The sequence below is a fragment of the Lampris incognitus genome, chromosome 2, assembly GCF_029633865.1.
Source record: "Lampris incognitus isolate fLamInc1 chromosome 2, fLamInc1.hap2, whole genome shotgun sequence".
NCBI lineage: Eukaryota > Metazoa > Chordata > Actinopteri > Lampriformes > Lampridae > Lampris > Lampris incognitus.
In genome coordinates, this window is record NC_079212.1 from 19650255 (window position 1) to 19722343 (window position 72089).

At 43.4% G+C, this 72089-nt stretch overlaps 2 protein-coding genes across 2 annotated transcripts; both read left to right on the forward strand.

Moving 5' to 3' along the window:
• Positions 1–3019: 3019 nt before the first annotated feature.
• On the forward strand, positions 3020–41153 carry LOC130129083 (immunoglobulin-like and fibronectin type III domain-containing protein 1). The gene is given in 25 exon segments (XM_056298880.1): positions 3020–3065; positions 8537–8659; positions 8946–9085; positions 9218–9317; positions 9527–9568; positions 10506–10557; positions 10881–11055; positions 11407–11511; positions 11785–11932; positions 14417–14689; positions 15869–16157; positions 18549–18661; positions 26587–26703; positions 29717–29841; positions 31375–31516; positions 31615–31908; positions 33690–33986; positions 35092–35271; positions 35386–35514; positions 36651–36959; positions 37387–37472; positions 37811–38003; positions 40336–40632; positions 40723–41049; positions 41149–41153. Coding segments are annotated over 25 exon segments (4107 nt in total).
• A 19963-nt stretch (positions 41154–61116) lies between these two features.
• On the forward strand, positions 61117–70527 carry zgc:66479 (uncharacterized protein LOC327541 homolog). Its single transcript, XM_056298885.1, has 5 exons — positions 61117–61395; positions 63788–64272; positions 65710–65767; positions 67975–68551; positions 70167–70527. Coding segments are annotated over exons 1-5 (1401 nt in total). The 3' UTR covers positions 70169–70527.
• Positions 70528–72089: the final 1562 nt, after the last annotated feature.

Here is a 72089-nt window from a genome sequence, read left to right on the forward strand (position 1 = left end):
ATATAAGAAGCGCACTGCTGTCAAGGGGATAAGTGCCTTGTTCACAACTTCTGATCTTTGCTAATGTCTAAGCGAGGATGGGGGTCAATTCTCAGTATTGTACATGTGTCTGACATTGAAAATTACAAACAGCAAACTGAGGTAAATCTGACATTTCCCATTTAAATGAATTGATGTATACAAAAATAAAGAAACCATCTGTCTCCCTCTTTCTCTCTCTCTCTCTCTGTCTCTCTCTCTCTCTCTCTCTCTCTCTCTCTCTCTCTCTCTCTCTAGCTAGCTAGCTAGCTACCGATTTGTGCGTTTTCTGCAGACTTTCAAGGAATATGCATTCAGATATGTCACCTAATAAAGCAAGATAAACCTCACCATGGACCAGGCTATTTTGTAGCCCATCCCTCCTTCCTTCGGGCAACTTAGTTCCTACACCTCATTTATGCCACCCCTCCTTCCCCCGTATAATAACCCCCACCCAACATCCCACTGCCCAAATAAAAGCAGCCTGCCCTGAATCGTCACTGGCCCCAAATTCTGATCTTCACTTTGTCTGGTCAGTTTGCCTGACACTTGAATAAGGTAGCTGGTCACTATCTTGCATTCAACCAGGGGATTTAATACTCAGAGGGAACCCAGTGGAGGGTATACAAGGTCGGTAAAACGGTCTGAGTGTGGACGGAGATCAGGGTGGTAGACAGGTAAGATGCTCATCCTATATTTTAATGACTGGGATGAAAGGAACAGCCTGACCAAGGGTCATTCATTGGCTTCTCTTTCATATTTAGATGAATTACAGTTTATGTTTATACCTTATAACGTACTAGAGTTAGAACAACTGGAAGGCTTATTGGATCCATTTGAAAGGAATCTGAGCTGCATCCTAAATGGGGGACCAAACCAAGGTCATGACTTTCACTCACTGTATTTCCATACTGTAAGTACAACCTACAAACTTGCAGTATTAATTCTCCAAGTCTTCTCCTCATGAACTCCACAATGCATGTTTAAAATAGAGACTGGCCATCAATTAAACCTGATGCTGTGCTAAGGCCATGGCTTTTCTGGATGGATATTGGGTGCCAAAAATCCTTGCACTTTACAATCGCTCTGTCACTCTCTTAGGTTTTATGAGTTTACTGTGTACCAGGTCTGTAGTCGGCCTACTTAAAAGGGGTGGGTATTTTTTCCCCCCAGAAAATGCACCTAACGAACAGGACACCTTATGCAAGTTGGCTTTGATCCTCCTATGGCCACCAATCCACTATACTTTACAAAATAGTCAAACTTTATTCGGTTGAATTTGGTGGACGGTTTGCTAAATAATGGATATTTCAGGCCTATAAACATCATGTAATAATGGCCAAGCTTTTTTTGTTCAAATGTGGTATTTGCAACATTGTTTGATCGAATACACTTTTTGGACCATTTGTTTTTCAGGGTAGGTCAAAAGCCCCACCGGCCCCCTTCCTTGACTACAACCTTGACTACGTCCATAGTGTACTTATATCTAATTACATAAAAGCATCTGTTCTCACACTGAGTATTTCAGAGAATTACATTTTTGAAGCTGTGACCCTCTGTATTCAGGTGACATGTGATCATATGCAGTCATTGCAGGGTCATTGCTAGCCATAGCATGAAAGGTGTGCACCATTAGCGAGCCAGTCCTTCACTCACTATGACTTGTAAATGGGGATGGGATGGCTGTGACATGAAATAGATGTCAGGTTTCTCCCTGTCTAAACCAACTCCTGGTTTGAAATCTCTTGTGGTCTTAGAAACCTTCTGTGATTATACGAAAAACTGCATCGCTTGTCTTTTTTTATATATTCATCCTAGTTGTTCTTTCACAACCACTATACTAACGGTATGTGTACTGATTATTCTTGCATATAATGTGTATATTCTTGCATATTATTTGCGTATATTCTTGCATATAATTTGTGTATTATACATCTGTATCTCATCTGTGTACTCTTATGCTGCTGTGGCCTCTAAATTTCCTCTCAGGGATTAATTAGACATCATCTTATTATTCCATATTTTAAGACAGCTGCTATTAGTCTTTGAAGAAACTGCCACAATCATGTTATGCAGATAATTGGATAGTACAATACTTAGACGTCAGAGTACATGCCCCAAAGTTGAACTTGTTCTGCTTGTATATCTACCTGATTTAAACTACTGGGACTATTACCAGCTACTGGGTCTGTTTGAAACCAGTCACTGAATCAATGAGTTTTCTTCCCACACTGTTCAATGTAACGCCTTGCCCTGTCATTTTAAGTACCGCATTCTTCTCCTTGTATGTGTAGGATGGAGTAGTCTGGCAGTTTTATAAGTTATGCGACCTATGATGGCCCAAACACATATTTAGATCTGACAGTAAATGCATCAAAATCCTATAATTTGACTTGGGAATTATAAAATTTGTTAAAAAATAAAAAGCAGGATGAAGTGTTAGAGACACACATATTCTACCTCCATTTCATATACCAACAGAAGTGAATGTGGCTGGTTTTGTCAATACTCCTTTACAGCACCAGTAAACTGCAGTGAAAAACAAGTATGTGTTCATGTCCCACTGCAGTGGTAAAATACAGCATGAATGGAGTTTTACTGCTGAAATACTGCACATCTCATGTTACATTTTAAATTTGTCGAAATAACGTCACCTGGGTTGACACATAGCTAGTCTCTATGGTCCTGAAAGGTTAAACATGTCTGGTATTCATTGGTCTGCCTAGCTAAATAAAGACAAAATACAATAAAAAGAAGCTCTGTAACATAAATAACTCAGAATACTGCGCACCTAGCTGCTTTAATTCCATTCAACACTGTGTAATATTTCCTCCATTATTTACTTGTATTATTTTTCACAATGCTGCAAAAGTGGTGCTACAAAACAAGCACAGTAAAGTCCCACTGTGCCAAGAATTGTTGTGTTGGCTCATAAAGAGTATTAATGCTTACACTGTTTGTACTTGTAGGACATCTGCTTGTCCGTACATCTCAAGCCAAAATGTGGAAGAGGTCAAAGGTCACAGATCCGGCTGCCAACGGCCAAGGTAAAATACAGAATTGCAATGTAATTCCTCTTCCAACCAAACTGATTCAAAATAAAGTAAAATAACTTTGCAGTGCAGATGCCATTGCAGAGATGCAGGGGTAAAAAAATAAGTGTAAAAACTAACTACACAGGGTGATGTCGGCTTCACTGCAATTACACATTTCATTTTATTCCTCATAAGACTGAACTCCTTCTTGAACAAAAGAAAATCTGTGGGCATCCGGGTAGCATAGCGGTCTATTCCGTTGCCTACCAATTCAGGGATCGCCAGTTCGAATCCCCATGTTACCTTTGGCTTGGTCAGGCATCCATACAGACACAATTGGCCGTGTCTGCAGGAGGGAAGCCGGATATGGGTATGTGTCCTGGTCACTGCACTAACGCCTCCTCTGGTCGGTCGGGGCGCCTGTTCAGGGGGGAGGGGGAATTTAGGGGAATAGCGTGATCCTCCCATGCGCTTTGTCCCCCTGGCGAAACTCCGCACTGTCAGGTGAAAAGAAGCGGCTGGTGACTCTACATGTATCGGAGGAGGCATGTGGTAGTCTGCAGCCCTCCCCGGATCAGCAGAAAGGGTGATGCAGCGACTGGGATGGCTCAGAAGAGTGGGTTAATTGGCTGGGTACAATTAGGGAGAAAAGGGGGGCAAATAAAAAAACCTGAAGTGGAATGAGAAGTCAATTCATGTATAGAAACATTTACACTGGATCAGACTCTATTCATGCCAAACATATAAGAAACAAGCTGCCATAAATCTCCGTTTTGTCCTTTGACGTTCTGCTATTTTCTCTCATCACCTGTCATACTGAAAATCTATCCAATGGGATGTAGTTTGGTTGAGGAAGACTGTACAAAAATATCTGCTGCAACTCTCTTAGTTGCATTGGTCTTAAGTATTCATCACTCTATGGGTGTGATTTTGAAATGAGAAAATAAGAAAAGATGACTCTGACCAGCAGTTACTGACACTTGAATGACAACTCTTTCATACACTTTATATAGACCCAACACTGATGGGGTTTTTTTTTAGAAAACTGCAGTTCCTATCCAAGATTAAAACCATTATTCAGATATAGTCCTGAGATCGGATGTCATATCTCACCAGAGAAAAAGGAAACCTGTGAATTAACTGAACTGATTAGTCTGAAGCAAATGGAAGCCACCATGAGGAAATGGACATGCACACGTTCACACAGGTGATTTTCCACAGTAAATACCAACCACCATTAAATCAGGGGTGCAAACTTGTGCTTTTTCATCCCCCATTTTTCTCTTATCAAAAAAAGTACATTTTATATATATATGTATATAGTTGGGAGCTAGTTTGAATCAAGGATAGATAGTTCTGGTGACTGTGCATATATTTGCAATTAAAAGAATGTATTTGGGCTGTTTAAAAATTGTAAATTCGCCAGTTTCTGCAGTACCTCCACTGGTCCAATTGAATGCTCTAAATTGCAGGAAATTGCACGTTTTTAAAATGTGAAAATGTATGGCGGCTCATGGAGACCCACCCATGCATTACAATAATTGATCAAATTGAAGGTTCTAGATGGCAGGAAATTGCTGTTGCAGGTCTTTTAAGAATGAAAATTTTCCAGCACAACCTCCAGACTCTCCGTATCTCCCCAACCTTCACTCCACTTCTTCCAAACACAATCAACCGCTGATGGTGTTGCTTATGTATATTGTGTAAAAATTAATTAATGCAATTATTTAAAAGACTGAGATGCTGAATATCTCAAACATGAAGCATGGGGTGCGGCTGGTAGTCATCTTTAAATGATTTCTGATGGGTTTCGCAACATCTGGAACATGATCGCTTAGAAATACATTACAGAGCTTCAGCTTTTTTCTCTGTAAAAGCAAGAAGATGTCGCTTATTTTAAGAGGAATAACGGATGTCTGAAAATGTAGACTTGACTTTATCTAGAATCTAGTTCTTTTTTTTGCAATAGAACTTGTCTTTGTTTACAGAATACAGTCTATAGTTTTGTATATCACCATGCATTTCAGCATGGGTGCTTCTTTTGATTTCCAAACACAACTCCCTGGTTGTCCAAGTGTTTCTCCTTCATCGACATACATGGGCTGTGTGTTTCCTCTGAGGGGGCTGAGGATCAGTCACTGAGACAATAAATTACAACAGCCGACACGCTCCTGCATGTCAGGCTCACCTCAACCTCCGAGGAACGAAATGATTGAATTGAATAATTGAAGACTTTAATATGTCCTGCACCATGATATATTACTTCCACCTATGGGACTTCAAACTTAAACTAACTTTATCAGAAGTACCTGTATCTGACCAGCCTGTCTACCATACAAAGTAAGATCAGGGCCGCATGTGAAAGATTAATCAGTGATCTGAGATACTTAAATCTCAGAATTCTGACTTTAATATCAGAAATCCAGTAGATTTTTCACTGGCTGTAATCCTCTTCAATGCAACTACGTGTCTGTCAGTCTCTTTATTTGTTTATGTACTTATTTTCTTCTCAATGACATCTGTAATAAACTGAGGATGAGAAGAAAAAAAACCCTGGATTAAAGGTGACTGTCTGCTCCCTCCTTCACTTTGACCCTGTCAACGCCTGCAAGCTTTCCTGTTCCACAATGTGCCCATCTATTTTTTCACCGAGAGCCTTTAATCTCTCTCTCATATTCTAATTCTATCTCTATCAATGATTTTCTCTCTCTTTCCCTCTCTCAGTGGGTCGGTCTCTCTCTCTTCTCTCTCGGTCGGTCTCTCTCGCTCTCTCTCTTACGCACAGCAGGGAGAGGAAATGTGATATGTAACTCATTTGGACAAAGGGAACAGTCTCAAGAGCAACTCAAGGGAAGGCGCCTGCCATCTGCCTCCTCCTTAAATCTCACTAACGGAACAACTCATAATTTACAGGTTCCTCTGAAACATGTCGGCGAGCCCTTTTTTCAATGTCCTGAAACTGTTCCAAACGCACTACTTTGCTCAAGTTCTCCCAACTGATCCAATATCGTTTCTGTCATTCAGGTTTCTCCATTGTTCTTCGATACATTCAGCATTTTAATGAGGTGTCGGGCAACAAGTCAGGTGAAAAGCAAGCGAGCCGCATTCATTTCTGACACAAACAGTTGTCCGTCCTCTCATAAGCCCTATTGTTTGAACGCTCCGCTCAAAACAGTACAATGCATGGTGTAAACCCATTAATGTTAATAATGGAAGATTATTATTGATAATACCTTATGGTATTATTGTGTACCGTGTCTGCTTGTGACCTTTCTTCTCTTTGTGGTGCTTGATAACCCAGAATGTCTCTTTGCTTCCTTGCTGAATCAGAAGGCCCCGGCCATGCATTTGTCAGGATGGCTGTTCTCCCATCTCTGTTGCTGTCATTTAAAGTCAATCCCAGGATTAATATTGTTCTATCCTCTCCTGATTTATCTCCCCCCCTCCCCTTATTTTTGTAACATCCAAAGCCTGATGAGCAAATGTTGGACCTAATCACGAGGGAAAATTAAAGCACAGGTGTTTGAAATATGAACTATTCTGTTCAAATCATTCCAACTTTATGGGTATATAAAAAGTAGATATGTCGATATGGACATGTTACTTTTTTTTAGCAGCATACCCACGTTTTACAAGTCATTACAGCATACAGCAGATATGCAGTTCTAACGTAGAAAAAATGGTTATTAAATGATTCGTTATAACACTTAAATAGAAATACATATACCATATCTCCTGGAGTATAAGTCGCATTTATAAGGTGGTACCATAGAAACTGAATTGGAGTAGAACAGACTTCCCTTTCAAATCAGCATAACAGGATGGTTAGAGTGGTGGCCATTTTTATTTGAACCGCTGCCATTGCAAAGAACTGTGACCACTGTAGCGGGCTAGCTTCCGTATAAACTTCCATATAAACCGACCTCCAGCAAGTCGCGGACGCACTGAAGTGAAATTTTGCAGTAACGACCAAACGAACAGTGGAGAAGTACAAACATTTATGGCCCCACTGACGTGTGCTGTCACCAAGACAACTAACAACAATCGCCACTTTCTTTTGAACTATTCAAATGACTACGGCAAACAGTTCAATGCCCGTTCTACTCTCTTTCAATTTCTACGGCTGGTACAGTACTTTCAATTGAATTACAAGATTAAACAGCGCCATCTATTGGCCTTAGTTGATACGCAGTGTATTCGTCCGACAAAATTACATTGTATAAATCCCTTTGAATCGCAGGACCATCCAGACGAGTGAAAACAAACAGCAATTTATAGTCCGGGAAATACGGTACTAGCAACATGTCTTTATGCATGCTCAATAATCCAGGTAAGAAACTCAAAGCAAGTTGAATCAGTTCATCTGGTTGCAATGTTTATTGAGAGATATCGTTGACAACGTATCTGTCAATAAACGTTGTAGTCAGATGAACTGAGTCAACTTTCTTTGGTACTAGTAAAAGTTTGGATAAGTCATGAATTGGCAAACATAGTTAGAAGTCAATACTGACAAATGCTGCACATCACTGACAAAATCAAAACACAGCATTAGTGATTACATCATTTGTAGTCACTGATACTATGTGGCCCATTTCCACAAATGTGAAGATCAACTTTTATTAACATGACTTTGTTTACGATACTGCAAAAAAGACAAGATTACCAAGGGATTCTGAGATGTTCATATGCTTATTTGAAGATATTGCTAGTAATGTTTTCTAACACCACTGGCAGATATTGCTTGTTTCAAGAAAACACATTTGTTTCATGATAATAGGACTTATTTCAAGACATTTACTATAGAAATGAAAGATAATTTTAAATCAAGTTTCTCATTTTAAGATTTATTTCCCTGTTTACTGAAAATCCCCCCAATAAGTCTTAAAATCATGAAACAAGCACACGTTCTTTAAGCAAGCAATAGGGGTAAGAACATTTTATCAGCAATATGTGGAAATAAGCATCATGAGACTTAAAACAAGATAAGCTTGTCTTTTTTTTTCTTTTTTTTTCGGATCAACACACCGTCGTAGATCTGGATAAAGGTTGAAGGGAGACTTAATGAAAATGACGTATCATCAGCACACATTACCACTGCATACTTTCAGACATGCCATATTCTATCAAGACACTTTGTGTGAAAGTAAAAACAGCAGGTTGTTATATATAACCACTACTTCACACACTGTTTCCCCCACCAATTTCTAAAATGTTCATAAAATGCAATTATTCTTCGTTCTCCTTAAGTCTCCAATGCAATCTGTTTCCATTTTGAATGTCTTTCCCCTGCTGTGCAGTTTTACTTCTTTCCATCTTTCAATAAATACAACTTAGTCTGAAGGAAAATATGGTGTTACTGACATCTGCTGGTAGCAAATGAAGAAGTCTGAAGTCATGCCAAAAGACCCTCATCCTCCCTTGCATTTCTACTTTTTATTTCTAATGGTTGTTTTTTTTTTCCTTTTCTTTGGGTTTTTGTGTAGCCGGTATCAGGAAGAGATCCAAGACACCTGGGGTGATGATTACACAGTTTGTGATGGAGATACCACGGGGCAAGAGCACCCCGGATTTCCAACGAAAACCAATCTCGCTAACCATTCAAGAGGGTGAGCCTCATCATTTTACAATAATAAAGCACTGACACTTAAATATCCACAAGTTGTTTGCATTTTTTATGGAATCAGATGATTCAAAAGGTCTGGAGTTTTGCCCCTCGGTGGTTCATGTAAAATCCTTACAGTTGCATGGTCACCTAAAATAGCAAGCCACGACCAAACACAATTAAGAAAATACTGGTTTGAATTTGACTGTGCTTTAGCTCCATCTATGAACACATGACTGGAATTTATAGATGTGGTGATGAAGAACTTATATTTTCTCACATCGCTTCAGGGAAAGTAGCTGTTTTCAAGGCTGTTGTGAAAGGAGATCCAAAACCCCAAGTGACATGGACAAGAGCTAAAGGAGATCTTACAGACACGGAAAAATGTATGAGGAAATACAATGAGTCGTCTGGTGAACATTCTTTAGAGGTGAGTGGCTGTCAGACTTCATTCACAGTATCTGCAACCAGTGGATCAAAATGATCTATAGAAACAGCATATGAAACAAGTTGTGCGTTTCAAGTCTTTGTCACTGTCAACTTGTGTCATCTCTACCTCTAGATTCATAAAGTTTCCCCTGAGGATGCAGATACATACAAATGCTTTGCTGTCAATGAATATGGAAAGGCTGTCTGCACTGTAATGTTAAATGTGATTGAGGGTAAGAGGCAATGTGCAATGTACTTCTACATATCATTGTGTTTAGACACGTGTGTGAGTGCGTGAACATGTGCAAGTCGTGTGTGTGTGTGTGTGTGTGTGTGTGTGTGTGTGTGTGTGTGTGTGTGTGTGTGTGTGTGTGTGTGTGTGTGTTAACATTTGGTTTTGTTAACTTACCTCATTATCGGTGAGTAACTCTCTTTGTTGTAGTTGGATTCAAAAAACACAAGGCTATGGAGGAGATGGACATTGGTGAGCAGAAGTTCTCCATGTCACTAGCATTTCTGCAAAACAAGAATGTCAATAGATTTGAAAAAAAATGCACATGAATGTATAAATGCATATATCATTTTTTTAGAAAGTGGCATAAATGAATGAATGAATGATGATTTATTTCAAACATGTAATTAAGCAGGATATAACATACAGATAAGCCATTGCTAATAATCTGAAGTGATCAACAAATACACACATCAAACTCAGCAAACAAATATCCATATGCATCAGATTACACTGGTCCACAAAAATATAGTTTTTTTTTCTTGCATGGACTTTGGAAACTGTTTTTGGCTAATTTTGGGCTGCTGAATCCAAATCTGAGCTCAGATTTGCTCTATCACATCAAGTTTTTGTGCTATCTATATGCTCCTTATTCAGGATTTTATAAAAGTTGACCATCTAGTCTGGCAATCTTGGTGGGGATAAAAATTACCCCTATTCATTTCCTAAGTAATTTCATGCTAGGCTGAGTGTTTATTTATTCATTGTAATCATTTTTGCATCTATCGATCTTCTAATGCAACAGTGTTTTTTTAACTTTGAGTGTAAAATTGCTGTTTTCTCAAAAATAATGATTTTTCATAGTTCAATAACCTGATGTGATAGGCGAAAACTAATGCCAGATTTGGATTCAGCACCCAAAAGTTAGCTAGAATCTGTTGAAAAACCCCTTGCAAGAAAAATTGTGTTGACCAGTGTTATTTATCACATGTTGGAAAAGGAGTAGGACAAAGTATACACTTGTTTTTTCCTACCCCTTCTCACCTACTCTTCAGTCATTTCAGCTACTATACATTTCAAACTCAATTCCCACTGTACTGTATAGCTCCATTTCAATGCAAGTTGTGCTGCACAATACAAACTCAACAATAAGAGAAAAAAGATTTGCTGTGCTATTCTGCATTTTCAGCTGCGACAGACCCGTCAAAGTTTAGGAAACTGTTGAGGAAAAGGTAAGAACAGTCTGGATGCTAAGCTGTACTAAATGAGAAATTTCTTTGAGACCAAAACCACAATGAACCAGGCCACATTTACGGATGACCAACATTTGATTAAAACCTACATATTTTAAATTCGTTATCAATAATATGAACAAATTAATTCTGTGATGTACTATTTGAAAGGTCCAAATAAAGATCAAAATCAAAAAATTTTGGGGGGTTTTTAAATGTTAGGTTACTGACATACCGTATCACTGTACAGGTTATAAAGGTACTCAAACTAATATGCTAATCTATTTGCAATGCTTTCCACACACTTAAAGCATAGAGGAAAACCACACAAGGAAAGAAGAAGGGGAGATTGATGAGAGGTTCTGGGAGGTCATCATGAACGCTGATAGGAAGGACTATGAGCGCATCTGTGCCGAGTTTGGTGTCAAGGACTTCCGTTTGATCCTCAAGAAACTCGGAGAGAAGAAGCAACAGCGAGTGGAGGAACAGTATAGGGTAATTCTTCCTGTTGTGATGTCGTTAAAAAATGCACCGTGATCATCGTCATTTGCCACTGAAATGAAGGCATTTGTCAGCATGCATACCTTATTCAGGCTCATCTACATGTAGTTTTGGGTAAATTTCTGCATGTTGAGTCGCGCTAACGCATGCCACAATACTGTTTGCCAGTTTAACAACAAGTCCAAATGGATTTACTCATCAGATTAGCTGATGTCTTCCTTTGTTTGAAATCAAACAATTAGTCCAATCTGTTTGCAGCTCTCATCTCATTTCATTCGCTCCAACTCACTTCTCTGTCATGTGCTATTATCTTTCTTCTCTTTCCATTCCCCTCCTTGTGGTTGTCAATATACTGAGCATCTCAGAAACCTGAGGCATATTGACGTTAAAGGTGATGGCAGTGCATCCTTTGAGTTTGAAATGGGCTTAAAAGATCCCATGAATAGATTTTTCCTCTACAAAGTGGGATGGTGAAGAGGCCTCTTCAGTTGGTTTTCACATTATTTAAAACCATATAAGGCTATGGTCTTTTTAAAGATCCCTCATACATATCATGTATACACATATTCCTCATATTTGCATTTACTTTTTTTTGGTGATGCATAAAGACTGACATCATTCACAATCCTCTTTTTGTTCATTTATTTGCATGGAGTATTTTGGTCATTATATTTAAGACAAATCTATTAACATGCATATCTTTAATTGTAACTCTTTGGCAACTCTTTTTGGCAGGATGGTGCCATGGCCCCATGTAATGATGATTCATCATGGAAACACAGCTTTAAACAAGTTGAGAAGAAAACAGAGCCCATGCTGGAACGTGCCGGGCTGTATCAGGTGGACAGGGAGGAGGTCAACGCCTTCACGACTGACTTCAGAGGTACATTCATAAGAGAAGCTAAATGAGATGATGCTGTTGAATTTCGATACTGAGAGAAATGAATGTTGAACATTTCCAGTTAACCAGTTTGTGAAACTTAGTTTCCAGACTCGGGCAGTGATAGGTAAACTTATATTAACCCTCGTAACTGTTTTATGGTTGTTTCTGAACAAGCTTATGAAGGGCATTTGGTGCAATGGGGTTGGGACTCTGTTGGAGGGAGACTAAGGATGTTTAAAGACTGATATTTCATATATCGAATACAACAGAAAGCATAATAAATAGACCTTGAACAACGTCTATGAAAGTGAATGCCACTATTTTTTTAACTGAAAATTTAATGCAATATTTTAATTACAGCTTTCTTTTTTTTGGTTGTTTTGGTAATGAATCTTTATTGTTGTCTCTAAGGGTGTAGGTTTGATTTCCACCTTGGTAGGGACAATTTTGAAACGTTTGTTTGAACTAATAATGTTAACAATTTGCATTGTGTGTGTGTGTGTGTGTGTGTGTGTGTGTGTGTGTGTGTGTGTGTGTGTGTGTGTGTGTGTGTGTGTGTGTGTGTGTGTGTGTGTGTGTGTGCGTGCACGCGCGCGTGTGTGTGCGTGTGTTTGACTCTGTAAAACCTTTACTTTCGGGGGGGTTGGTTATACATTAAGTAACATTACACAAGTAATAGATGTCTAAGATGATACTGGTTGCTAAGCCATCGTTACCAGGCATTCTTATGTTAGCCAAGTTCTTACTTACACTTTGACTCTTCATAAAAAAGGATCCTATTCTGATTTAAGTTCTCAAAATTTTGGGGGGATTTCGCCATAATAATGCTTACCACAAAATGCTTGTCAATAATTTTAAAATGATGACATATCCAAGTGATGAATACTATACATACACCTGAGCTCTGAACTTCAAATTAACTGACTAACATTAGTTCTATGCATTATTTCATGCTGTGAATTTTTTAAACTATGACAAATACCACCTGCTTCTACTTCCGCCAGACACTTGACAGACGTCATTGCTAGTATTGGCGACAAGGTTGCCAGGTCATGTGTCAGGTCTCCCCCATTTACATCCCCCTATATTGCTCTCTCTCTCTAAATATGTAGTGATTCGTTTAGTGTAAATGTAAAGTTGTCGTCTTTTCTAGGCATTTTACGTATTTTATGCATGTAAATGTATTTATAGGGCAGTTTTCATGAGCTGTATTGTCTTTATCTAGAATTATCTCGCTCATTCATTCAAAATGATTCAAAGAGACAGCAATGTTTTCCTTACCCTGTGAAAGTACCTGTGAAAGCTGTTGCAGGGAACAGGTGTAATTAACCACAATGAGAAAAGCTCACATAATTCATCAGTCCCTTGACATCAGTAAGGATGTGTCCCTGCCATCCATACCCAAATCTACACCCATTTGTCTCACAAAACAAGAGAACAGTTTATTTCCATTCGTCAATCTCTTACTTTCCACAAAGATTTTTAAATTAGATAATTGTGGAAAAGGTGACGTGAGTTTTGTAATCATATACTATCATAATATCATACCATGTTTAACGTGAAGTACATTTGGATCTAATAATTGAAAGACACATTATTAACGTGCATCAAGACTGATAAATTGATTGTCGGTAGTGAGGAAGGGAAGTTAACATTTTATTTTAATTTAACAGGTATATGTAACCTGATATGAAAATGTCATTTGAATATGCAAATGAGGTTAGAGGAGTGGTGTAAAAAAATTAAATTACGCTTTCACATTGAGCTTTTATTGCACAGATTTTCTGATTGCTCAATAAAAAGGAGAGATGTTTTATATAAAACAGTTTCTCAAACACTGCTCATATAACAAACTTTTGCACATGTCATATCTATGGCAGACATCGGCTTTCACCAGAGTTGTATCAGGATGAAATTTGGATTTTGTCATATCACAATACACTTCTTCTTTTTTTTGTTCGTCTAAATTAATGGTGATCAGAATCTTTAAGCTAAAATTTCTGACCAAATGAGATCTGAAGTATGTGAGGGAGTTGGTTTGATAATAAACTTTACATTACCAAACCGTTCAATGTAATTATTGTCTGATGGGTTCTTTTACCTACCAATCATAATAATTATATACATATAATAAATGTTGTGATTATCATATCATTTTCCATATCACCCTAAATACCCTAATACGCCCTATACATATTGCCCAGCAGTACTACTAAAGTATCTAGAGTGAAATATTAATCAAGTCAAGAATGAAGAAAATATTTAAGTTTGACTTCCTGAAATAAAATAAAAAGTCAAACACTCCAGAAGTTATGAGTGTGAAATTTTTAAGCACTATTTACTTTAGCTAATTAACAATGCAACTTTCCTATTTAAATGCACCTTTTGTCAAGTAAATTTTCCAAGCAGTTTGCAGCATCATGAAATGCATTATACTGTAAACTAGAGCTTGCTTCACCTTGTTTCATGCATGTTTGTCCGTAGTTCCCAATGTGGACTTCTTGGTCAAAATTCAGGAGGCGAAAGCCCAAGAGAGGGAGGACGCCCTCTTTGAATGTGTCCTGACACAACCGCTACCCTGCATCAGGTGGATGGCCAAGAACAGCCCGCTCGAAGATGGGGGAAAATACAACATAACCGTATCAGAGGACAAACTGATCCACAGGCTGCTGATCAGGGACTGCAAGCAGGTGGACAAAGGCATCTACGCCGCTGTGGCCGGCAACAAGTCCTGCAGTGCCTGGCTAGTTGTGGAAGGTGACACACTTTAACTTGTTTAGTCTACCAGTGCAACGCCTGTTTTTTTTAGTTTTTCTCAATTGCTTAAATGCAATCCTCGTATGATCATCTACATTCTCAAAACAGTGTGTCAAAACCCGACATCATTAACTCATTTGCCCGTAACCCTACGATATATAATTTCTGATTGCTTTCACCAACAATGCAAATATGAAGCACATTTTGCAACCCTGTAAACACAAATGTCATAACACCAACAGAAAAATAATCAATGAAGTAATTGCAAATCCAAATAAGTGATATTTCAGTTGAATTCTATCACCCTTGCATGCATGCATGCCTACATATGTTCAATGTGCAAATCCTTACTTGAAAATAATAAAAACCACAATCAATACACTGAAAATGTGATGTGGATGAAACGTTGTGGCCAAACAGAGAGGAGGCTGGATGCCCAGTGAGACAGTATAAGCACATTTAATGCATTTTTTCAGCATTTTCTTTAATGCTGCACTACGTTTGTGGAATAATCTTTATTGACAGTGATATTAGACACCATAATATTACAGTAATACGGAGATCAGCAAGTCTAAGTATGATATATAAAGTAAAAGAAGATGTATTCAGGGTTGACCAAGTCATCATATTGATGCTGATATTTAGCATATTGCTTGTCTGTCTTTATGTAATGATAAAGACATATTTCCATTTGGTGACACTGTTGTACTTATTGATATTTTCATTTAATTTTGAAACATGAATTTAACATTTTGAATGCTTTAGGTACTCTCACAATTAAATAGTATTGTTGCACTAAACTGTTGTGGGAACTGGACTTTGTTTTGAGATTGTAAACAATGTCTCATGTATTGCATTTAAGCAATTGAGAAAAACTGGAATGCTGATACTTGACATATCGCCTGTCTATTTTCATACAATGACAAAGACAAATCTCGATTTGGTGATACTGTTGTACTCACTGGGATGGTATGAGGAACTTCTGCAGGTGAAGTGAAGCGTTGCACTGTAACTACTGGGAGGATCGTCTGTATCTTGGGGATTGTTGCAGTTAAGCAACTGAGAAAAATAAAACGGTCAGGACTGCCATCACTGTGTGTGATGTTCCTGTCAAATATACTACATGTGTCATTTCTCATGTTCCTCATGCTGTGTTTTATACTGGGTTATCATTTTAAGCTGACGGTGATCCCAAGACGGCTGGTAAGAAGAAGGCCCGCAAAATGACCTGGGCCGGTGGAGCCGGGGTCGACCTTGAGAAAGTGGCCAGAGAACAGCAAATGAAACTCCAAGAGGAGAGGGAGAGGACGGACGCAGCCTTGAAGGCAAAGGCAGAATCAGAACGACTGAAAGATGCTGAGCGACGTGGTACTTATTGTGGAGAAGGAGAAATAATGGCAGTCGGTGGACTTAACAAGGGCACCAACGGAGGAAAGGTCAAGTCTGGAGCGAGTGAATACGATGCGATGTCTGAGAAAAGAGAAGGCAGACAAGTCGCCATAAACGACTCAGGATGTGTGACAATGGGAGAAGTGGAGTTATTAGAGGACGTCAGGGGAAGAAAACCCACTAGAACAGGCCAAAAGGCTTCTTACGTTAAAGGTATAGTAAAGTAAACCTACTCCAAATCACACATGACGACAGTCAGTAACAGAAAAGTGGATTTGGGCTAAAATTAATAATTTTGATCAAAAGATGTATGTACATGAGAAGACAAAAAAACACACACACACACACACACATTCAACTGATGATGATGATTTAGCAATTTTTTCCCCTTTTACTATGATGCTTTATATCACCAGCTATCACCACAAAATCACGAATCTGGCTAATTTGGATGGGGCTGTGGTCACTGCTGAGTCTGACAGGAATTTGGCACCCACAGCATATAGCGATAGCGAGCTCATATTTATGTAATGCCATGTACTGGTACCCAAGATGAGATGCATGGCACAAAGCTGAGCCAGAGATAATGCTGACATATGCAACAACAACAAAAAAAAATCAATTATGCTGGAGAAACTATATGTGAAAATGCAATCAACTGACATGACTAATTTCTGGGAACAAATTGGAAATAGTCGTACTAAAGTCTAAGTGATTCCCTTGTCAGCTCTACTGGTTTTCCACATAAATCGACAAACATTTTAATGGAACGTCTCATGTTGTTGTTGTTACTGTGGACAGATAAGACCAAAAGCAAGCTCACGCTACATACGGACACAAGTACATGCATCTTTTCCAACACGGGAAGGGAAAATATTTCATCTGGAGTAAAATATTGCTTTGACTTAACCAATGAGCAATATCCAGGCTACTCCAAATTTGATTACTGATTGCATTGCCTGCCCATAATAACACCAAATACTTTCAATCTTCTGTCGAAGCAAGGAGACCGAACATAAAATGGGACTGCAAAGTGAGAGATGCTTTCAAATCAGCAGATTTTTAATTACACATCATCATTTCTGAGGAGCATTTATTCACGTCTCAGTGACAGTAACGGCTGAGATTGCATGTTGTTTTTTTTTCTTTTCATATATTCACCTGTTTCCTGTCTTGCTGACCCTCAAAACTTATATAGATCAATTTATTTTCCTAGCCTTTCGTTGTAATTTTGCAAAGTAAAGTTACAGTATATGTCGTTTAATTCAATGGCATTATCCCAGATTCAAATGAGGCAAGGCATCGTGATGGCCGAGAGGACTCCGCCAAGTCTGCTGAGAGTTCAAGGCACACAAGACAAGATCAACAGACACAAGGTGTTGTGATCGGTAAGAAAACCAGTCGTAACAGACGATCTGTCTTTACCAGTGGCGGTTCTAGACCAAGGCTGGGGCCAGTTGTATTGTCAGAGGGGCACATTTGACCTGGGACAAAAGAGACTGTTCAAGCTTTCAAATTTTTTAGTTCAGTATATAAAGTAATAGGGCACAAAAAACCCAGCATAAAACACCACGATTGGTATTTGTTTGAGTAACAATATTTGTTTCAATAAAAGTATTTGTTTCAGGAACTTACAGTAACAATTTTATTAAATTACAATATTGAAAACAAAACAAAACATCCCTGTTAGCTTCAGCTCAAGTTATAGCACATTCTTTGCTGCAACACTTCTTTATAAGGTTTGGCAATGAACAGTACAAGCTCTGCTGTACGAGAGGGTCTCTGCATCCCAGTTTGTATATTCCTTCCTAGAATTTCACATTACAGCAACTGTATTCTGCGGTTTTTGTGATTTTTGGCAAACCGATCAACAAATTAGTCAAGATTCAAAGCCTTTGCCCCCCTAGACCCCATACTTAACACAACGGTTATTACGCTTTTCATAGTTTTCAGTTAGCATTTGCTATATTTTTAATGTTAAATCGCTGCTTCCTCAAGCGCTAAATGGCGAATCACACCGGTGAGACGGTGCGCGCGAAAGCGTTAAACCAAGCGAACTGTTAGCTGTAGCTGTTTACGCTAGCTGCTATTTAGTTAACTAATAAACAACAACATTTCCTGACCAGAAGTCTTACCTTGTAACAATTGCACGCACAAATAAATGAGTTTTGCTCACCTTCAATTCTTCGTGGTAGTGTAATGTCCGTAGACGCCTTGTCTTACTGACATAAGAATAATTCAAGAATGAGCCGACTTCGTAGGTTCTTAACTGTGTAGCGTTTACTAGCGTTCATCCAACATACAACCTTCATAACATCCGCGTCTAACTTCCTGTATACGTCACACGCACTGCACGTACACCCGTGAGTAGGTCAAGTTAAACACGTGACAGGACCTTCAAAATAATAACATCTTTCATTCATTACAGGTAGTCTCGCAACATTTAGCTTTGATTCTTCTTTCTGGTCAGCGGTGGCGGGTGGTTGGTTGCCTACTTCCTTCCGCGCTTCAGCCAGCCAGCGGCGGTGTACCGCTCTAAGGAATCCGACAAGAATGTTGAGCCAGACTTGTTCCGCCTTTCGCGTCAGCACCATTTCTCCATATCATCGCAAGAAATCAACAGTTTTGGTAGACTCTTCGTTCGGAGGGGGACCACAGGGGGGGGGGTCCAAACTAATTACATCTCCCCCTCTAAGATGATTTTCTAACCTGTATATCACCCCCCTTTTCACAAAAAAATAAAAAATCCCCCACAGTACACAAGTCCATACGCTTCACAAATCCAGCCGGATTGCTGGCTTGCTCACCCTGCCAGAGCGAGTAACATATGGTGTGGAAGTTGGCATTTCTGCTGTTCGGGACTCATCCGTGTTTCCATTCTCCCCTGGAGTGACATGGTCAGGATCCCTGCTGACAAAGGTGAGTGTTTTGGGTGTGGCCAACAGCTGGCGCCTGTTCCTTCCGTAACGTTCACCTTGAGCTGTCACCACTATGTAGGATCTGGGAGTGGAGCTCTGACTGTGAACAACTGCTGGCATTGTCCATGTTTTCTGTCCATCCAGTTTGGTGAGTACTGCGTCATCCGAGTTCAGTGGGTGCAGTGTCCGCACGCCGTTCCTGCGGTTGTAGTAGAAAGCCTGCCTCGATTTGGCTGCGGCGTCAGCGGTTTTGATCAGTTCCTCTTTAGGCCAGGCCGGTTTCAGGTTATGCTGCAATGTGGGTAAGGTGGTTCTGATTCTCCTACCCATGAGCAATTCCGCTGGACTGGCTCCAGTGGAAGAAGAGGGTGTAGCTCTGTATGTCAACAGGGCGAGGAGAGGGTCTTCCTGCCTTAATATGCTTTTGGCTATCTGAACAGCCCTCTCTGCCTGTCCATTACTCTGGGGGTAGTGTGGGCTTGAAGTCACATGGATGAAATCATAATCCTCACTGAACCTCCTCATCTCTTCTGAAACTAGCTGTGGCCCATTATCGCTAACTACAATTTCAGGGATACCAAAACGTGCAAATGTAGCCTTCAGCCTAGCTACAACCTGACTGCTAGTAGTTGTTGGTAGATTTAGGATCTCCAAAAACCTGGAATAATAGTCAAGACACTATCAAGTAGTTTTGCTTTTTGTACTCACACAGGTCTATGCCAACTTTCTGCCACGGTCTGGATGGGAGCTCACTTGACATTAAAGGCTCTTTTCTCTGTGTGTTCTTGTGTTCTCTGCAGAATTGACATTGCTGTATCTTTGTTGTAATGTGCTCTGTCATTTTGGGCCACCACACTGACTGGCTAGCTCTCTCTCTGCACTTAACTATCCCCTGGTGCCCGTCGTGTATTCTCTCTAAGATCACCTCCCTCATCTCTGTGGGAATGATGATACGACTGCCTCTGATGACTAAACCATCTACCTCAGATAACTCCCCTCTCACCTGATAAAAGTCTCTGACTGTCTCCAGCACTTTATCGACATACTCAGGCCAGCCGTGTCTGATGAAGCCCAACACTGTCTGGAGCTGCAGATCCCCATCCGTGCTCTGTTTTATCTCCTGCATCCTTTGAGGTGTGGCAGGCACCTGGCACACGATGGCATCAATGTGCGCTGCAACATCATCATGAGAAGCACCATCTCCGTAGCGCTGCTCTGGGCCTCTGGAGAGTGCGTCAGCCACAGCTAACGTTTTGCCTGGTGCGTATTCAGCCACTGCATTGAAACGCATCAGCCTCATTAACAGTCTCTGGCACCTAATGGGCACATTATCCAAGTCTTTGCTGTTCATGAGAGGCACTAGTGGTTTATGATCGGTGACAAGTCTGAAATTGTCAAGCCCAAACAAGTACTTCTCGAACCTTTCACATGCCCAGACGCTGGCTAAGCACTCTTTCTCGATCTGTGCGTACCTTGTCTCTGCGTCACTCAGCCGTCGGGAGCAGTAGGCCACGGGCTTCCAGTGTTCCCCGTGCTGCTGGAGCAGAACGCCCCCCAGCCCGTAGCTGCAGGCATCTGCTGACACCACCGTAGCCTTAGTGACGTCATAAAAGGTGAGTACCGGGGCGGTGGCGAGTGCTGCTTTAAGGTCTTGGAATGCTGTGTTCTGTGCAGGTCCCCACAGCCACTCTGTCGTTGCTTTAAGCAGTCCATAAAGCGGCTGACCTACAGTGGACAGCTCTGGGACGTATTTTGCCAAATAGTTCACCATCCCGAGGAACCTCTTGAGTTCCGTCACGTTCTGGGGCTGAGGAAAGTTCTCTATTCCGGCCACTTTGTCCGGGTCAGGTCTGATGCCTGCCTCGTCGATGATGTGACCAAGGAAGCGGACTTGTTTCTGTTTGAACTTGCATTTCGCTTGGTTCAGTTTGAGACCTGCTGTTTCAATGACCCCCAGCGCCTCTGCTAGGCGCCGGTCATGGATTTCCTCAGTCTCTCCATGTATAAGGATGTCATCCATGTACACCTCTGTGCCCTCTAGCCTGGTCAGAGTTTCCGCCATCTTTCTCTGGAAAATCTCTGGAGCACTCGTTATACCAAATGGAAGGCGGCTGAAAGCATACCTTCCAAATGGGGTGATGAAAGTGGTGAGCCCCCTGCTGTCTTCATGCAAGGGGATCTGGTAAAACCCACTTGCTGCATCCAACGTTGTGAAGAACTTCGACCCTGCGAGCCTTGGCATTATTTCCTCCATAGTGGGCAGCACGTATTTCTCACGTTTCACCGCTCGATTCAGCCTCCTGAGGTCAGCGCAGCAGCGAACCTCTTTCTTGTTCGGTTTCAGCACCGGCACCATAGTGGCGCACCATTCTGTGGGCTGAGTCACTTTTTCAATAATGCCCTCATTTTCCATGCGCTGCAGTTCTTTCTTAACCAGTGGTACAAGTGGCAGCGGTATCCGTCTGGCTGTATGCACCACGTATGGCTGGGCATCCTCCACCAGAGCTATTTTCACTGGGTCTGTTTTCAGCAGTCCACTTGAACCGAAAACTCCCCTGACCTCATCCATCCGCTTCACTAGACCCATCTCCACTGCCTCTGGACGACTCAGCAGACAGCTGCCTCTCCCCTTGATCACATACACTGGAAAGGAGTATTGTTTCTCCTTGTATTTGGTTGTGGCCTGAAACTGCCTATGCAGCTGATGTTTCCACCTGGGCTTATGAAGCATGTGTCAGGAGGTCCCAGTTTTATGTTTGGCTTCAGCTTTTTAAATGTCCCTTGGTTGATAACAGTAGCGTCAGCCCCGTGTCAATTTTAAAGGTTATTGGTACATCACTTATTGTTAAACTAACAGTCCAATCCTCTTGACTGCTCTCTTTGCCAACTTCTCCCAGAAAGTACAGATGTTTAACCTCTTCAGTGACTTCTCTCACCGCTTTAGAGTGACATACAACGCTCCCAATGTCCCTTTTTATGACACTTGTTGCACTTACTGTTCATTGCAGGACACTTCCGCTCATCGGTGTGCTGCGTCTTGCCGCACCTCCCGCATTCATCTACTTTGTTGGTTGCAGGACTGCCGCCACCATGACGCTGTCCGCCCTTTTTCTTTTGGCGTCCGTCCCGCCGTCGGACAACATTGACGTTAGCCAGGTGGGCCTCTGGTTGGTTAGCTTGGGAGGCTGAGCTGCTTTGTTATTGCCTCCGCCTGGCGCACTTGTTCAATGACTTTCACCAGAGTAAGGTCCGCTGTGAGCTGGAACTGACGGGAGAGCACTTTGTCTTTTATGCCCACTACCAGACGATCTCTGATATGTTCATCCCTCTTGTCCCCAAACTCACAGTGTTCAGACAGCTGATACAATGTCCGGATGTACATCTCCGCTGTTTCTCCTGGCGGCTGGCTACGTTGATAGAAGCACGCCCTCTCATGTATGATGTTACGGCGGGGAATAAAGTAGTCGTCGAACTTTTTCAGTACGATATCATAGTCCACTTTATCATCCTCCGCCGCGAAGTCAAACGAGCTGAATATCTTTTCAGCCTCGCTTCCCATTGCATAAATCAGCGAACTCACTTGAATCTCCCCGTCGTCTTTATCCAGCATTGTCGCGAGCCTGAAGCGCGAAAACCGTTGTTTCCACTCCGGCCATTCAACGGGGCAGTCAAACTTGAATTCACTCGGCGGATTAAACTTCGGCATGACCGCTCGTGTTCAGATACACAGACTATTCTGACACCATGTAATGTCCGTAGACGCCTTGTCTTACTGACATAAGAATAATTCAAGAATGAGCCGACTTCGTAGGTTCTTAACTGTGTAGCGTTTACTAGCGTTCATCCAACATACAACCTTCATAACATCCGCGTCTAACTTCCTGTATACGTCACACGCACTGCACGTACACCCGTGAGTAGGTCAAGTTAAACACGTGACAGGACCTTCAAAATAATAACATCTTTCATTCATTACAGGTAGTCTCGCAACATTTAGCTTTGATTCTTCTTTCTGGTTAGCGGTGGCGGGTGGTTGGTTGCCTACTTCCTTCCGCGCTTCAGCCAGCCAGCGGCGGTGTACCGCTCTAAGGAATCCGACTAGAATGTTGAGCCAGACTTGTTCCGCCTTTCGCGTCAGCGCCATTTCTCCATATCATCGCAAGAAATCAACAGTTTTGGTAGACTCTTCGTTCGGAGGGGGACCACAGGGGGGGGGGGGTCCAAACTCAGTGTTACGTTGGCCCCTCCCCAAAACCGCCTCCACTGGCAGCAGAAATAGGAAATCCCATCACTCTCTCAGGCATGTTTCTTTGTAATGGATAAGAACAGAGTCTGATGGGTGTTCATGTTCAGTTCACATCGAAATGAAGTATTTCTGATTTCATTGCGGCGCCACAGACCCAGTTGACCTGCGTGATTTTGACGGGGGTGAAGATTGTACCCAATCACAGACACTTTCAAAATGAGGATAAAGACAATGAACTAGAGAGAGTACAAGAATTTAAGTATCTTGCAATGGTTTTGGACCTTCAGCTAAGGTTTGACAATAAAAAGGTTAGGAAGAACTGTTAAGGACCAATCTTCAAACCTTCAGAACCTGCTCTGATATTTATGCCTGCAATGATTTTTCTTCATCTCTCATACTGCATACATAACCTCTTGGTCTGTTATCAGCCTCTGCCATCAAACTACTAACATTCCTTTATAATCAAGCTGTCAAAGTTCTGGCTAGGAAACCACTAAAATTTCACCGCTGCAATATTCTAAAGAAATATAATCTTCTCATTTTTGAGAATTTCATTAATTGCGCCAACCTCACACTTAAATTTAAATGTCTCCACCATCTAGCTCTATCCATTTTCAACACTTCCATAACTAGACTTCACTACATACTGCCACAAACACCTGAAATACATCAGAAAGAGACTGTAGGGTCAGATGCTGTAAGACTTCCTTTGCACAAACGGCATTCTCAATTAAAGGCACAACCTATTGGAATTCTCTACCTGCCACTTTAGAGCAGATTCAGAATTTTACAATGTTTTATACAGCAGTCAAGTCCTGGTTAAAACTGCAGAAGGACTGTCATCATGACACCAACTATCTGAGTACTTGTGTTCATTCTAAAAAGGTTTTGTCACAGAAAGTTGAATCAGTTCATCTGTACTGTTAGAAGACTAGACTAATACTTTATGTCTATCTCTGTACAGATGAAGTGGATTATTAAACCGTTATAAAGAATCGTACTGACTACCGAACTTCTGCTGGAGAAAAAATGCAGCCTCCGTTTATTCGGTTGTTTAGGGAAGAAAAAAAATGAACAGCGTCTCAGTGACGTAATCAATCCGCGCATGCAAGCGCAACACCGCCCACTTGTGGACAAACAAAGTCATCACTGACTGTAAACAAAATAATAGTACACAGTAACACAGAGTCATACAAATACACTGGTGTCATATCTCAACATGTACACAACGTTTATTGACAGATACGTTTCATCACTCATCTAAGTGACCTCTTCAGTCTAAACTGACTGCAGGTGTGCCCACCTTTATAAACAATACAGTGGCATAACGACCAAAACCAATGATTGGTTTGGTTTTATATGCAAATAGGTGTGACTATTAACTAGAGTTACAATGGCCATGTGAACTAGTCACAGAGGATTGGGGAATGTTTGCAATCACAGCATTGTAAGATGGCGACAGATGTACTCTTAGCCCCCCCACCCCCCCCCCCGGTTCAGGGGTGGTCGTTCCCTCTTCACATATAGATGGCCTCTTTAACTCCCCGTTCAAACCAGCATTCCTCCCTATCAAGGATGTGCACATCCTTACCCTTGAAAGAGTGTCCACTGGTCTGTAGATGGGTGTAGACTGTGGAGTCCTGGCCTGACGTATTTGCTCTCCTGTGTTGTGCCATTGTCTTGGCCAGTGTCTGTTTGGTTTCCCTGATGTACAAGTCATAGTCATGGTTACGGTCACGGTTATTGTCTGTTTGTGCCAGGGTCCCCCGGCAGGCAACAGGCATGGGCACAAGTCCATGAATACTGGGATGGCAACCAGCGTTTTACCTGCGCTCCCATCCATAGGGTTAGTGGTTGTGTCAGGAAGGGCATCCGACATAAAATTTTGTCAAATCAGTATGCAGATTGACAAGACCATACCGGATCGGTCGAGACTCAGGTTAATGAAGGACGCCATTGGTGCTGTGCTCTCACAGGGTACCGATGGAAACTATAAAATCCGCTGTGGTGACTCTTGAGAAACAGGGAACAAAGAAGAAGAAAGATTACTTTATGCACTGATTTTAGACTGTAACATATAATTTTAATGACTGCTTGAACTATCAATGCCCATCAAGGGACTGGTGTCGGAAACACTGAACACGGCTTCTGCTACTGTTAGTTTTCTGTACTTGTTCCTTACAAATTAGCTAATTAATAAAATAAATAAATGATAATTCAAGGTGCCCAAGGCAAGGCCAACAAGTTAATGGCAGAGTCCCTGGTAAGAGGCCATGTGAGATGCAGCTGATCATCTGGGATGATGATAATCTGTTTAAGATAATAAAAGATACCTAAATGCTTATCTCACCCTGCAACATACCCTATTTCTCTGACTTGTGTGTCTGTGATGGCTCGTAACAGTGCGTGTAGTTTATTTTTTCCTTATTTCATTCACTCATCTTGCTGCCAACAAACGTGTAAGATTTTTCATATATAATTCATGTTGGCTGTGAAATAATCACAGTCAGAACAGGTGATAGTCAGTCTCATTTTAAAAATAGACAAAAATAGAAGCAAGAATCTGTGTAATGTAGTCCATTCAGCATGTGAGCATAGAGAGCTTCACTTCTTGTGTTGTCCATTTAGATGACGTTAAACATGTCTTTTCTAATAATGTGGATCTTAGTGTTTGATATTTGACTCTTTTGTGTTTGTTCTAAAACAAAAACTACTCAATATTTGCTCAGGCAGCCCTCATCATGGCTATTTGTTGCCAATTTTAAATGTGTAGCACAGCTAATAATGTGTTGATTTTTAACTTGAGCCACTTAATTAACGCCTGGAATTGTTATTATTGCTATTCTACGGCTTCAACACAGACCTGAATGTGCCGAGCGATTGTGATGGAAATGAGGACTCAAATGATCCAACAAAACATGCACATTTTACAAAGGAAGACCAGCATCAAAGAAATAGATTCCTGAGTAAGAGAATACAATGCATTGATGCACAGCGTGCAGATATATTTCAACAGATGATGATTACACACTTGTTTTAAATACAATTCAAAAGCAGGAAAAACCTTGCTCCCTGAAGTAAATGTGTTTTTAATCCAGGTGTTTGGAGCATCAGAAACTTGTTAACCATCAGGCCCATTTGCAAGATTGTTCTGTCAGTTTATTAACCGACAAATGTATTTCCTATTTGCTTGCAAACCGCCCAATCTTTCCTTTATTTGCCTCAAATATGGTTCTTCTGACATCAAATTACCCTTGCACTAATGTTGCACAGGCTAAGAATGACATTTGAAAAAGAAATCACTGCAAGCTCAAGCTGATCAAGCTCATTTATTTGGATTTCAGATGACGGTGCAGATCCAAGTGCCCAAAGCGAGTGTGGAGGAATTGAAGATGACGTCGGTTATGCCAAACATTCAAAACCCAAACGGCATGGCCCGCTGGTGGAAGACTTACCAATTGGTAAGTGATCAAATAAGAGGCTTTGAGCGAATGAAAGGGCATCCGTGCTGAAATGTGGAATGTTTAATGAGGCAAATACACAAGCTTCTCCTGCCTGCATTCCTAATCTGTGCTGCAGTGGAGAACACCAACAAACACTGTGAATTTCAGCAGGCTGGCGCAGTATGCAGCACTTGTCTGGAAAACTGTACCTTTTCCTGTTACCGACTTTAAGACTATTCTCTACAAACAACCTTTGGTGACATTACCTCAGTAGAGCTCAATAAAGGTCACACATTATAATGACTAGCTGTAAATAGTGATTAGAGGCCACACACGACCTCCTACAAAACACTTGTTCACATTAGCAGACATCTCACCGTATTGCAATTTGTAAATCTACTACTACTACTACTTTCGGCTTCTCCTATTAGGGGTCGCCACAGCAGATCATCCATTTCTGTTTCTTCCTGTCCTCTGCATCTTCCTCTGTCACACCAGCCCCCTGCATGTCCTCTCTCACCACATCAATAAACCTCCTCTTTGGCCTTCCTCTTTTCCTCATCCCTGGCAGCTCCATATTCAGCATCCTTCTCCCAATATATTGGAATTTGTAAATAATTGTTAGTAATATCATTAAAAAACTGGGATATCAGTGGACATGTTAACATACTGAAGGATTGGTTGGGATATTTGACAAACTTCTCTGGCCACGGGAACAAGCCTGTTCCATGGGCCCCAAGTGGTCAGCCCTATGTTCCCACAGCCCAATGGTCCCACAGCCCTATGTTCCCACATTTCTAAGAATTTTTTTTTCACTGAAAATGTTGAAAATTAGGCCCTATGTTCCCACAGCCCTCTGTTCCCACAGCCCTATGTTCCCACATTTCTAAGATTTTTCTTATTTCTAAGATTTTTCTCAAAAGTGTTAGGGTTAGGTTTGTGGGAACGTAGGGCCTAATTTTGAAAAAAATCTTGGAAATGTGGGAACATAGAGCTGTGGGAACATAGGGCCTAATTTTGAAAAAAATCTTAGAAATGTTGGAACATAGGGCTGTGGGAACATAGGGCTGTGGGAATATAGGGCTGTGGGAACATAGGGCTGTGGAAATATAGGGCTGTGGGAACATAAGCATGCTCCCGGCCCAAATCCTCCCATCATACGGCTAACCTTAGCCTAACCTTAGCCAGCTTGCAATCTCGAAAGCAATTCCTCTTTTCCATTACAGTTTCAGTGTTCTCACAGATTGTGTTGGAGCTCCTAACAAGCTTTAACTTTGATTTCCAATGACTAACAATAAAACAAGGGACAACCCAGACATTGACTACTACAAGCTAGCTTGGGCGTTGTATTGACTACTGCTGTAGTTGGCCCTGTAATACCATAGCAATAACACTATGTCTAAGTCATCCACAACTGTGGCCAGTAAAATAGTTCTGACTAAATCTTTAGTAACTGGGACACTGAACTCTAACAATACACAAGTCTGGTTTTTGTTTGTTCAGTTGTAGTAGACCGACCCAAACCTTTTGGAGGCCTGTTGTATTTGAGCCAATCACCAGTCAAGAATCCAGACATGCTCATTGCTGTTACATTAGTCTTTAAAGGTACATCGGTCATTACTGTTACATGAATAATTACTGTTACATTAATCATTACTCTTAAATAAATAATTGTTGTTATACTAGTCATTACTGTGGCGGCACGGTGGTGCAGTGGTTAACACAGTCGCCTCACAGCAAGAAGGGCCTGGGTTCAAACCCGGGGGTTATCCAACCTTGGGGGTCATTCCAGGTCATCCTCTGTGTGAAATTTGCATGTTTTCCCCGTGTCTGCATGAGTTTCCTCCGGGTGCGCCGGTTTCCTCTCACAGTCCAAAGACATGTAGGTCAGGTGAATTGGACAGGACAGATAAATTGTCCCTAGGTGTGAATGTGTCGGCCATGTGATGGACTGGCAGCCTGTCCAGGGTGTCTCCCCACCTGCCGCCCAATGATTGTTGGGATAGGCTCCAGCATCCCGTGACCCTGATTGGGATAAGCGGCTTGGATAATGGATGGATGGATAATTAAAAACAACACTGAATCAGAATTTAGACCTGATATCTCTGAACCTGAAGGTTAAGTTTTGGCACAAAGTCCTAAATGGTTCAGGGGAGAGAGCAAGTCTTCTGTTCTGGACAGTCTAGTCTGGTAAATACTATTATATTAAGTTTAAAGGTTAAATTTAGACAATATAATCTGTATTAATGAGAAGGTTATTAAAATTTAAGCCATCTGCTAATTTTAACGTGTGTTGTGAGAGCTTGTAAGTGTCCCATTACTGATTTATTATTCACTATTAATAACTGTTCATTATAAAGTCTTACCATAAGCTGTAGTATTAAAATACTGATCACAGTTTGAACACTTTTATTAAGAGGACTCAGTATTATCCAGGTAGCACTTGGGCCAAAAAGCTGACGCTAAATGATGGAAATGTAATTAGATTAAGCGTAACAGCCTTGTAATCCCCAATGCCTGGACTGCCATACGTTTCCCCACACCTGATAATTTCACCTAAAAAGAACAACGGTAAATGCAAAACACTTAGAGCTGTGATAGGCCATCCATCATAAAAAAATTAAAAAAAAAACATTTCATTTTCTATTCAAAATGAAAAACAATACAAATGGCATGGGGGGAAAAGAAAGCATTGAGAGGGTGGATATTAATAGAAGTGATGGTGGACTATCACCGAGTGATTTAGAAATGTTGGAAGAGTAAATTGAAACTGTCTGAGACAAAATGGTTGGGGGGAGGACTGAAAATAAATGAGGAAATAAAGAGTGAAAACCTCTAAAAGAGGCGATAATATAGCTAATGCATGGATATAGAAATAGAGCAGTAGTATCTCACCATGCTGGAGTCGGTGTTAGAAAAATGCTTCTTCAATATCAATGCAACCAGTATTCATTTGCTTAGTTTGTCATTGCACTTGGATGTATAACTCCGCCATGTGTAGTCTCTGAATGCTTGTTGTGATGTACACCAGATCCGGGGGTCCAGTTCATCAGCGGACTTTCTGATGTGAACGCCGTCATCGGTGAGACTGCCGAAATAATGTGTAAGCTCAGCAGCGAAGACTGTGCAGGATCTTGGTTCAGAGATGGCAAGAAGGTCAGCCTTTCTGCACAACATCACCATTTCATGATTATGCAACGGGAAACTGATGAGTCAGATCACTGTTTAGCACGTTTCTCGAGTACATTTCAGTGTCTGAATTTTGCTCCTTGGTTTTGAGTGTGTCTGTAATGTCTCACGGGAGCTTGGTGTCTCAGATACCAATGGGTACAAAAAGGCTATTTCAAAAATAGTTCAAAAACTACTGTCATACTGCCACTTCCAAATTTCTGAAATGGAAAAACACGATCAAACATCAGACCCTAAACGCCAAAAATAGTGCCATTCTCCATTACTTCTGCATTATTGATTGATTTATTGATCACGCTTTATAATGAGTAGTTGTAAATAGTGCAATAGGTGTAATAGGGCACTTACATATCAATGCTTTATAATACCCTTGTGAACATTAGCAGACAACTTGAAAATATCAATAAATGCCTTATTAATTACATTACATTATAGTCATTTAACCGACGCTTTTATCCAAAGCGACTTACAATAAGTGCATTTAACGTAGGAAATCAGGAGAACTACTAGTCATCAGAGGTCATAAGTGCATCTAAACAAACATCTAAGAGCAAAACCAGTGCTAAAGTAAAAGCGCAAGAAAGAGATTTTTTTTAAAATAAGTGAATGCAATAAGTGCTAAGAGCAAGTAACAGGGTAGTAGTTCTTGAAGAGGTGAGTTTTCAACATGCGCCGAAAGATGGGCAGCGACTCTGCTGGCCTGACATCAGTGGGGAGTTCATTCCACCACTGTGGGGCCAGGACAGAAAAGAGCCGTGACCGGGTCGATCGGCAGCAGGGGCCTCTGAGCGACGGGGCAACCAGGCGTCCCAAGGCAGCAGAGCGAAGTGGTCGGGAAGGGGTGTAGGGCTTGACCATGGCCTGGAGATAGGAAGGAGCTGTTCCTTTCACTGCCCTGTAGGCTAGCACCAGAGTCTTAAACTGGATGCGAGCAGCTACTGGGAGCCAGTGTAGGGACATGAGAAGGGGAGTTGTGTGGGAGAACTTAGGGCGGTTGAACACCAGACGAGCTGCAGCTTTCTGAACAAGCTCCAGAGGTCTGATGGCCGACGCCAGGGATTGCTTGCGCCTTGTCTCTCCAGATACAACACTAATATGTCTTAGTGTTGTATCTGCAGTCTTCCTCTTTTTTTATTTAAACTTAACCTCTTCCCAATAGCACCGACCAGAACTTATCTAATTCCAATGATTTGACCAAACCACAACCATTTAGGACTTTGTGCCTAAAAAGTTTGTAATGTTATTATTAACACTTTTTTAACTGAGGATGGTTATTAATATATTTAAGCATCCTGTAATGTTAATCAATGTTCTAAGACCTTACAAGTGCCATATTTACACAATTATTAATCACTATATACAGCTAGGTATAAAGCATACGTATGTAGCCGATTTATTTGTGAGATTAATCACTATCATGATTTCCATCTTCACATCATTTTCATACTCATTGCCCTGCATGTAAGGTTACTGCCATTTGCCTGTCTCCTCCACTTTCAGTTATTGGCGGATGGTGACTTTGTCATGACTAAAGAAGGTGCGACACACAAGCTGCTAATCAGCAGCTGTAAGGAAGAGCACGCGGGGAAATATCGTTTTGAGGCAGATGGACGCAAAACTGAGGCAGTGATCAACGTAAAAGGTTCAGATTCAAACACTTCAGTAAATGGCTGCAAAATACGAAAAAAAGAGATGTTTTCCATGGCAGACACCTTGCATTCAAACCGAGCTCTTTTGCAGACCCCCCCAGGTTTAACCCTGATGACCTGAGCGCATTCATCAAGCCAGTGACAGTCAAGGTGGGGCAGAATGCGATCTTCAAGCTGCCCTTTGTCGGCCTTGAACCCATGAAGATCCAGTGGTACAGAGAAGGTGAAGAGCTCTTCGATGACAGTAACATTAAGATAGAGAAGACGACAGGCCACAGCCGGCTGCTCCTGAGCAAGTGCCAGCGGAGGAACACAGGCGAGATCAAGATCAAGCTGAAAAATGAACACGGATTGACGGAGGCTTTCTCACAGCTAGTAGTGTTAGGTACGTCAAACACAAGAGATGTAACTGGAAAAAAAATGGGGGAAAATCGGTGGTGCCATCAGAAAATGTTGAACGGGTTGGCCAAAGATGGGCCAGTTGATTTTTTTTTTTTTAATTTAGGGGCAGTACTGAAATTGTTCTGAAAATTTAGAGCATGTTGTTTACAACACAGCTGCAGCTATGTGCAACTGCAGAGTATAGTTGTGCACTTAAGAGGAGGAGACATAATTTGTTAAATCAATGCAAATGACTATTTAGATATAATAGAATAAAAAATCTGTTTGAAGCCATAGAGAATAGTTTCTATGTTTGCAGACAACTCTATGATGGAGTAATGATGGAGAATGGTGGAGTAATATCTGGAAAAAAGTTCACAGCCTATAAATGCAAGGTATCTTGTAAGAATTGTAGGAATGGGGCATCCAGGTAGTATAGCGGTCTATTCCGTTGCCTACCAACACGGGGATCGCTGTTTCGAATCCCCGTGTTACCTCCGGCTTGGTTGGGCGCCCCTACAGACACAATTGGCCATGTCTGCAGATGGGAAGCCGGGTGTGGGTGTGTGTCCTGGTCGCTGCATTAGCGCCTCCTCTAGTCGGTCGGGGCACCTGTTCAGGGGGTAGGGGGAACTGGGGGGAATAGCGTGATCCTCCCACGCGCTACATCCCTCTGGCAAAACTCCTCACTGTCAGGTGAAAAGAAGCGGCTAGCGACTCCCCATGTATCGGAGGAGGCATGTGGTAGAGTGCAGCCTCTCCCAGATCCACTGAGGGGGTGGAGCAAAGACCGGTAATTGGCCGGGTACAATTGGGGAGAAAAAGGGGGACATTAAAAAATAATAATAATAATAATTGTAGGAATGCTGATCTGAGACCAATGAGGCTATCATTATGAGGTGCTTATTGTCATGTCATCTGACCCCTAACACAGATATCAGCATCTATTTTTTTTTTTTACTTCATAAGGTGGGGTGTCAAAAAGGGGTGGACAAGTATTTATTGTAGATGGCCTCGGCCACCCATGCCCACCCCCCTAGATCTGCCCGTAGGGAAAATGATCATTGTGAAATTAAAGATACAATTTCTCAACATGTCTACAGTTTTAAAAAGTAGACACACATAAACGTTCAATGTAGGCATGGGCAAAAAGAATTGGACTCATAGACAACAAGTAGAAGACCCCACGCAGCACAGCTACAAATACCCCAGTGTTTACTGAAGTCATGTGATGTGAATTCTGCACCAATATGTTTGGCGTGTCGCCCTTCCCTATTCTAAGATCCTCAGATGCTAACTGCAGCATCACTGTTGTCTAATTAAGTGTAATCCATTTTTAGCACGCTGTGGTAACAATCAAGCCATTATTTCCAATACTATCTGGGGGGCATTCCCTTCAAATTGCCTTGCTGGACATATGTAGTTAGTGATGATCGCAGTTTCTAAATTTAATTTAAAACTATTGAAGTCACGGGATAACTTTACAAAATCATTCACACAAAGTATTTGTCAAAGAGCAAGTAATAGCTTGTTTCTGTTTTTGTTTTTTTTTTGCTGCTAGAATAAAAAAAAATCACTCGACTGCTCAGAAAGAACATCACAAATCCTTTAGCTTACACTGCTGCCTGCTACTGCAATCAGTGTCATCATTGCCACAACTGACTTTGCCATCATATTTCTATGATTATAATTAATGCTTTCTTTCTTTTTTTTGCTGTCTACTGCCTCTAGAACAAGCAAATAACGTTTTCATATTTTAACTAACCACTTTTTGTGGTTTTCCAGACAAACCAACTTCACCCCTTGGTCCTGCAGAAATAGTGGAGAGCTCTGCCAGTTATATTGAATTCAAATGGAGGCCTCCAAAAGACGACGGTGGCTCCCCCGTGATAAACTACATACTGGAGCGACAACAAGTGGGGAGAAACACCTGGAAGAAAATAGGGGAGACCCCAGATGTCCCCCGATATTGTGATACAGAAGTGGATCATGGCCGGAGATATTGCTACCGCATTCGAGCGGTAAATGCGGAGGGCGTGAGTGAAATGATGGAGACCGAGGACATTCAAGCCGGCACACTGGGTGAGCTGATGTGGAAAAAACAGATTCAGTATTGTCCCCTTGAGCTTGGATTGAATGCACCACTTACAAATCATTAGTATTTCCAGTGTACAGTGAAAAAATGAGAATACTTCCAAATTTCTATTTCTGATCTTTGTTTCCATCTGTATTACAACATATCCAATCTTACATTTACAACATGAAGAAGACCTATTTTAATGTGCTAACCTTTCATGTATTCTCCATATTACAGAATGAGATGCATCTAAAAGGAAACGTTGCTAGATAGTTAGCTAAATTATTCACTTTGATTCTACAACAACATGCCAACCCCAGCCTTGTTAACAGTGAGAGTTGTTCATGTCACTTTTTGTTTTGTTTTGTTTTTTTTTTGTTCCCATAAATACACTTCACAAGACTTCTGGTGAGGTACGGAAGTCTGTGAAATGCTCCGTTTAAAATTAGGGTGTTACAAGGCGGTGGCTAAGGAATCTTGGGTAGTTGTTAGGGTGTTGCTACATGTTTGCTAAGTTGTTAGTAGGTCATTGCTAGGGCTTACTGGGTGGTTGCTATGGGGTTACGAAATGGTTGCTAAGGTGTTACTAGGTGTTACTAACTCATTCTGATATGGCTAAAGAGAAGACTTTATCTAATGCTCCAACCTTTCATGTACAGACAGGATGTATCCTCCATATTACAGAATGAAATAAATCTAAAAGAGAACCTATGTTCTACAACAGCATGCCAGCGCAGAGCCTGGTCCTGTTTTCTGGGGGAGTTGTTCACGTTGCTATTTGTTATTTCCCTTTAAATGTATTTCACAGGACAGACACTGTCTGAGAGACAGAAATTCCATGATATGAAAATGCAAGGAAAGCTCAATCCAAGATAGATAGACAGACAGACAGACAGACAGACAGACAGGTAGATAGATAGATAGATAGATAGATAGATAGATAGATAGATAGATAGATAGATAGATAGATAGATAGGTAGACAATATGCATACAGAGACCACAGAAGTGCAAACATAAACAATGAATAAACATAAAATTTAGCAGATCTATAACAAATAACATAACACATTTCCGTATGTGCTCCCCCCCCTCCCCCTTCATTACTGCAGTGTTCCCTGGATCTCCAGCGCCTCCTAAAGTGGTCGGTGCCTCTAAAGACTGCATCAGCCTCTCCTGGTCCCCTCCCGTCAACACAGGAGGCTCCCGTGTCCTGGGCTACCATTTAGAGAAACGCAAGAAAGGGAGTAACCTTTGGACCAGTGTCAATCCCACTGGTGAACTAATAAATGGTAGACCATTTTTCTTTAGTACCTTTTCTTCTTTTATTTATTTTTTCACTGCCACCAACCTCTCTTCTTCGACAAATACTTATTGTAAAACTTGCCTTTTTTCAACTTCTTTAGAGAAAAAATATTCAGCAAAAGACATCATGGAAGGTATTGAATATGAGTTCAGAGTGGCGGCCATCAACACCTCAGGTGCCGGTGAATTTAGCAACCCTTCAGAGTTCGTTGTTGCGAGAGACCCGAAGAGTAAGTGATGTTTGCACCCGATTTTCACAGCAGTAATAAAATTGAACAAATCTAATTACAGAAAGGAATGATTAATATTTTAACCATCACGGAGAACCAATAGATTAGATATTTGTAAGGGGCAAGTACAGGAAATATTGACATTTGCATTTACAATGTTGATGTGTTGTACATGTGTGTATAGTCGAAGCTAATGTCCAACACAAGTCCCTTCGTGGGCATTAAAAGTGTATTTATTTGATGAAATTTACATTGTTCAAATCAAAAAATTGTGTATGAAATGAACAAAACAGACCATCAAAATAATTGGAAATAAATATTAAGGGGTATTGATACAAATGTGCCCTAATTTCAGCCTCAACTTAAAAATGTGAGGTTTGATTCCAGTTATGTGGCAAAGAATCTCAGAGATTTCCACCATGAATTGAAATCAGAGTTTGAACAAAAGAAGTCCTGCAATATCTTATGATGTTTTTCACGTGTTTGATTAGGTCTATGTATGATTTAAATGTGATTAAGTCTAGATATAAATAAGGAGAGGACTCAATTTCATTTTCAAGCATCTTCGTAAATTGGCCCCCCTCCTTATTTAGTGTTTGCATATCTAAAAATAAAATCAAGTAAATAAAGATTTAAGTAGGCACCTAGGTGGCATGGCAGTCTATTCCGTTGCCTACCAACACGGGGATCGCCGGTTTGAATCCGCGTGTTACCTCCGGCTTGGTCAGTCGTCCCTACCGACACAATTGGCCATGTCTGCAGGTGGGAAGCCGGATGTGGCTGTGTCCTGGTCGCCGCACTAGCGCCTCCTCTGGTCGGTCAGGGTGCCTGTTCGGGGGGGAGGGAGAACTGGGGGGAATAGCGTGATCCTCCCATGCGCTACATCCCCTTGGCGAAATTCCTCAGTGTCAGGTGAAGAGAAGCGGCTGGCGACTCCACATGTTTCGGAGGAGGCATGTGATAGTCTGCAGCCCTCCCCGGATCAGCAGAGGGGATGGAGCAGCAACCGGGACGGCTCAGAAGAGTGGGGTAGTTGGCCAAGTACAATTGGGGGAGGGGGGCGTTAAAAAAGTTTAAATGTATACTCACTGTAATACACCCCAAATGTAAAATGTACATTTTATTGTACACTGTAGAACCTCCGGGTATAGTGAGAGACTTGAAGGTGACAGACACGTCTTACACCCACTTGTCCCTGGCATGGACCAAACCTGAGGACAAACCTGGGATCCAGGATGAGGCCAAAGGATATTTCGTCGATGTTCGGCTGGCCGAGTGCTCTGAATGGTGCCGTTGTAACGTCAGCCCCATCATCGTGACGTTTTTCTCAGTGAAAGGCCTCAAGTCCATGGGCATGTACTGGGTCAGGGTGACTGCAACCAATGAGGGAGGAGACAGTTCTCCTGTCGAGCTGGACAACTACGTCCTCGTGATCCCTTCACCTGGTATGTCTGTGTGTTATTTCAGCCTCAACTGTATGCAGTAGGAAAGATTTTCTTTTTTTAAAAGAAGACATATAACCCCGTCCATCTCTATGAAGTCTTTTTTTCTTACCAAATGACCATCTCAAATGATCATTCTATGGTTGAAAGTATATTAGAGTAATTACCTCCAACCCTTGCACTCCTTTTTATTGGTTGCATGCATTTCAGGTCGTCGATAGACTGCTCCTATACCATAGGATGGGTTAAATGGAGAAAAAAAATTTCATTGTAATCTACAATGACAAAATAAAGCAACTTTCATTTCATTCACAAGTTTAAACATATTCTTCACTTCTTAATGTTCTTGATGACAGCCTTAGCTAAATTTGACCAAAATTTGCACAAATGTCTGTCTTCATGCTTTCTGTTCTCTGTAATTATGTTTCAGTGCGGCCACGATTCACAGACCGCAAGAAGAAGAGTTTCATGGTGGTGAGAGCAGGCAACTCTGTCAGGATCACAGTAAACTTTGAGGTATCATTCAACACTGGTAATTCACATTTCTGACCCATCGTAGACAGATTAGCAATTCAAACCTAGCACACCTAAACAGGGAACTCAACATCTGCCTGGAAGTCAAGAGGCCTGCCCTCGCACAAGAATAAGAATAAACAAGAATAAGAATAGGAATAATATTGCTTGCACAGCAGGATGTACATACACTGTATCACATATACTGTGCCATTCAGCATACGAGAAATCCAAGGTAGATATCAGACCTACAATACTAAATGTCGGGCATTTCTCATATACAAGTGCATTATTTTCAAATTCTTAAGATACTGCTAATGATCTAAGTATGTCATTCACAGGCCTCCCCGCGGCCTGACGTGATTTGGCAGAAAGACAACGTTCCTGTGACCAAGAGAGTTACCATCAGCAACTCTGACAGCTCATCTCAGCTGCTGATCCCCTCGTCTGAGCGGTCTGATTCAGGCATCTACTCCATTTTGGTGAAAAACATAGCTGGACAGGAGATGTTCAGTGTGGAGGTTAGGGTCACAGGTAACATGACATCTAGGCCTAATAATCTAAAAAAGAAAGAAACTGTAGCTTTTTTTTTTTACTACTTTACTAATCCCCGGGGAGAAATTCTTTCTCTGCATTTAACCCATCCTAGCTGTGTAGCTAGGAGCAGTGGGCAGATGCCATGCAGCACCCACGGACCAACTCCAGTTCGTCTTTCCATTGCCTGTGTCAGGGGCACAGAAAGGAGTATTAACCCTAACCTGCATGTCTTTTTGATGGTGGGAGGAAACTGGAGCACCCCGAGAAAACCCACTGCAGACACAGAGAACATGCAAACTCCATGCAAACTCCACACAGAGGATGACCTGGGATGAACCTCAAGGTTGGACAACTCTGGGATTTGAACCCAGGACCTTCTTGCTGTGAGGAAACAGCACTAACCACTGGACCACTGTGCCGCTTCATTAATGTTGGACCAAAATCAGTAATAAGATTTAACTTTTTATCTCTACAAACCAGGAATATGGCATATGCAACATTTTTTTTATTTGTTAATCACTTACCTTTATCCATAACTGTCTCAGTCTGTGCTCAATAATCCAGGTGTAGATAGAAGAACAACCGCTAACAAAGGGTAAACCAGTGGTGATTTCATATGTGGCGGGAGTGTCGTTAACAGTTGAGACGCGTATTTTCCAAACACCGCATTTCAGTTGCTTTCAAACCCTAAAACACCATGCACCAGAAATTGGTCCACCCGAAGGATCAGGGGCCTCATTCATCAGTCGTTGGTAGGTACGAATTTGTTCTTACACACCCATGGAATTTTTTAGCTCTCAAGATTGTCTGACAGGCAGCAGCAAAGCCCGATGGTTTATTTGTTATTTGCATCCCCCTAACATCTATTGTCTACCTCTTGAAACGAGCAATCACCCACACTTGCAAAGACATCAGTGTTAGTCAATTACTGTCTAAATTCAGGGGTTACCCAGGTTCTACACTGGTCTCTGAGACAAAGTTCAGGGCTAAAAAAATTCCATGGGTGTGTAAGAACAAATTTGTACCTACGGACAATTGATGAATGACACCCCAGTTCTCCTGGCACAAACATAGCAATATAGTGTACAGTGTTAAGTACCAGGAGGATTGCCGTGACTTGTACGCTGGGGGAAAAAAACAGATGCTGGCCAAGAGGACGGCACAACATAGAAGAGCTAACACGTCAGGCCAAGACTCCACAGTCTACACCTATCTACAGGCCAGTGGCCACTCTTTCAGGGATGAGGACGTGCACATCCTTGATAGGGAGGAACACAGTTTTGAATGGGCAGTCAAAGAGACCATCTGTGTGAAGAGGGAACAACCATCCCTGAAGGAGGCGGGGGGGGGGGGGTAAGAGTACATCTGTTGCCATCTTACAATGCTGTGGTTGCAAACATTCCCAAATCCTCTGTGAATAGTACACAAGGCCATTGTAACTCTACTTAATGATCAAGGCATTTACATATGAAATCAATCGGCAGTTTTGATCATTATGCCACTGTATTGTTTATAAGGGCGGGGATACCTGCAGTCAGCTGAGGCTGACGAAGTCACTTAGATGAGTGATGAAACGTTGCTCCAACTAAACTTCATTCAACTTTTCTGGGGTTTATCCGTAAACATCCTCAATTTTTTCAAGCACTGTGAGGGAGTGGTCTAGTCCTCATTAATATTTATGAGCTGACCTTTCAGTGAGGAGTACAAGCAAGGGTGGGTGGGGTTTGAGCTGATTGGCTATATGTAAATTAGTGTCTGATGACATAAGTATCAGAAAAAAAGATTGGCTGTCAGGCTGAACTTGAGGCGAGCTCTTTTAAAGAGAAAACAGAAAAACTGAGTTCAACCTTTTTATATATATTTTTTTCAGTAGAAACAGATAGAATAAACTGTATGATGATCAATGAAATGACTGATGTTAGAAAACATTTGTTTTAATTTCTGTCTGACTTTTAATTCTCTTTCATTTATTTACACATATGCTTGTACATGGCATCTGACATTTAACATATAAGAAAAACATATATGAATTGACGTAAGGTGTAAAGTGTCATCTCTTCACCAAGTAGGCAACAGAAGTAGAGGAATTAAGAAAGATAGGTTTATTTTGTGTAGAGAGATAAATTAAATCTAACAACCTCACAAATAGGAAAATTATGAACACAGTAGGTCTGTACTATACAATATTTACACCTGAGAATACTCCATTGGTAAGCAGCATTAAGGAATATACATACAGCTCTATGAAATACTGTCCTGAGTAAGTGCTGCTTGATGAACACTGAAGTGTCTTAAGGAATTAACAGGGACAAAAACAATCTGTGTACAGATGAACCAAAGCCCCCTGGACCAGTGGAGCTGGAGGAGAATGTCCCTGGCACAGTGACGGTGATTTGGGAGCCATCTCCTGATGAGAAGCGTGATGATCGCCTTCATTACACCGTCTCCAAACTGGACTCCACCAAACGCACCTGGAGCACAGTGGCCGACAGACTCTTCAACAACAAGTTCACCGTGTGTAACATCATGCAGGGAAGGGAGTATCACTTCCGGGTCTATGCCAAAAATGACATGGGCATATCTGCACCCTCCGAGTCACCAACCTGGGGAATGGAGAAAAAGAAAGGTCAAATTCTGTCCTATGCAAATCTTATGAGACTGCATAGCATAAATACAGTCTTGCAAAATTAGTTTTCTTACCTCTCTTCTCTTGCAGAAAAGTTTGTGGTGAACATACCGACCAAAAAGGACTGTGATTTGCGCTGTGCTCCGACCTTCCTTGTCCCCTTAAAACTTCACACTGCACCCAAAGGCTATGAGTGCTACATGAGCTGTGCTGTGAAGGGGAACCCCAAACCTCACATCACATGGTACCGCAACAACATAAGTCTCAACACCAATACAAACTACTACATCTCCAACATCTGCGGAGTTTGCTCCATGTTAATCCTCCGCGTGGGTCCCAAAGACATGGGGGAATATTCCGTCATGGCAGAGAATGCCCTGGGGAGAGCCGAATGCTCCACTATACTCAGTGTGAGAGGTGAGTCACAAAGAGATGTGTTTTCAATCAAAAACTAGATGGGGAAACAGTTTTCAGTTGAAGACTAATGTGCTGCCTTCTTTTTTTCTCCCTTCACAGAGTGAAGACTTGAGGAGTTGTATTTCTTTTGAGAGTCACCGTTTTACAATGCTTGAATTTAGATTTCAAAAATGCATGTTTGTGTTACTTGAAAGTCACTGACGGAACCAACCAAAAGAAGAGATACCATATTTTCTGATATATTACAAATAATTGATATAGATAAGAATTTAATTTTGTGCCTTAAGTACAAATAAATATTGCATTCCGGCTTCTAAAAAAAAAATCACTGGTGTGGTTCCAGTCCACAAAAGATTTAAATGAATGGTTTATGGAAAACCTACAGGGGGTTGTGGTTAGACTCACTGACATTGATAATGTTTTGTTGTGAATGCTATACCCATGGTGGCAGTTAAGCCATTTGACTGTCATACATGTCATACATTTACGAAGGTTTAGTTTTGTTTGTATTGTTGTTTGTATTTAGTTTTATGAGCAGAAAAATATGCATTTTATTGCATATTTATTGCAGCAGTTGAAACTTTACAAAATTAAAATCAGCACTTTACTTTAATGTGATGAACAGGATCCTTAATCACTGAGTTGTTTTGTATTGTAACTGTACCAACTTTATCTGTAACACAAGGCTGGAGTAACTTCTTACAGGCTCCTTCTTGCATGTGCACTTAAAATACCTTAACCATCACCATGTAAACACTGCCTCAAGTGGTAAAAACTGTAATAGGAAGAACAATTACCAACATTTGAGTAGCTAAGCAATGTTGTCCCTTCATAGGACAAAATAAGCTACATGATCACAGATGGTTGACACACTAAGATCTAATAAATATTTAACATTTTCTTGTCTATTTCGGTCAGAAATCAGAATCAGAAACACTTTGTCATTTCATTTCATTTCATGTTTCCCCCAGCCCACAGCAGTGCACCACAAAGACAAAAAAAAAACCAAACCCACACACATCCAAAAACCACATGAACCACAAGAACATACATATCCAAACCAACACACACCTCCAAACCAAAACAAAAAAAAATCACTGTCCAGGAGAACAAACGCCAACCAGGATGACTGTCGGAACTGCTGGTCTGCATGGGCTAGCAGCCAGCCCAGGCTGCCCCGCCTCCGCGTCTCGTTAGAACGCCCTCGGTGTCTCCTTTTCGGTCGCAGCTCCAGTCAGGGCCGTGGTCCTTAGGCCCACAGGATGCAGCAGACCATGCTCCCACAGCCAATCCAATGCTAGCTCTTTCAGCCAGACACCCTTAACACACTTCCCCACACTCCACACAATGATACTAAAAACACAGTCAAGGCTAGGCAAGCAGTCAGCTTAGCCTGCCCCGCTTCCGCGTCCTGTCAGATCACCCTCGGTGTTACCGAGGCACAGCTCTAGGCAGGGCCCTGGTCGCTGGGCCCACAGGACACAGCAGGCCAAGTTCTCCCAGTCGATCCAGCGCTAGCTCTCCCAGCCATCAAACGAAGACAATTTTAGACGCAGACACGAACAAAGACACTGCATGAACGACACTGGGTGAGGCCACCGCTAACATGAACCCGCACCGCCATCCTCTCACACCGGCACTGGGTCAGGCCACCACAAATGTGAACTCACGCTGCCATCTTCCCACACCGGACTTGCATACATGAAATGAAACAAAATTCCAATTCTCCCAGCCCACAGCGGTACAACACAAAGACAAAAACACATCCAAAAACTACACACACCCACACACACACACACACACACACACACACATGCACACAGTGTTGTGGAGTAACAGAATACATGTAACGCCGTTATGTATTTAGAATACAAAATATGAGTAATTGTATTCAAATACAGTTACAATTTAAATTTATGGTATTCAGAATAAAGTTAGATTCTTGAAATTAATGGATTAGTTATGTAACCCGGTGGTAAAGGAGTATTAGTGTAGAATGTAAAGAAATTCATTTAAATCCTTATAAACTCGGAAACTACGAGTCAAGTCCCTATTTCTGTTGTATTGACATTTACACATCCCATTTAAGAATGGGATGTGTATCGCTGATGCTATCACGCTGTCAGGAAGTGAACAATGTTCATTGTGGCCACATTTTTTTTGGACCATGCAGAGCAGAGAAGTCGAACAATTGCAGACCAGATGATGGCAAGGGTTTTGTGTACGCCATAAAGAGCTTTCAACCTGTGACAAGCTGCCACTGCCGTAATTATTGTATTTGGATTTATACAAATATTTGTTTTGTATTTCGAGCTGCATTGAATTAAAATGGCTGTTCCCTCCAAAAAAAACCCTCTCACACCCACAGAGCTAAAGTGGGATGTTGTGAACCCCTTACTCTTTTATCTATCCATATTTTTACTATAGGAATAAAGACCCTAAAATTATATTTGAATGTCTGTTGAGCTGGGGTGCGCAATCTTCTTGCATATGGGAAATAAGCAAAGCTTGACTCCGTTTTCTCTTCAGAGTCTAACATTAGGCACATTTATTTAGGCAAATGCAGCAGGTCTTAGCTCTCTACTACCGACTCTTACAATACACAACACACACTGTCGCACACTGAGAACGTGGCGACGTCCCATCCGAATGTACAGTAATACAATGAGTAAGGGCGCCATCAAACAACAACACTTAACACCCCCACTCGCTCTTAGCTCAATGGATTACCTGGAAAACAAAAAAAAATAAGGCTTCCTCTTTACCTTGACAATGAGAACACACTCTTTGCACTTCTAAGTGCCAAACATGTCTTGAGCAAACCTCTTTAGCTTTAGCTTGGTGGCTGGCTTTGTCATTACATCATTTGCTCAGTAGGACAGTATTCCAAGATTACCTTCCCATTATTTAGTTTCCCTTATGAAGTGGTACTTAATATCAATGTGATTGCACCTCTGCCTGTTTACTGGGTTTCTGGCTAGGGCTATAGTACCTTGATTGTTTTCGTACACCTTTGTTTGTGCATATTGGTATTTGTCTATACCTCTGAGTAGCGGTTCTAGGTAGATACATTCCTGTATGGCTGATGCTAAGGACATATACTCTGCTTCGCAAGTAGATAGTGCTACTGTCGGTTGTTTTCTTGACTTCCATGAGATCAAAGAGCTTCCTTCACTTAGACTGACACAATAGCCTGACGTACTACATCTGTCTGTCACATCTGATGCCCAGTCAGCATCACTGTACACTCTTAGACCTAGTCTCTCTGTGTCATTTCTCTTGAAGCATAACTCCTGTTCTGCTGTACCTTTGAGGTATCTGAACACGTGTTTTACAGTGTTCCAGTGTTCTTCTGTTGGTTCAGCAAAGTACTGAGATAGTTTACTGACCATGAAACTTATATCTGGTCCAGTGCATGTGAACAAGTAAATTAAACTTCCCACTGCCTCTCTGTACTTTCTTGGCTCTTCCATTTTTTCAGCATTTTCTGAGTACTCAATTTTTGGCTCACATGGAGTCTCTCTGGACCTGCAATCCTGCATTTCAAATCTCTCCTGTATTTTGCTCACATAGCTTTTCTGTGACATTTTAACTTGACCTTCTGCTTCCTCAAATCTATCCCCAAGAAATGTTTCAACTTTCCCAGGTCTTTCATTTTGAACCTTTCGGTGAGCATCCCCTTTACCCTTTTCAGTACACCCTTGTCGCTAGCTGCTATGATCAGATCGTCAACCCATATTATCAAGATTACCTTTTCGTAATGTTTTTCTCTTGTATACACACAGTGATCAGCAGGATTCTGTACAAAACCATTTTCACTCAAACATGTATGTAACATAGCATTCCAGTTTCTGCCTGACTGCTTTAGACTATAGAGAGACTTATGCAACTTGCATACTAGCTTTTCACGTTTCTGACTTTTTCTCATAACCTTCTGGCTGCTCTATATAGATTTCACTGTCAATTTGTGCATGCAAATAGGCTGTCTTAACGTCCATCTGGTGTAAGACTGGGTTCTCCTGCGCTACCTTCTGCATGACCACTATGACCACTCTTACACTTGTCATATCAGCTGTGGGTGAGAATGTCTCCTTGTAGTCAGTTCCTGGTTTCTGACTGTAGCCTTTTGCTACAAATCTCACCTTATATTTATCTGATCCATCAATGTCACACTTGAGTGTTGAGACCCATCTACCCCTCACCGCCTGTTTACCTGGTGGCAACTGGGTGAGGTTGAAGGTCTCGTTCTCCTTCAGTGATCGCATCTCCTCGTTCATGGCATTTTTCCACTGTCTTGATTTGGTTGATGCCATGGCATCCTGGTAGGTTTGAGGAATATTGCATACTGCTCTATAACAAGAGTCCACGCATGTTTGCAGTTTGTCCTCTGTATCCTCAGTCCTGAATTCCTGTAGATAAGCTGGTCTCCACTCTCGTGGTGGGTTCCTTCTGATTACAGTCTCGGTGACTTTGCCCGGCTGTGTGCGTTTAGTCTGTTCAGGTAAAGTCCCAGAAACTCCACTCTGAACACCCTGACCTGGTACATTTTCCACATTTTCATCAACAACATTTTCTTCACTGTCATTGACCCTGGGATGTACATTGCTATCACCATATTCTATGTATTACTCAGGTGTTTGTGTTTCCTTTTCTTTGGCTGTCTTGGTTGTGAACTTCACCAACCTATGCTTTTGGACCCTCTCTGTGTCTGGATAGTACACTAGATAAGCTGGGCTGTTTTTATCGTAGCCAATGAAAACAACTTGCTCGCACCTAGAGTATAGCTTCCCTTTCTCTTGCTTGTATGCAAAACACATTGATCCAAATTTCTGCAGTTCGGATATGTTTGGTTTCTTGCCTGTGAACAGCTCGTATGGCATTTTCTTTGTGCACCTGCTGTAGCACCTGTTCCTCACACAAGCTGCTGTCTGCATAGCATAGTTCCATAGCTTATCTGGTAACTCGCTTTCTATCAGTAAGCATCTGCTCATATCATAGAGTTCGCCAACCTCTCTCTGCTGTGCCATTTTGGTGGGGTGAATAGGGTGCAGACGTCTTGTGTCTAATCCTATTCTTGGTTAACAGTGCCTGGAAGTCTCGGCTGGTAAACTCAGTGCCATTATCTGAACGGATACACTTGACTTCTCCGTAAGGTGCTATGTCTGCTAAAAACCTTTCTGTGGCTTGCACTGTATCACTCTTGGACCTTAGAAAATACATCAACACGGTACCTGATTAGTCGTCTGGTAAAAGACTGTGCATATCTGTACCCTTCTATGCTCGGTGTTGGCGTGGGACCGGCTAAGTCAGTGTGGACTAGTTCTAAGGGTTTCTTAGCCTTTCTGTCTGGCTCCCTATTTCTCATCTGGGTGAATTTGCCCTGTGTACACACTTCACATAACTGATCTGGTCTGACTGCACTTCCTTTTATCTCCATAACTTTCACTACACCTTGTAACTTTTGTACGTCTTCATAGTTACAATGACCCAGAATTGCATGCCAAGTTTGCATGTCATGACACCCTTTACATTGGTCAACACTCTCCTCAACAGTTGGCAAGTAATACAAATTTCCACTCTCGTGGATGTCAAACTTGCTAGTGTCCTTGGTAGCCATGCGACTGTCCCCTTTCTTGAAAGTGAATGTCGCCCCTCCGTTTGTTGCACTTGCCACCGAAAAGGTGTCATGTGGGTATCAAGGCATATACAGTGTATCCCATAGCTGTGCTCTGTGCTGTCGTCCGGCGCTGTCTAGTAGACATATCGTCACCATTCCTCTTCGTTGTGCTATTCCACTGCACATGGTCCCATCAGCTAACTCCACTGAATGGGTGTCAGGCTGGAATGATTTGTCGAAGCTTTTAAACTTTCCGATGTCGTTCACGATGTGGGATGTTGCTCCTATATCCACCATGGTGCCTTTCATCTTCACGTTGTCTGGTGGTCTCTCGTTCTTTGTGTGTTTGGCCTTGAAGAGATGGTCTTGGTTGCTATTTTGTTCCTCCGTGACTTTTCTGACACCATCTTGTTCCCCCCTTTTCTTGCACATGGATTCTTGGTGTGTATTATTTTTGCAGTAACTGCACCACACTTTTCGAAAACTTTTTCTTGTCTTCTGCCCTTTTATTCCACACTTGTAACACGTCACTTTGGCATCTTCATCTTTTCTGTTGCTGGTGCGTCTTGGTGGGGCCTCGGCCTTGCCTTGCACGTCTTCATCACAATATCCATAGATCTTGCCGTGTTCATTTTCTCTGCCTCTTCTTATGTAGTCGATAACACTCTCGTTGTCCGCCATGCATAGTTTGGTCAACAACGTGTATAAATATATTATCCACAGCTTGCTTTTTCCGGAATAATGTTCTTTCAGTATTCTCAGAGCCTTCCTGCCATTATCAGCGGCTTCATGTCTTATCAGCGATTGGCTTTTATCATCTATTGTGGCAGGATGAGGAAAAACACAGCAGACGAAGGCGAGTTTGATGTTTATTCCTCAACTCCAAAAACCAACTGCAGCAGGAACAACCCTGCACCGGCGAGCCCGGGAATGTAAACCACGCCCCCAGCTCACAGTCCTGCTGGGTGAGAGGCATAGCCCCTAGTGTCCGCCACACAGCCCCCCCCCCCCCGAACACCCAGAAAGGACTCCTGGAAAGAAAATTAGTGTCTCACTGGAGGCTTAAGCAGCCTGCCATAACGGCTGCGCCGTCCCTCAGCCGAAACAGTAGGTGAAACACAGTCCAAAGCCAGCTGAGAAGCAGAACGCTGAACCCGTGAAGACACTGCCGGGGTCCTGGAAGGAGGACGACCCGACGGGGAACCTGGGCCGGGAACTCAACTTCGCCTGCCACCCTGTGCGCCGGTTTAAGCCTATCAAGTGTGACACGCTCCCTACGCCCACCCATATCCAGCACAAAACCCATAGGACCCGTCTCAAGAACCCGAAATGGGCCATCGTATGGGGGTTGGAGGGGCGAGCGGTGAGCATCATGCCGTACAAAAACAAAACGAGCCGACATGAGCTCCGCAGGCACGAAGAACCGCGGAAAACAGTGGTGAACAGGGCCTGGAACCCGAGTGCTGTCGGACAAAAAAGTATAAACGGCCGGACGGGGTCGAGGAGCGGAACTCCCAGGCAAAAATTCCCCAGGGACGCGGAGCGGCTGACCGAGCACCAGCTCAGCGGGCGAAGCGTCGAGGTCCTCCTTAGGAGCCGAACGCAACCCGAGCATAACCCAAGGTAAACGATCCACCCAGTTACCATCCGAGAGCGCAGCACGCAGCGCTGCCTTGAGCGACCGGTGAAAACGTTCACACAAGCCGTTAGCCTGAGGGTGATACAGGGTAGTGCGGTGTACCTGCACACCCAAGGATCGCACAAGTGCCAACCAGAGCTTTGACACGAACTGGGGGCCCCTGTCTGAGGTGATATCTGACGGAGTGCCGAAACGGGCGACCCAGGAGGACAGGAAAGCGCGTGCAACATCCGAGGATGTTGTGGAGGACAGAGGGACAGCCTCTGGCCACCTGGTGGTCTGATCTACCATTGTGAGCAGATGCGTAAAACCCTGTGAAGAAGGTAGAGGGCCCACCAGGTCCACATGCACATGGTCGAAACGTCTGGCCGGGATCGGAAACGGTTCGAGGGGCGACTTAGTGTGCTGGTGGACCTTAGCGCGCTGGCATGCTACACATGCAGCTGCCCACCCCTTGACGTCCTTGCGGAGGCCAGGCCAAACGAACTTGAACCGACCAACTTCACTGACGCCCGAACTCCAGGGTGCGAGAGGGAGTGAATCGAATCGAAAACTCGACGGCGCCAGGCCACTGGAACAACAGGGCGGGGACGGCCGGTGGAGACATCGCAGAGGAGGGCAGGACTGCCTTCCTGCATCACAGCCTCCTCTAGCTTGAGGCCAGTACGCATTGACCTAAGGGCAAGGACGTCCGGGTCGCTGGGCTGGTCGGCAGCCATAGCGGAGAAATCCACACCGAGGTGCACAGGACACACAAGCACACGCGACAGACAATCAGCAACAGGGTTGGACTTCCCGGCCACATGCTGAATGTCCGTTGTGAACTCGGAGATTGCCGCTAGGTGGCGCTGCTGACGAGCAGACCACGGCTCAGTCACCTTGGACATGGCGAAAGTCAGCGGTTTATGATCCACATAAGCCGTGAATGGGCGACCCTCCAGCAGGAAGCGGAAATGCCGGGTTGCAAGGTGCAGTGCCAGCAACTCTTGGTCAAAAACGCTGTACTTGCGCTCGCTATCTCGCAGTTTGAGGCTAAAAAATGCGAGTGGCTGCCACGCATTCGCCACACGCTGTTCAACCACAGCCCCCACGGCTATGTCAGACGCATCGGTTGTTAAAGCTATGGACGCCGTGGGTGTGGGATGGGCTAGGAGGGCAGCATTAGCCAGGGCGCACTTAGCTCCGTCAAAGGCCTGGACCCGTTTGGGAGTCCAGTCGACAGGGTCGTTAGCCTTCTTAAGCCGCAGGGCTTCGTAAAGTGGCTGAAGGAGGTGGGCAGCGCGAGGGAGGAAACGGTTATAGAAATTCACCATGCCTAAGAATTCCTGCAATGCCTTAACAGAGACTTGTCGGGGAAATTCCGCAAACCGCTTGCCTTAGAAGGCAATGGGACCGCGCCTTGCGGCGAAATGCAGTGACACAAGAAGTCAATCACCGGCAGTCCAAACTGACACTTGGCCGGGTTGACTATCAGGCCGTGTTCGTCCAGACGACGGGAAACCTGTTTCAGGTGCGCCAGGTGCTCTTCAGCTGACGGACTGGCCACTAATATGTCGTCGAGATAAACCAACACGAAAGCAAGGTCACGCAACACCAAGTCCATCAGCCTCTGAAAGGTTTGCGCTGCCCCCTTCAAGCCAAAAGTCATGCGCATGAACTCAAAAAGCCCAAATGGGGTGATCACTGCAGTCTTGGGCACGTCCTCTGCACGCACGAGAACCTGATGATAGCCGCGCACCAGGTCCACCTTAGAGAAAATAGTGGTACCTGCCAGGCGTATGGAAAAGTCCTGTATGTGTGGGATGGGATAGCGGTCATCGGCGGTGACGTTGTCCAGGCGGTGAAAGTCGCCGCAAGGCCGCCACGCCCCATCCGCCTTGGGCACCATGTGAAGCGGCAAGGCCCACAGGCTGTTGGAACGCCTCACTATACCCAGACGCTCCATGATGGTGAACTCCTCCTTAACTGTAGCCAATTTTACTGCGTCGAGGCGCCGTGCGCGCAAAATCTGGCGGTCCCACAGTGGGAATGAAATGTTCTACCCCGTGTTTAGTAAATGCGGTGGAAAAGGCAGGTGTAGTCACCGATGGAAAATCCGCCAGCAAACGCTGAAAAACATCCCCTAATGCTAAAAAGTTAGCGTGTGTTAATGGCCCGGCTCCCCATCTCGCACGGAAAAGTGGCGGAAGACACAGCATCAATTAAACGGCGGTTTGCAACATCAACCAGCAGACCATTAGCACACAGAAAATCCGCACCGATAATAGGAACAGTAATGGCGGCGACTACAAAGTCCCACTCAAAATGGCGCCCGTGGAAGCAAACAGTCACCAACCTTGTGCCAAACGTCGCAATGGACGAACCGTTAGCTGCACTTAAATGTGGGTCGCCGCCTTTGGCTGACATGTCTGTCTTAGCAGGAGGGAGTAGGCTCTTTTGCGAGCCCGAGTCCACCAGAAACCGTCTTCCTGACATCGTCTCCTTAATGAAGAGCAGCTCACTACGTCCGCCAACGCCCACAGCTGCTACTGAGCGCTGGCCCTGGAGTTTCCCGGCGCCTCAAACGTGCACGGAGGGACGCAGTGTCTCGCCTTGCTGCCGAACCGCTGGTGGAAGAAACAGAGGCCGCTCCCGCTGTCACGCATCAGGAAAGAACCCAAAAGCAGACGGGACAACCAGGTAAGGGAGGAAATCAAGTCTTTATTGAAGTGACCGATCTCAAGGGTAGAGCAGGAGTTGGCTCAGTGGCAGGTAGACAGGCAGGCAGAAGTCCATGAATGGCAACGTTCCAGCGAAGACTGGTCCGCAGTGGAGGCTTTTTAAGGGTGATGGCGATCGCTTTGATGTCAAGGGAGAGCGGCGATTGCTTTGATGGCCAGCTGGTGTACTGGGGTGAAGGGGGGGGCAGCAGGTGTCAAGGGCGATCGCTTTGATGTCAAGGGCGAGAGGCTGTGACAGTACCCCCCCTCCGAGGGGCGCCACCGGGCGACCTACCAGACCCGTCAGGGTGCGTCCTGTGGAAGTCCCGGATGAGGTTCGCGTCCAGGACCAGGCGACGAGGGACCCAACACCTCTCCTCGACTCCATCGGCTCCGAAGCTGGGGAAGAGTCACGCCTCGGGCTTTCTCGGAGGACATCAGCCTCAGTCGAGTGAGCTCGGCCCCCAGAGTTTGGAAGTGTGGCCCGTGGAAAGTTGTAGTGACCAGGAAAGCGGCGCTTCCTCTCTCTCCTCCGCTCCCGGAGATGGTTGTCCACACGAATGGCCAGGGTAACCAATTCCTCCAGCCCTCCAGGCTCGGGGTAGGAAACCAATTCGTCCTTTATGGATTCGCTTAGACCGTTGGAAAACCCGGCCTGGAGGGACTCGTTGTTCCATCCGCTCTCCGCTGATAGCGTACGGAACTCAACTGAGTAGTCGGCGACGCTGCGGGAACCCTGGCGGAGAGAGATCAGTCTTTTTGAAGCATCCTTTCCCCGCATGGGATGATCAAAAACCTGGCGAAAAGCAGTGGTGAACTCAGCATAGGATGAGGAAGTGGAGGCCCGCATTTCCCACACCGCAGTAGCCCAATCCAGAGCGCTTCCCCGGAGAAGACCCATGATGTAAGCGACTTTGGCTCCATCCGTGGAATATGACTGGGGCTGCTGGTTAAACACAATCTCACACTGCCTCAAAAAAGGGCGACAAAGTCCAAAATCTCCATCATACTTATCGGGCGGGGCAACCCATGGTTCCTTAGCCGAAGTTGATGGCGCTGGGGGTGGCGGAGCTGGAGGGGCAGATCCCGGGCTAGCGGAGGCACGAAGTTGGGTCTGGATTCCGGAGATCTTTGAGCTGAGCCCACGGAGGGCGTCAGCCATCCCCTGTAGCACCTGGCTGTGCTGGCCGAGGACCGATTCCTGGTTGGCTACAGCCTGGCAGACCGTGGCCAGGTCTGTGGTGGAATGGTCTGCTGGGTCCATAGTGGCTGGAACGTACTGTCACGTATCAGGAAAGAACCCAAAAGCAGACGGGACAACCAGGTCAGGGAGGAAATCAAGTCTTTATTGAAGTGACCGATCTCAGGGGTAGAGCAGGAGTTGGCTCAGTGGCAGGTAGACAGGCAGGCAGAAGTCCATGAATGGCGACGTTCCAGCGAAGACTGGTCCGCAGTGGAGGCTTTTTAAGGGTGATGGCGATCGCTTTGATGTCAAGGGAGAGCGGCGATTGCTTTGATGGCCAGCTGGTGTACCGGGGTGAGGGAGGGGGGGTCAGCAGGTGTCAAGGGCAATCGCTTTGATGTCAAGGGCAAGAGGCTGATTGCTTTGATGTCAAGGGAGAGAGGGCGTGACCAGCTGGTGTACCGGGGTGAAGGGGGGGGGGTCACCAGGTGTCAAGGTCGATCGATTTGATGTCAAGGGCGCGAGGCTGTGACACCCGCGCCGTCTCCGGGCAGTCACTCCAGCCACCACTGCCGGGTCCGCGTCCTCCGACGCCGGCTGCAGAGGCTCCGATGCCACACTCTGCACAGAGAACCGTCTGGTAGCCAACAGGACCCGATCGGCCTCCTCAGCCAAACCTTGGCAGTCACCAGCGGCCAGACACGGGGAGTTAGCCAAAGCTGCGTGCACAGGAGACGGAAGCTGGCGCAGGAAAACGTGCGGGAAAAGGAATCCACCTTCATCCAAGCCTAGCAGTGACAGCATATTGTCCATGAGATCCACAGCCGTCCCGTCGCCCAAACCGGATAGGGAAAGGATTCTATCTGCCCTCTCTGCGGCAGATAGGCTGTACCTCCGGAGCAGGAGATGTTTGAGGGCGACGTATTTATCGTGTTGCGGAGGGGCGTACAACAGCTGCATGGCCCGGCGTGTGGACTGCTGGTCCAGCGCAGCGATGACCAAATAGTATCTGGAGTCGTCCGCAGAGATTCCACGCAGGTGGAACAGCGCCTCGACATGCTGGAACCACGAAGCCGGGTCGCTCTGCCAGAACTCTGGGAGCTTCACAGCCGGGGCGAGAATGGCCGGCTGTGAGAGTTGGGGCGGCGTGGCCGAAGTGGATTCACACTCCTCTTCTGCTCCAAACATGTTCAATTCGGGGTCACCAATGTGGCAGGATGAGGAAAAACACAGCAGACGAAGGCGACTTTGATGTTTATTCCTCAACTCCAAAAACCAACTGCAGCAGGAACAACCCTGCACCGGCGAGCCCGAGAACCTAAACCACGCCCCCAGCTCACAGTCCTGCTGGGTGAGAGGCATAGCCCCTAGTGTCCGCCACACTATCAGTCTTATTAGCTCAGCATAGCAATCAGCATTCTTCTCCTATCTTCAGCTAACTGTTCTTCGCTAGTGCCGGTGGGCTCACGTAAAAGTCTCTTTTAGCGTCAGCGTATGTAAGAGGCCTAGGAATCTTGTTTCCCAAAGTTCATACTTATCTTCGGATCCGTCGAACAAAAGCTGCGGTGCCAAGACTCCTGTTGCTCTGCTTGCCATTTTGCTAATGCGCTAATTTTACCGTGGCCTACTAGCTTGCTATACTTTTTCTTTGCTAAGCTAGCTTGTTAGCTTCATTGGCTAATGCAAAATACGTCGCGTAAAACTTCTTCCAAGAATATAAACACAGATTAAGAAACTCTGTGATATAAACGCTCACTTATCTCCAAGCTGGTCCACATAGCCTGTAGAAATTCCGTGTAATACTTTGCATTAAACTTCTTCTGGAATGATAGCTTGTGTCCAACTCTGCCTGGGCCCATAACCTGTTGAGCTGAGGTGCGCAATCTTCTTCTTGCGCATGGGAAATAAGCAAAGCTTGACTCGGTTTTCTCTTTAGATTTTAACATTAGGCATATTTATTTAGGCAAATACAGAAGGTCTTAGCTCTCTACTGCCGACTCTTACAACACACTTACAACACACGCTGTCGCACACTGAGAACGTGGCGACGTCACATCCGAATGTACCGTAATACAATGAGTAAGGGCGTCATCAAACAACAACACTTAACAATGTCCCATGTGAAATTCCCCTGGCTTCAAATTTTGGTACCAGGAGTGGGGTCCCTATTCTGATAGTCCGGAAAAATTTTGTGAATGCAGCTTAAAATGAATAAATATGGTAGTGGTGAAGAGTGGCCTAGCTGTCCCCTTGAAATAGAGGAAGCAGTACATGGTGTGCCAGAGAAGTCCTGGGAGAAGACTGGGAATCCAGAGTTTGGAGAGGACGTCACCAGAGTCCCTCCTTCAAGTCTACCCTGCTGCCCTGTCTCTATCCTTTGTCGAAGTGTATAAGACTAGACTGGACTTTGAAAAAAAAAGGAAAAATGTCAACAGTGAATGAGGAGCACTCCTCAGGGAGTGAAAGTGATGCAGAAGAAATTGATGTACAGGCACAGACTACAGAACTGATTCGAAAACAGGAACAAGTAATGAATGCAGTTGCCTCAATGAATGATGCACCCACTAGAGCCTATGTTTATGTTCCAAGAGAACGTCACATTTTGCCATTTAGTGGTGATTTTGATGAAGATGGAAGATCTGTTGATGATTTTATCGAACAGGTTGAACGTGTTTTACATGCAAGAAATCAATCTGCCCCTGAACAGTTTGATTTTGTCATGTCCCTCCTAAAAGGGCCAGCCTTAAAGGAGGTGTGCTTGAGAAATGATGCTAGAACTGATCAGATAAGTGACCTCTTTAACTATCTCAAGGAAGCTTTTGGGGACAAACGTAGTGCTTCTCAGTTACTGCAGAGCTTTTATAGCTGTAAACAGAGGGTAGGTGAGAACATACGTGACTTTTCACATGCTTTGTCACAAGCCCTAACCTTAGTGCAGAAACAAAAGTCCCGGTTCTGTGGCTAATGGAAAAGTGATACTCAGGGATCAGTTTGTTGAGGGAGTCAGAGACCATTCATTGAAACGAGAGCTCTGTAAATATGTCAGAATTCACCCAAATGCTACTATGACAGAAGTGCGTGAGCAAGCTTACTTGAGGATTATGGAGGAGTCGGGAGAAAATGTAAAGGTGACTAAAAGTAAAAACATGGGCTCTAGTCATCAGACTACCGATGTGCAATGTACAAAAGTTACAGCTAGTGAGAAGACAGTCTCTCTAGTCTAGAGGATGTGATGAAAATTATTGCAGAGCAAGGGAAAGCCATCAGTAAATTAACTCAAGACAGTACAGGACTTGCTTATGCAGACCAAGGGCACTGGTGCCTTTTCAGGTAACAAACCTAGAGCTCAGCCTAAATTCACAGACGATGGTAAGCCGATATGTTTCAAGTGCCAGACTGCGGGACATATTGCTAAGAATTGCAGACAGAAGTGTCACAATGCTTCTACAGACCTTGCTTTCACAGATGCTCAGGGTAACGAGACCCCCCCTCGGTTGTAAAGAGTCGGGCAATTCGGGGACAGATAGATGACTCACAGAAAGGTCAACCAACCCGAGACCAGGTAACAGAGCGTGCAATAGGAAAATGCCCAGTAAAAGAGCTTAATATCGGTGGTACTACAGCAGATAGTTTAGTGGATACTGGTAGCAATGTAAGCACCATCACTGAAAAGTTCTTTCGGAAGCACTTGGAAGGGAAGGCTGTGCATTCCACCTCCAGCTGGCTTTGAATAACTGCTGCAAATGGACTAGAGATACCTTATCTAGGTTACATTGACTTTGAAGTTGAAGCAATGGGTATGAAAATCCCAGATTGTGGCTTTTTGGTTGTGAAGGACTCTAAGAGCTCCCAGGTGACAGAACCCTGCATCATTGGTATGAATATCATTCATAGGTGTTGGCAATTAGTGCAATCTGAATTTGATACTACACTGGGTGGGACATTCGATTCGGAATGGAGAACTGTGTTTCAGCAAATGCAGACATGCGATGGTGATAAGAAAGCCATTGCCAGAGTCGCTGGTAGAGATAAGGTACACATACCTGCATCATCCATAGCCACTGTCATGGTAAAGGGAACCCTTAAGGGGGCTGAGAAAGATGCTCAACTGCTGGTAGAACCTGTGAACACACTGCTCCCTCAAGGTCTGGTGGTCATTCCAACGCTGGTGAGCGGTCAGCGTCAAACCGTCCCAGTCCAAGTTGTCAATTTCTCACAAGAGGATGTATGGCTCTGCCCGAGAACCCAGCTGGGTATTGTATCTCGAGGTGGAATCAGAGTCCAAAGCGAGTAGAAGATCGTTCACCACTCTGTTCAAAGCAGTTTCAGTGGAGGGACAGGCCCCGAAAGCTGATTGAAAAAGTTCATATACATAGATAGTTTTCTTCTATATTGGTCGAAGGTTTTTGATACACAACTCTCTCTGGCACTTTAAAAAAGAACGGAAGATTAGAGACTGGCCGATAGTTACTAAGTGACCCTGGATTAAGGTGTGGTTTCTTAAGCAGAGGTTTGAACACGACTGTCTTAAAACTCCTGGGAACAATGCCAGTAGTGAGTGATAAATTAAAAATGTCTAGCATTGTAGGTTCCAGAAAACGCCAGATGTGTTTAAAAAGTTTTGCTGATAAAGTGTCAAGTAGTCAAAGTAGTAGGTTTAGATGCTGACATGAGCCTAGTCAAAGTATCAAGAGAGATCAGGAATCAGGAACACTTTATTTGTCATTTCACTTCATGCACTTGTGTGCATGAAATGAAACAAAATACCATTTCCCGCAGCCCACAGCAGTACAACACAAAGACAAAAACATCCAAAAACTACAAGAACACACATATCCAAACTAACACATACATCAAAACCAAACAAAAAATAAAATCACTGTCCAAGGAAACGAATGCCAGCCAGGATGAATGTCGGAACCGCCGGTTTGCATGGGCTTGCAGTTAGCTTAGCCCGCCCACTTCCGCATCCTATCAGACCACCCTCAGCTTTTCCTCCTCGGGCACAGCTCTGGGCAGGGGTTGTGGTCCCCGGGCCCACCGGACAAAGCAGACCAAGCTCTCCCAGCCAGACACCTCTGACACACCTACACGCACTCCTCACAACGACATCAAAAACACCATAGTTAACACCAGGTAAGGCCGTCGCCATACCGCCCTCGGTGTTATTGGAACTGCCGGTCTGCATGGGCTTGCAGTTAGCTTAGCCCACCCACTTCCGCATCCTATCAGACCACCCTCAGCTTTTCCTCCTCGGGCACAGCTCTGGGCAGGGGTTGTGGTCCCCGGGCCCACCGGACAAAGCAGACCAAGCTCTCCCAGCCAGACACCTTTGACACACCTACACGCACTCCTCACAACGACATCAAAAACACCACAGTTAACACCAGGTAAGGCCGTCGCCAGACCGCCCTCGGTGTTATTGGACCTGCCGGTCTGCATGGGCTAGCAGTTAGCTTAGCCTGCTCTGCTCTCCCAGCCGATCCAGCGCAAGCTCTCCCAGCCATCAAACGAAGGCAAAACTTAGACGCAGATGTGGACAAAGACGCTGCATAGACGGTACTGGGTGAGGCCGCTGCAAATGTGAATTCGTGTCACCATCTTCCAACACCGGCACTGGGTGAGGCCACTGCAAACATGAATTTGTGCAGCTATCTTCCCATACCGGACGCAGAGATAGTTTCAAAAGCTGTAATAACAGGGACTATCAGTGACTCATTGTATAGATATGAATTTGGTGTGACAGGAACTGCAGGAGTAGCTGGAGTCGAAGAACTAATTTTGTTTCTGATCTCATCAACTTTATTGCAGACAAAGTCTAGAAACTCATGGGCTGTGAATGGTGACCAGCTAATACACAGCTGCTTTTTAGTAAATTTAGCTAAAGAGAAATCTGGGATTACGTTTATTAATATTAAGGGAAAGAGATATGCTGCTTTCACAGCAGATAAAGCACAATTGTTTTTTAATAAACATTCATGCCAAGATAGGTAAAAAAAACCTTCTGATTTTGATTTTCGCTATTTACGTTCCAGTCTCCTGAAGGCCCGCTTGAGAGCACGTGTCTCATCGTTAAACCAGGGTGTAGGCCTATTTAGTCGCCTAGCTCTGGTAGTGACAGGTGCAACTGAACTGAGGAGACTAGAAAGGGCCACATTTAAGTCACAAGTCAAACTTTCAACAGAGTCAATCACTACAGTGAAAGGAGCAAAGAATTCAGACAGCTTCTGGCCAAAAGCAGAACATAGAATCTACTAATATACAATATATGTCACCTGTATAAGTCAATCCTTCAGTATGTATCTGAAAATTGTTGTGTTGTAGTGTTGATATTCTATGTGAAGTACACTGAGAGAGCCAGGAAACCGGAGTCAAATTCCATGTACGTGCAAACCTACATGGCCAATAAACATGATTCTGATTCTGATATAGAACAGAAGAGAGCGTAAGAGAATAAACAGCAGTTATCAGTCTCACAGGGCTGAATCTCACGAAGCGGGGAGTCGGAAGTGATGGGGTATGCAAGTTAATATAAAGGTAAAGACACTATATTATAGTGTATAATAAATTGCATACTGTTAATTACTTGGCTGATCTCATGTGAATATCAGATTATATGAGATTAGCCAAGGAATCGATTAGTCTATCATATTCCAATTTGAATGCATCATCACCAATAAATCAAGGGTTTAGGTTGCTTAAACATAATTATTAACTGATAACAAAGGTTTAATTTATGTCCCGCACATCATATTTTATATAACTTGGATACTTGTAAGGCTATTCTAGGCTCTTCTAGGCTATGATTCTATTCTAGATATTGTATTTCAAATGTCAGCATTTTCTAGTTGTATCTGCCACAGAATTAATCAGTTGAATCAGTTCATCTGGACACAGCATTTATTGAGAAACGTTCAACTTTCTGGGATTTCCTTACCTGGATTAGGGAGCATGCATCAAGACAGCTGTATCTGTGTTCTATGGGATAAATTAAAAAGGCCCCGAGTTTGCATGTTCTCCCCGTGTCTGCGTGGGTTTCCTCTGGGGGTGCTCCGGTTTCCTCCCACGGTCCAAAGACATGTAGGTCAGGTGAATCGGCCATACTAAATTGTCCCTTGGTGTGACTGTGTGAATGTGCGCGTGTGTGTGTGTGTGTGTGTGTGTGTGTGTGTGTGTCGGCCCTGTGTGATGGTCTGGCGGCCTGTCCAGGGCGTCTCCTCGCCTGCCGCCCAATGACTGCTGGGATAGGCTCCAGCATCCCAGCGACCCCGAGAGCAGGATAAGCGGTTCGGATAATGGATGGGATGGATGGCTCAGACAGAGCATTTTTTTGCAGGTTGCAAACTGCGTCTTTTTTTTTCCTTTTTTTTTTAGGCAACTACCGAATCACCTCTCCTTAGCCTAAGCGTTATTTTACTGTGAAGTAAACTCACAGATCTGTACTTTTTCGCTAGCTACGTCGTTAACTTTGTATTCTAACGCATTCAGAGCATGGTAACTACAGTTAGAGTCATGAAGCTGTGGGTATCCAGCAACAGCCACCACTACCTCGTCCTCCATGTTGTCTCCACTTGTTGTCGTCGCCAGCACAGGAGGCCCGCCTCTCAATTCATCCGATTGGAGAATGGAAAAAATGACGTCAACGCTGTTCCGCTCTGAGTTGAACTCGATATTAAAGGCGTTCCTGCGAAAATGCGAAACACGTAGCGCGGAAAAACGCGAGGCGCTCAGCAGCGCAAAAGTAATGAACAAAAAGATTCACTCTCATTGAAAACAACGACAAAATGCCACCCCGGGCAGCTAAAAAGCGCTTTGTCTGATCTGGGTCTTACGGATGCAAAAATGTCTGACGTAAAGTTCTGATGCAATTTCAAAACACCACATATCAGATTTCATACTCGATTTCTTCATTATTTTTATCATTTCTCCATCCATCCATTTTCTGAACCGCTTCTCCTGCTCTCGGGGTCACGGGGATGCTGGAGCCTATCCCAGCTGTCATTGGGCAGCAGGCAGGGAGACACCCTGGACAGGCCGCCAGGCCAGTTCAGTGACTTGTATAATTCAATAATAACCTACGTGGCATTCCATTTTCCATAGCTTTATCTCAAGATAAAAAATGATTACAATGGCTGGGACTTCTCAGTTGGGGGGGGGGGGGGCAGTGGGGTGGCCAGTAGTTTTAGCATGGTAGCTACCCCTTGACCACCCCTTGGGGGCGCCATTGTTTCCCTGTCACATCTTATTTGAGGCGACTTGGTTTTTCAAATGGAGGAACACAATGGGTTTTTGAACAGTGAACCATAACCGCCATCTTGTGGCTACCGTGTGTTACTACAAAATGAAATCAGATCAGGCAATACGTATGTCCACATCTATATATTTATAGTGTTCTAATTGCTCTACTTTAGATGACATGACATAATGTTTCTTGTGTTTACAAAATGGAAATAAAATGCCGGAAATACATAGACAATTCAAATTACATGCAAATCTTGATGCCATAAAATGCTGGTAATCACCCTGAAATGACATGACTTGAATTCCCCAAGCACGCTCCCTCCGCTGAGGTAAGAATAGAAAATCACGCTGGGCTGTACGTGTAATGTGTCCATTAGATGACAGCGCACATGGTGGCAGAGATTCGGCCATTCACGTGTGTCCACACCTCCTTCTTCTCCTCCTATGAGCCAACCCCCTTTCATCCAGAACTCCTGCTTGTCGCTACTTTAATGCATGCACGGGGACTGATTGCAGATCCTCTGCTGCTGCATCAATTAAACCACAGAGACTAGAGGCGTCAAAAATAATAACAATTTAAAAACTGCATTTACCTTAACTGGGTTTTTTTTCTACCAGCCGGTCTCCTTTTTGTTGCTGTGATATCACCCCTGTTTTGTCGGAACATTGTGTTCTCTGGGCAAAAAAAATGACAGCCAAGCATCGGAAAGGGAAAAGCAGCAACCACAGACACGAAGATAACTTCTTAAAGCATGACTCGCCGGAGGCTGAGGTTCCCAGAGGAGGAAGTCATTATACTCTATTGTTCATTTTATTTCTGATGGTTGTCATCGGGGGCGTCACCGCCGCGTGGTTCTGTTTCCAGCAGCACCAAACTATCAGCTACCTCGCAGAAAGCGTTATGGGCATGCAGGGCAAGATTATGAAGCTGCAGTCTTCTCTGGAGGAAATCCGACAATCACAGAAGGTAAGAGGAATTTCATAATTTAGTCCTCTCATAGACTTTACTATCCCATCTCGAAAAACAAATGACCTAAACCAGAAAGGGGGGAGGGGGGGGGTTGGTCCTCATCCATATTGCCATGAGGTCAAAAATCATCCCTGAACCCTTTCATGAAATGGGAAATAACTTATCCTCATGTCAAGAGTTCATGTTTTAAGATGCAAGTTGGGAGGAAACTGGAGAATGACTGGCCTCTCAAATTTCAAGATGCCTCCTGGGGGGTGGGGGTGGGGGTGGGAGAAAAAAAGAGATGCTATTTTAGACATCTTGACAAGGTGAAGCTGCAGCACACAGCTGCTGACATTTGTAATAAGGATTATTCTTGACCTACAACCGCTGACATGCTGCACCCAGATTTTCAGACCTATATAAAACAAACCATTTTTTAATGTCAACGTGTTTAAATGTTTTCTTTTGAATGTGTCACTTGTGCAGCTTCCTCCAGCATCAAGTTGTTGCAAAAAAAACAAAAAAAACAACAACATACAAACCAGAAGTGTGCCAAGGCTAAATTTAGTTTGCAATTTTGATACTGAACACCAGTTGAAAGTTTGTTTTCAAGTCTGCAGAAGGCCTGTGTGGGGGAAAAAAAGCATCAAAGATGGACGAACACACTGACATTTACAACAGTAGGCAGATTTGAAATTCCACACCTTTAAAGACATCATAAATTAATCCTAAAGACTAACCTAGTTTTATTATTATCTGTTCAATATATGGCCATGACACAAAGTTGTAATCTGATCCGGTTGAGCATCAATTATAAGTGTGTGGATGCATTATCAGGAAGACCCTTTTTCATAAACGTGTGTGCAGGAATTGCCTCTTTGTGCCTCAACCATTCAGTAAAATGTCCCACTATGGAGGGATTGCTTTACCATTTGGTGCATTGCCCTCTTTGATTTCAGCAGACAACTTTGTCTTGTCCCCTCCGGATCTGAATTATCTCATCTACATATCTTCCTGATCTCCAACTTATAAACCCTTTTCTCTTTCTGTTTCTCACACAAAAGTGTCTTCCTTGTCATCTTTTCCTTTAGTCTTTACTCCAGTCTATTCTGATAGAATTTATATGCGCATGTGGAATAAAGCTTCTCTTCCCGGTGGGACGACACTGGAAACAGACAACTATGCTTCACTTATTCCCCGACACTTGATTTCAGTCTGTCGGTGCAGCAGTGTTACACCACCTAAAACGGAAGGAAATAATCAGTTGGAGTGCTGATGAGTAATGTGCAGCGCTATCTAAAGCCGAGTTTCATCATTATAGCAGATAGAGCCTGTTCTCAGAGATTAGATTAAAACTAGAGATTATCGCAGATAAAGCTGAACGTGTCCTCGGTGCTCTGTGACTTGTGTTATATGTTGTAAGAACCACCTACAATAGACTCATGATGCTGAGTTAAGGTGTCCACAAGGACTGGACAACATGTCGTTTCAGGACTGATATGTGAGGCAAATTGGGCCCATCAGTCATGCTAGGCTAAAACTCTTATTGCTCGGTAGAAATTGAAAGCTAGCTAGTTCCGCTTTTTTATGACTACTCTTGAAGAAAAATATTCTAATGCATCTGAAAAATAATATAACTATGTCTGATTTAATGACGGCCTTATTTCTCCTCTAAACTCACCCTAATCAGTGTTAAATTCTTTGAAAGTGAAAAGCGGCACAAATCTGTAGAAATGATGCGACTGATTTTTATTATTAGATATTCCAATATATTAGCACTGAAACGATTAGTCAATTAATCGATGAGTTAGTCGGCAGAACATTAATTTAATATAATTTTGGTCATCGATTAATTCGTTTGTAGACACTTACCAAGAAAAATTACAAACTTTGGCTGGTTACAGCTTCATAAAGATTTGCTTGCCTTTCACGAATCCATACCATAATAAAATGAATAGTTTAAAGTTTTTTTTGGGGGGGGGGGTTGTTTGTTTTTTGTTTTTCGGCTAATGGTCAGAGTCAGTAAACAGTTGGAAGAAATCACTTTGAGCTCTTGGAACTTGCAATGGACGTTTGTCCTTATTTTTTACATTTTATAGACTAAATGATTAATCCATTAATCTATCCATTGAAATAATAATAGATAGATTAATTGATAATGAAAATAGTCATCAGTTGCAGCCCTACGATACATATTGCAATATGTATACGTATATTGGCCTGGCGGCCTGTCCAGGGTGTCTCCTCGCCTGCCGCCCAATGACTGCTGGGATAGGCTCCAGCGTCCCTGAGAGCAGGATAAGCGGTTTGGATAATGGATGGATGGATGGATTTTTTTTTCTCAGTATTGTTCCTCCCTAGTGTCTACCCTCATTCATAACTCCACCTCTATGTTCCACTACTGCAGCCTTTTCCAGAGGGTCTGCAGAATCGCCTGGACAACCTAGAAGAGTCCTATGCACTAGCCCAGAAACAGGTGGGCATAGCCTTGGCCACCGCCGAACAGCTCAAGACGACCGACCTACCTTCCCAGGTGCTTTCCCTCCACACCGAAATGAAATCCCGTCTGGCGGAGGTGCAGCAAGACACCGTGTCTATGGAGCAGCTGAGCCAGCTGCAGGCCATGCTGCAGGACAAGACTGAGGAGTTTGAGAGCACAGGGCGGCAGCTGGAGGGCCTGGCAGCGCTGAACATCGAGCTGTCCATGAAAGTTGAGACCTTGACAGAGAATCTGGGACAAGCGGAGTCCAAGCTGGAGGACAAGGCTGAACTACTGGCGACATTGAGCGCCACCTTGGATGATCAGGCCGCTGAGCTTTCAGGGTTCAAGGAACAGCTGGCCACATACGGAGAACAGCTGGAGACCAGTACACTGGAGATGGCTACTGTCAGGTAAATTCTAAAGGGTTGTGGGGGGGAAAAGAAGCAGCTTTTGGTGCTGTGGAAAAATAGCTGTCCTCCTCTGACCCATGGCTTTTTGTTGACATTGTCAAAGCCCCGTTGTCTGCCACTGCCTGTGTGTGTTGGTGTGTGTTTTCTGTCAAGGCTAGCGTTAGTGGGCGCCATGTTCATAGTGTAAAATTGCCCAGATCTATGTAAACATTCTGTCGTATCGGCAATTTCTGCAGCTGAGTGGTTTAGCCAATATTCCCTCCTGTAATGACAACGCTAAAACAACACTCTTTGAAGCACAGCTTATGTAAACGACATGAAAAATATGGTTCACAGGACATCCTTGCCAATGTGTCAAATTCAAAGAGAGCAAAGTGATGAGGCCCTATGTCCCTTTCAACAGATTTCAGCAATGAATGTGTGGGATTTCATACAGCTGTTCAATAAATGATGGCTAATCATACAGGATGGTATATCAACGCTGAACATTGAATTTAGCAAAAGTGGAAAAAAATAGAAATGCCTCCTGCAGTCTAAGAAAGTCAAAGTTATTGGAAAGATTTTTGAAAATGAAAAATAGAAGTACAAAAGAAACTGGATCCCAAAATTGCTGATACAAGTAATTGTGATTGATAATCGCAATCACAATATCAAGCAAGTCATTTTTTTGTTGTTTGTTTTGGCTTTTTCCCCTTTTTTCACCCCAGTTGTATCTAGCCAATTACCCCACTCTTCTGAGCTGTCCCGGTCGCTGCTCCACCCCTTCTGCCGATCCGGGGAGGGCTGCAGACTACCACATGCTTCCTCTGATATATGTGCAGTTGCTAGCTGCTTTTTTTCACCTGACAGTGAGGAGTTTCACCAGGGGGACGTAGCGTGTGGGCGGATCACGCTATTCCCCCCAGTTCCCCCTACCCCCGAACAGGCACCTTGACCGACCAGAGGAGATGCTAGTGCAGTGACCAGGACACATACCACATCCGGCTTCCCACCCGCAGACACAGCCAATTGTGTCTGTAGGGATGCTCGACCAAGCCGGAGGTAACGCAGGGATTTGAACCAGCGATCCCCATGTTCGTAGGCAACGGAATAGACTTTTATGCTACCCGGACGGCCCGCAAATCATTGTTTACCTTATTTCAGTCATACCCGTATAGTCCTAGGGCAGTGGTGCCAAACAAAGTTCCATGGAGAGTCATGTCTATGTAGGTTTTCTCTCCCATCCAACACTACACCAACTGATTTCACTGATCAGTCCTCTGCTGTCTGGTTGGAGATGTGTTGATCAGTGAACTCCTCAGCCTGTGTAGTGTTGGGTTGGAATGAAAACCTGCATACATATGGCTTTCCATGTTTGGACACCAACCACCACTGCCCTTGAGTTTTCACTTCAAAGGATGTCTCACTTCTCTTGCATCTCTCTATGTTACCTTTCAGAAAGCTGTTGGAGACTGAGCTGGTCCAGCAGGCCAATATGGAGGAGCATCTCAGCAGGGTATGTTTACAGGACCAGAACACAGTAACCTATCAGCAGAATTCAGTACAGTAGGTTTAGTTAGAAAACAGCATTCACCGACCCTTCTCAAGTTCCCCGTGTCCTGCAGATCTTCTTTGTAACCCTGAATAAGTAGGCCTGTCTGTACTTACTCCACCAATCAGCAGTTGGTTATGTCAGATTTGGTCCACCAAACATAATTAAGTGTGATAATATGATTGATTAAGTACAAGCAGGTCTACCTATTCAGGGTCACGGAGAATAGTAGGACAGAGGCTCCTTGAGGACTGACTGGGTTGGGAAACACTGGCCTAGAGGCTCAACATAGCCTGGGTATCTGTGCCATAGCAGGATTGCACCAAATCAAATAATGGCAACCATCTCCATCTGGTCTCATTAACTTCAGTTCCAAGGGGTGAGGTTTGTAATAAATGGCCAGTATGCATACAAAATGGGTAGAATCAAAGCAAGACATTATTCTTCCGAAGACCGAACAATTATATTGAACAAATAAGGGAACTACAAAAGTATTATGATAGTGATAGTGAAAAGAATACTGTTGCTGCCAAGGACTGCTTGAGGAAGATTTGCCAGTATTGTAGATGTGGAGTAAATGGGCTATATAGCTGCCCCCATCTTTAAGATAAAGGGAGGACCTGTTTTCGCCAAGTCACATTAGCAATTTTAAGCTCTTGAATCATAGAAAAGTAGGCCATTTCCTCTGTGGAGGATCTGTCTCTGATATAACAGATCATCAGGGAAAGGCAATGGGGTCTGATGGTCTTAACTCACTCTTGCCCTGCCAAGAGCCCATCTTGTAATAATCTGCACTGAGATCCCTTTGGTTCTTAAGAAATGGTACCTTAGATTTTTTTTGGATCTGATAACCTAAACACTATGTCAGAACAGATTAAGTGTGCAGTCTACGGTAGCATGGCAGTGTACCCTGCAAAAAATGAACTGCAGTCATGAGAAAGAAAACACTGCGAAATCCAAAGTGGGCTTGCTAAGCTTGCTTCATAATGATGTGAGAAAATAACATCTCACAAAAGGTCACCAACATAAGACTACTGTTTGGTTCACCTGATAAATTGCCTTTCAAATTTGGTGTGTTGTATCAAATTATATGCATCATAACGTTGACCAAAACACTACCGGCAGTCTTTGGAGGGTTACTTTTAAAATGTATTCCGCTAGATTACAGAATACATGTCATGAAATGTAATTTGTAACGTATTCTGTTAGATTACTCAATGTGAGTAACGTATTCTAAATACTTTGGATTACTTTAATATTTTCTGACATTTTGTGTAACAGTATATGTAGCATTCACACAATACTGCTTACTTGAGTAGACTATTCTGTTTATTCTTTTGTATCAACTGGCTGAATGCATTTGAGTCACCTTAAATATATATCAACAAAGGCTAGAAAAGTATGTAAACACAAAAGATCTATGATTTTTGTACCTGGTAAAAAAAAAAGAAAAGAAAGAAAGAAGAGAACTTTTCCATGTCCTTTTCTTTATTTCCATAGCTGTTAGAATGAAAAACCTTAAGACAAAGATGAAAATATAGCATACTGTTTTACTGAATTTACTGTTGAACTAACATTTAGGCATCACTTTCACTGCATTTTGTGTCGCAATCCTCTTAAAATAAGAATGGCACCAAAGGAAAAAAAATTAAGTAATCCATTAATTTCAAGAATGTAACTGTATTCTGAATACCATACATTTAAATTGTAATGTATTTGAATACAGTTACTCATATTTTGTATTCTAAATATGTAACGCTGTTCCATGTATTCCGTTACTCCCCAACACTGACTACCGGCGATGAAAACCGTTGAAGGGCACACACTTTATTATCTCCTTACTATTTTCATTCAGTCAGTCTCTCCACTGGGACTCATAGTGAGATTTTATCCCATTAACTTAAGGAGGCTAATTGGCTGGCATGGATTCTCTGTGGGATATATAGATCTTAAAAAAAACAAAAAACAAAAAAGAACAACAATCATCTAGAAATCATGCTGAAGTGTATGTCCTTGTTCTGCATTCACACAGTTTCTCTAGCCCAGTTTATTGAACTGTCAGGAGAAAGTAGACCAAAACATTGTTGGCCATATACATTTGAGCTCCTGTGTACGCATGTATACATGTGTGTATTTGTTGCTAATTTAATTGCCTTGCTATCTTATCATAGCCTGGTGGGGACACTCAACCTTTTCCTCAGACTGAGGAAGACATAAAGGAAGAGGAAGAAGAGGTTGCTGCCGTAGAGGAGGATGAGGAGAAAGTGGCTGTCATGGATGCAATTACTTTGGAGCAGGAGGACTCTGTGACAAATGAAGGGTCTGCTCCTGCAGAGGAGGTTGGGCATGGGGCTGTAGTGGTGGAAGAGGAAATGGACCAGGTGATGGAGGAGCAGTCAGAGCAGGAGGATCTGGCAGTACCGCCACGGAAGGAAGCAGCGGGCGAGAAATGGCAGGCAGAGGAAGTTGTTGAAGTCAAGGAAGGTGAGGATGAGACACCTGGTGGAGAGGAAATGACGGATGAGCTCCCTGCAGAGGAGGACATGGACAAAGGAGGAGAGGCAGTAGAGGAGTCACCGCTTGAGGAAGATGACCACAAAGTAGTGGAAGAAGAGGTGTCTGAAAAGGAGGAAGAACTTATTGAAGAGGAGAGTAATGGTAAAGAGGAGTTGAAAGTATCTGAAGAAGAGGAAGAGCAGAATGAGGAGTATGAAGAAGAAGAAGAATATCAATCATTTTATGAGGAATGTAAGTCAGATACTATGTACTGAGAAGTTTTAGTATTTGGTGGATTAATTTATATTACTGAATGTATTTATGCATATATATATATATATATATATATAACGATCACGAATGAGTAGACTCACTAGCCGGTTGGCTAACTGCTCAGAGCCTTTAGTCGACTGGTTAACGTAGTTGCCCATGGTATGGGAGACCCAGGTTCGCGGCAGTTCCCCCCCCCCCCCCCCGTATTCACTACATTGGTGTCAGAAGTGGGATGGTGAGACCGTGAGGCCATCAGAAGTGCATGCGCCCAGAGGCGTGAGGGAGCTGATATGCTGAAGTGCGGGGATGCGCTTACCGAAGGAGTGGGGTAGTGTAACAATCATGAATGAGTAGACTCACTAGCTGGTTGGCTAATGGGTCGGACCCTTTAGTCAACCAGCATTCCCACTTCTGACACCAATGTAGCAAATTCAGGGGGCAGCTGGAAACCGCTGAAGCCAGGACGCGAACCCTGGTCTCCCGCACCACAGGCAACTACGTTAACCAGTCGACTAAAGAGTCCGACCCATTAGCCAACCGGCTAGCAAGTCTACTCATTCATGATCATTATTAAAAAAAAAATATATATATATATATGTGCGTGTGTGTGCGCGTGTGTGTATGTGCATTTAAATATTCATTTGTTTATTCATTAAAAGTACAGTTAACAATCACAAATGCACTCATAATGTCTGATGTGTTGTGCATGTGTATATAGCCGAAGCTAATTTCCAACATTAGTCCATTGAGGGGCTTTAATAGTTCATGTAATTGATCAAATTACATTGTTCCAATTAAAAATCAGCACATGTAAAATGGCATTGAATAAAACAGATCATTGCAATTGAAATAATGACAGTAGCAGTAATAACGAGGAGGAGGCTAATACTAACAATTAGGGCACATGAATACAGATTTGGCCTAAATTCAGCCTAGCTTTAATTACTTTTAGAGAAAACATTACCATCTGAAGTTGGGATTTCCAACTTGGGCAGCACGGTGGCGCAGTGGTTAACGCGGTCGCCTCAGAGCAAGAAGGTCCTGGGTTCGAGCCCCGGGGTAGTCCAACCTTGGGGGTCGTCACAGGTCATCCTCTGTGTGTAGTTCGCATGTTCTCCCTGTGTCTGTATGGGTTTCCTCCAGGTGCTCCGGTTTCCTCCAACAGTCCAAAGACATATAGGCCAGGTGAATCGGCCATACTAAATTGTCCCTAGGTGTGAATGGTTGTGTGTGTGTGTGTGTGTGTGTGTGTGTGTGTGTGTGTGTGTGTGTGTGTGTGTGTGTGTGTGTGTGTGTGTGTGGGGTGTGGGGGGCCTGTGGCGGCCTCGCAGCCTGTCCAGGGTGTCTCTCCGCCTGCCACCCAATGACTGCTGAGATAGGATCTAGCATCCTGTGACCCTGAGAGCAGGATAAGCAGTTTGGATAATGGATGGATTTCCACCTTGAATTGAAAATGCACTTTGACCAAAAGAAATCCTGCAGTATCTGACAAGGCAGTCTCCTAATAATAATACTATGCCCCCCCCCATGTCTGCCCTTTAATGTGCTCATAAGATATTCCTCCTCATATTTTCCATTTTTGCATGTTTTACAGAGTGCTGTTTTGCAGAAGTCCCAGTCTTCTCCACCTGCCAAACTCACAGAGGAGAATGGACACTTGCAGTCGGTGACATGACGAATATGAAGGCAACGTTGATGCAGACGTCTCCGAGCATCATGCATTTTATGATCTCTCTCTGACAAAAAAAGACCCAGTCACAAGTATTCAGTCAGAGTCGAAACTTTGTATGAGTGGGGGAGCTGTCACGCTGAGCAATAAGAAATTCAGGGTTTCCTGCCAATACCAACCTCAAGAGCCTTAATCTATTCTGAGAATACAGCTAGCTGTCTTTCTGCAGTGTTTTCCACACGTCAAAAAAAAAAAACCCATCACTATTGTTGCTGGTTTTTTTTTTTTTTTTTTTTTTAGTTCTGCAAAGCTCAAATGAAGCTTTTAGTTCAAATTCAGTCTTTACTGGAAAGCCAGAAGCCAACGAGTAGATGAGTACGTTTTAATGCACCAGAAGCCATATGGCTAAATACCCTTTTTGCTGAGATGTTTCCTCTTGTTACTGCTTGAAATGTGTGTTACGATGTTATTTTGAAGGATAGAGACATGCAGATTACCTCTCCTGTGTCCCACACGTTTACATGGATATGAAGAATCCACTAGAAACCTAGCATATATGAAGGAATGGGGTGAAAAATGTTGTAGAAATATGTAGCACTGTAGTTTTGTGGCCTTTTATACTCCTTTTCTTTTTAACTCATGTTTGTAATAGATTTTGGCTTGAATACCTGTTAAAACACTAGAGGCGTGAATTATATACTAGTTTTTATACAGTTTGGCTAATTGTATTGATTGCACTTTTTTAACTGATTTAAGATTCCAGCCAGACAGAAGACGCCTGCAGTATTTTAAGACGTATCTTCACCTAAGACCCTTCACTTCTCCAAAATGCACTGTTACTGCCAAAGCATTGGTGACTTGCAATACGTCTCACATGTTCATTTTTAAAATAAAACATGATTCTTCAGTTTTTTGTAAACTCAATTCTGTGTTTTAAGATTTTGTTTTCTATTTTTTTAAATCACATTGAAAACAATATTGCATTGACTAAATGCACCCATAGGGTGCACATTTACCCTTTAGGTCTCTATGGGATAATTTCTCACCTTCCGTATTTCTTTGACAGGTGATTAATCTCAACAAAGTTATAAAAAGGGAAGTTTTTGATGGGCTTTAATTAAATGCTTTTTTTCCTTTTTAACATAAAGGGAAGTTGGACATAAACCCATTGTGGCCTGTAGCCTCAGGTAAAGGTCAAACTGCGATGCGTGGTGGTTTGATGGAAATGAGAAATGTGAGTGAATTCCCTCGGGGACAGAAATGAAAAGGTCAGTCGAGGTGTGTCTGTAGCTTGTAAGCTAAATTGCAGGAAGGTAAAGAAAAACAAGGGGGGGTGTCTGGGTAGCGTAGCGGTCTATTCCATTGCCTACCAACGAGGGGATCGGCGGTTTGAATCCCCGTGTTACCTCCGGCTTGGTCGGGCGTCCCTACAGACACAACTGGCCGTGTCTGTGGGTGGGAAGCCGGATGTGGGTATGTGTCCTGGTCGCTGCACTAGCGCCTCCTCTGGTTTGTTGGGGCGCCTGTTCGGGGGGAGGGGGAACTGGGGGGAATAGCGTGATCCACCCACATGCCACGTCCCCCTGGTGAAACTCCTCACTGTCAGGTGAAAAGAAGCGGCTGGCGACTCCACATGTATCGGAGGAGGCATATGGTAGTCTGCAGCCCTCTTTGGATCGGCAGAGGGGGTGGCGCAGTGACCGGGACGGCTTGGAAGAGTAGGGTAATTGGCCGGACACAATTGTGGAGAAAAAAAGGGGGGGGGGTCGAAAAAAAAAAAGAGGATCTTCCCTGGCATTGGTACAACTTAGTCTGCCCCGGGTAACCAACAATGATAACATTTAAGAG

Coding starts and splice junctions, on each gene's coding strand:
- zgc:66479 (XM_056298885.1), top strand. CDS start 61,117: ATGACAGCCAAGCATCGGAAAGGGAAAAGCAGCAACCACAGACACGAA. Junction 61,396..63,787: donor AAATCCGACAATCACAGAAG/GTAAGAGGAATT, acceptor CCACTACTGCAG/CCTTTTCCAGAGGGTCTGCA. Junction 64,273..65,709: donor CTGGAGATGGCTACTGTCAG/GTAAATTCTAAA, acceptor GTTACCTTTCAG/AAAGCTGTTGGAGACTGAGC.